Source organism: Elephas maximus, chromosome 13, assembly GCF_024166365.1.
Source record: "Elephas maximus indicus isolate mEleMax1 chromosome 13, mEleMax1 primary haplotype, whole genome shotgun sequence".
NCBI classification, from domain to species: domain Eukaryota; kingdom Metazoa; phylum Chordata; class Mammalia; order Proboscidea; family Elephantidae; genus Elephas; species Elephas maximus.
This window is the reverse complement of record NC_064831.1, coordinates 21,728,432-21,800,520: the sequence shown is the minus strand read 5'-3', so window position 1 is coordinate 21,800,520 and position 72,089 is coordinate 21,728,432. Positions and strand designations below refer to the sequence as shown.

General features: G+C 39.2%; 1 protein-coding gene across 4 annotated transcripts; it reads left to right on the top strand.

The window, feature by feature from the left end:
* The first annotated feature begins 13,958 nt into the window (after positions 1-13,958).
* TMEM144 (transmembrane protein 144) lies at positions 13,959-65,343 on the top strand. 4 transcript variants are annotated; one of them, XR_007519930.1, is made up of 13 exons: positions 13,961-14,479; positions 17,665-17,836; positions 19,815-19,937; positions 21,630-21,729; positions 23,527-23,607; positions 37,697-37,778; positions 39,562-39,638; positions 42,000-42,118; positions 47,105-47,224; positions 48,230-48,327; positions 55,288-55,341; positions 60,757-61,062; positions 62,521-65,343. XR_007519930.1 is itself a non-coding variant. In XM_049906110.1 (12 exons), exons 2-12 carry the CDS (start codon positions 17,728-17,730, stop codon positions 60,838-60,840), a joined length of 1,041 nt encoding a protein of 346 aa, XP_049762067.1. In that variant the 5' UTR covers positions 13,959-14,479; positions 17,665-17,727; the 3' UTR covers positions 60,841-65,343. The 4 variants fall into 4 exon arrangements, 3 of the variants coding, with proteins under 3 accessions (XP_049762067.1, XP_049762066.1, XP_049762065.1); XM_049906110.1 differs by having other exon boundaries at positions 13,959-14,479; positions 47,111-47,224; positions 60,757-65,343; XM_049906109.1 differs by having other exon boundaries at positions 13,961-14,179; positions 60,757-65,343.
* The last annotated feature ends 6,746 nt before the right edge of the window (positions 65,344-72,089 follow it).

Here is a 72,089-nt window from a genome sequence, read left to right as displayed (position 1 = left end):
AGATTGGCAAGGAAGAAGTAAAAGTATTTCTATTTGCAGATGACATGATCTTATACACAGAAAACCCTAAGGAATCCTCAAGAAAACTACTGAAACTAATAGAACAGTTCAGCAGAGTATTGGGATACAAGATAAGCATACAAAAATCAGTTGGATTCGTCTACACCCACAAAAAGAACATCAAAGATGAAATCACCAAAGCAATGCCATTTACAGTAGTCCCCAAGAAGATAAAATGCTTACGAATAAATCTTACCAGCGTTGTAAAAGACTTATACAAAGAAAACTACAGTACATTTCTGCAAGAAACCAAAAAAGACTTACATAAGTGGGAGAACATCCCTTGCTCATGGATAGGAAGACTTAACATTATAAAAATGTCTGTTCTACCAAAAGCAATCTATACATTTAATGCAATTCCAATCTAGATACCAACGACATTCTTTAATGAGATGGAGAAACAAATCACCAACTTCATATGGGAGGGAAAGAGGCCCAGATAAATAAGGCATTACTGAAAAAGGAGAACAAAGTGGGAGGCCTTACTTTATCTGATTTCAGAACCTATTATGCCACCGCAGTAGTCAAAACAGCCTGGTACTGGTACAACAACAGATACATAGACCAATGGAACAGAATTGAGAATCCAGACATAAATCCATCCACATATGAGCAGTTGATATTTGACAAAGGCCCCAAAACAGTTAAATGGGGGAAAGACAGTCTTTTTAACTAATGGTGCTGGCATAACTGGATATCCATCTGCAAAAAAATGAAACAGGTCCCATACCTCCCTCCATGCACAAAAACGAGCTCAAAATGGATCAAAGACCTAAATATGAAATCTAAAATGATAAAGATCATGGAAGAAAAATTAGGGACAATGTTAGGAGCCTTAATACATTGCATAAACATTATAGAAAACATTATTAAGATTGCAGAAGAAAAACTAGATAACTGGGAACTCCTAAAAATCAAACACGTATGCTTATCCAAAGACTTCACCAAAAGAGTAAAAAGATTACCTACAGACTGGGAAAAAGTTTCTAGCTATGACATTTCTGATCAGTACTCGATCTCTAAAATCTACATGATACTGCAAAAACTCAACTACAAAAAGACAAATAACCCTATTAAAAAATGGGCAAAAGATATGAATAGATACTTCACTAAAGAAGTCATTCAGGTAGCTAACAGATACAGGAGGAAATGCTCATGATCATTAGCCGTTAGAGAAATGCAGATCAAAACTACAATGAGATTTCATCTCACTCCAACAAGGCTGGCATTAATCCAAAAAACAAAATAATGAATGTTGGAGAGGCTGTGGAGAGATTGGAACACTTCTGCACTGCTGGTGGGAATGTCAAATGGTACAACCACTTTGGAAATTGATTTGGCGCTTTCTTAAAAAACTGGAAATAGAACTACCATATGATCCAGCAATCGCACTCCCCGGCATATATCCTAGAGAAATAAGAGCCTTTACATGAACAGATACATGCACACCCAAGTTTATTGCAGCACTGTTTACAGTAGCAAAAAGATGGAAGCAACCAAGGTGCCCATCAACAGATGAACGGATAAATAAATCATGGTATATTCACACAATGCACTACTACGCATCTACAAAGAACAGTGAGGAATCTGTGAAACGTTTCATAACATGGAGGAAACTGGAAGGCATTATGCTAAGTGAAATTAGTCAGATGCAAAAGGACAAATATTGTATAAGACCACTATTATAAGAACTTGAGAAATAATTTAAACTGAGAAGAAAACATTTTTTGTGTGGTTATGAGAGGAGGGAGGGTGAGAGGAGGGGAGAGGGGTATTCACTAATTAGTTGATAGATTAGAACTACTTTAGGTGAAGGGAAAGACAGCACACAATACAGGGGAGGTCAGGACAAATGGACTAAACCAAAAGCAAAGAAGTTTCCTGAATAAAGTGAAGGGTTAGAAGGCCAGTGTAGCAGGGGCGGAGGTTTGGGGACCATGGTTTCAGGGGATGTCTAAGTCAATTGACATAATAAAATCTATTAAGAAATCATTCTGCATCCCACTTTGAAGAGTGGCATCTGGGGTCTTAAACGCTAGCAAGCAGCCATCTAAGATGCATCGATTGGTCTCAACCCACCTGGATTAAAAGAGAATGAAGAACACCAAGGACGCAAGGTAATTACAAGCCCAAGAGACAGAAAAGACCACGTGAACCAGAGACTACATCATCCTGAGACCAAAAAAGTAGATGGTGCCCAGCAAAACCGATGACTGCCCTGATAGGGAACACAACAGAGAACCCCTGAGGGAGCAGGAGAGCGGTGGGATGCAGACCCCAAATTCTCATAAAAAGACTAGACTTAGTGGTCTGAATGAGACTGGAAGGGCCCCGGTGGTCGAGGCTCCAGACCTTCTGTTGGCCCAGGACAGGAACCATTCCTGAAGCCAACTCTTCAGACATGGATTGGACTGGACAATGGGTTGGAGAGGGATGCTGGTGAGAAGTGAGGTTCTTGGATCAGGTGGACGCTTGAGACTATGTTGGCGTCTCCTGCCTGGAGGGGAGATGAGAGGGTAGAGGGGGTTAGAAACTGGCAAAAGGGACAGGAAAAGAAAGCATAGAGGGAGAGAGCGGGCTGCCTCATTAGAGCGAGAGTAATTGGGAGTATGTAGCAAGGTGTATATAAGTTTTTGTGTGAGAGGCTGACTTGATTTGTAAACTTTCACTTAAAGCACAATAAAAATTATAAAAAAAGTGAATATACAAGAGACATTAAAAATCATTATGCAAATATTAAAACAAAATTAAAATAACTTCATAAATAGTAAAAGTCAGCATTAAAGCTAAACTCCTTGGATGAAATTTTTGGCTTTGGGCACAACAGTGTAACTTATATTGAACTAAATTTTCTAGTGAAACTACTTTAAAATTTGGAAAAAAAATATGTAAACAGCACTTTGAAGGCAATGGAGAGTCAGCACAAGTGTTATTAAGCTGCTAGAATCCTCGAGAAAGGGAAGCACATAAGGTTCATTCCATATTCACCTCAGAATTTTTCTGAGGGTATTTTCCAAATTTCCAAGAAGAAATCAGCAGCCTTATAGGTCTGAGAATACGGAGATTGGAGTTCAAGTGTGCTAAGGGTGCTAGAACTTGAGGAGCAAAATATTGGAAAGAAAATTCAAAAAGAGTACTAAAAAAAATCTGCATTCATGTGTTCCTCAAATGTTATGCACCTTCTGAGCTATTCATGTACAGGGCAAGGTAGGATGGGGACAAAGCAAATCCTGTCTTTCTTAGTGCTGCTGTAACAGAAATACCACAAGTATGTGGCTTTAATTAACAGAATTTTATTTTCTTACAGTTTAGAAGGCTAGAAGTCTGAACTCAGGTCATCAGCTCTAGAGAAAGGCTTACTCTCTGTTGGTTCTGGGGGGAAAATCTTTGTTTCTTTCAGCTTCTGTTCCTGGGTTCCTTAATTTTTATGTGGCATCTTCTCCCATTTGTCCTGGCTTCTCTGTGGCTAATCTGCTCTTTGTATATCTTAAAGTGATTAGATTTAAGACATACCATACACTGATATGGCCTTGTTAACAAAGAAAACTCTACTCCCAAATGAGCTTTCATCTACAGGCAAAGGGATTAGGATTTACAACACACGTTTTTGAGAACACAGTAACACCCACCATCCTCATGTGATGATATAATGATCGATGTTATGCAGTAACAGAATGGCTGGTTAAATAGTTGTCCACTACATTTTAGGAATCAGACCATGTGCCTACCAACTCTGAGGCTTTAGAGAATAGGAAGAAAAATATCCAAATGCTGGACTATATGCTTCCCTCTAATGGATGACAGGAAGATGGTGGGGAGAGAGAAGCTTTGGTTCAAACCTACTTCCCTGAAGAAGCTGGGGATAGCAGGATAGATATACGAATCATAAAAACATGTGAGAGATTCAGGTTTAGTGGGTCTGACAGTTACACAGTTTGATGGGGACCCTGTTCAAGTAAAAGAATATGAAAGTAGTTTTAACATGAATATTTATTTAGAAGAGAAAGTAATAGAAACAAATTACAAATTTTAAAAAGTTGGCAAATACCAAACATCATAAATTTCAAAAATGTAACATATTATTGTTATTTTCATTACTATTCCTAATGAGCTCCCTAACACAGCTTCGTAATATTTCCTCATATTTTGCTGTAATGCTCTTTGATAATTTTTTTTAATTGTACTTTAGATGAAGGTTTACTGAACAAACTAGTTTCTCATCAAACAGTTAGTGCACACGTTGCTCTATAACATTGGTTGATAAGTTCTTCATGTGGTGATTATTTTGTAATGCTTTCTGTAGAGAGAATAGAAAAATAATCTAGTCTTTTCTATAACATGGTTGATTGATACTTATTTTTTATTATTGGAAGTTTAGAAAAGTTCCTTTCAGTTTCACATCTAGTTATTGAATTTCCCCAGGCTCTTGCTAGGATGACACTTCCTGGCAAGATGGTACTTCCTGCAAGCCCTCAGGGAATTTCAACACTTTGATATAGCTGGATAGGCCTGTTCCCACCCCAAATACACACGTGAAGCTTCTGCACAGCTGCCTAAATGGTGAAGTTTCACCTGCTTTCTTCCACCCTTCCAGGCTTAGGATGTGGGATGTTAGAAAGTCATGAAGTCTAATCCATAGTGGCCTAGACAGGGTTGAGGGCAGGAGTAGTTCATATTCTTCTCACTGGGTTCAAAACTAAGGTCCAGATACTCAGTGGGGTCCAGCAGGAGCAGACCAGTCAGATGTTGAGATAGTGCTGACAGCCCATCCTCCCTCACCCATTGCCCCAGAACATCACCACGACCTACAGAGTGACCTTCAAGCTGAGGCAGCCCAGGGCAACTGGGGCTGCTACTTCCTACCTAAGCCCAAAGGGGCAGTGAGAGTGAGGATCACTTGAGCTTATGCTTCTCTAGGTTCATAATACACTCACCTCTGTTCAGAACTTGGGTTAAGAGAGACCCATTCTGCCAGTAGCAAGTAATCTTAGACTTGGACAATCAGGAGCTGTGCTGACAGGAAAGCTGAATTCTCTGCCTCATAGTATAGGAATCTTCTTGCACTTTCCTGCTCTCCTTTCCCCAAGGCTGGCTTAGTTTTTGCCTCATTTTTCTCCCATCTCTTTTTTCTTTCTCAGTATGCCCAATAATTCTGTCTGCTCACTTATGATAAATCACTTATTTCATGGGATTGTCATTGTTAATTAGCTGGCTTTTTTTTTTTTTTTTTTTGATACTACAAGCAACAGAAAATCTGAAAACCCAACTCAAGCTTCCACAAATAGAGAATTTATTGCCTAGTATCACTTGAACACTCAGAGGTAGAACAGGCTTCAGTGGAGTTCACTCAGGGTCTGGCTCTGTTTCTCTGTGATTCTTTTGAATTCATCCCCACCCAGGGGCTGGCTTCGAACTCAGGTTGACTTTCCTCCAGATCACAAGGTTGGCTGCCTGCAACCACTGGCACTATATGCTCCTCTCTCACATCTAGATAAAAAATCCTACAAGCATCCACAACAAATAACATTTCTGAGCTTTGTGCAGGAACTAGTTACTATAGATAAAAGAATGCCATATGCTGATTGACTTAAACCTTGGTTACATGCTCATTGCTGAACAAATAACTGTAGAAAATGATTTTGAATTATCCCTGGAGCTAGATGCTGGATTAGCTCCACATGAATTCTAAATCTCCTGACTGCTACACAGTGGGGAATGATTAGAATGAGTGTTGGACAGGCAAACAAGATGTCTGCTGTAATCATGGTGGATTTTCTTGTCTGTCTCCCCCCAGAAACCATGCGATCCTGGAGCATAGAGACAGTACTGACTCGCCTCTGTAACTTCAGGTCCTACCTCATGGCTGGCATATAATCAGTATTAAGCACTCACCTGAATGAATGGACAAATAAAATAATAATTGATTCTTCTGAAAAATATATTTGTCACCTGTGATTCCTATAATTCTTAAAGCAGATTACAGTTGTAATAACATTTGCACAACCCCTTATCGTTCAATCCCACCCTTCATCATTGTACTTTTTACGTACGGCTCTTTGGGTCTTTCAGTTGATTTCAACACATAACAGACTATTTTTAGACCTGCCATTAACACAGACTTCAATTGCTGTCCTGTTTTCTCCTTGAGCAAGGAAGCAGTTGCCATGGAAACAGAATCCAAGGCCTCTCTCTACAGTCTCACATCAATGGAATTTGATGAGAGAGGCTAACATACTACTTCCTACCTGTGTTCCGTATGTCTGAATAGCTATTACCTGAAAAAGATGCAAGTCATTACTAGGGGAAAGCATGCCTGATGAAGTATGGTTTGACAGCTTGCCCAAAAAGACATATCAGAGCTCTCATCTGGAAATAATTCACTAATCAGACAGTTGGAGTAGTTTTAATGCTTGAATTGACTAAAAATGTCAAGCCACAAGGTAGATTTTATTTAAAGGTAGTAGGAAGGATAATTTTAATTGGTACCTCTCATACAGCACAAAATTTCAGGCTAGTAACCTTTCCTAAAGAACCAGTAAGGCAGTTGTGTGGAAGGAGGCATCCTTGCCCCCTACTGGATCCTCCATAAAAAGTGAGATTTAAAATCTAACCCAGGTGTATTCATGGCGGTGGAGGGATGGGGGGGAAGGAGAGGGGCAGTGGCTGTAACTTCCCAAGTGTCTCCAAGGGAGGTAACTTCAGTCAGCCAACGGTGATTATCTAGAGAAAGTGGCATGCCTGAGCCATTGGCCTCAGCACTGTTAGCAACTGAAGGAAAGATGCACTGGCTGGTAAAGGAGAACTAGCTGAGGACCCAACAGCATTAACTCTATATGAATAGAAATGATTTATTACCAATTTCTTTATTCCCTTCATTGGGCCCTTAGAGAACCGATTCACAGGAAGATTTCCTTACAGGCCAGGTCCTAAACTCTCAGCTGGAATAAATTTTTCACAGCATAAGACCAAACTCTGACCTCATCAGCACTACAGGATCTTTGTTTGATGACTGGATGTGTTATGTCATCTCATGAGATATTTCACAGAGGAGACTGAGGAGCTCTGAGGATAACCAGGGTTTACCCAAGGGCATGGTCTGGAACAAGCTAGGACGGGGCAGATGCAGGTGGGGTTACAATACTAGCGCCAACTGCATCAATAGTTACCCAAAGCTTAGGGACCTAAGCAAGGCAGGTATATTGAGTAGATGAGCCACAGCCAGGTAGTCATAAAGGGAACTGAATCTTAGAAACTGGCAGTAATAATGAGGTCATGAATGAGAGAAAAGCCAAAAACTTCATGTACAGACTAGGACAGGGTCAGTAAGCTGAGATCAGTACCTGAAAAAAAAAGAAGAGACAGAAGATGTAGCTGGCTATAAGACTACAGTCAGGATCCCACGAAGTAGATTTCGCCATAGCATTTTTTCTGAGTGTAATGTTTTAAACCTGGGAAGCAAAGAACTTGATTTTTGTTTTTTATTATCAATTTGCTTGGTTTATAATCCTGGTCCTATTGTGACTATATTTTAAAGATGTTATTCTAATAGAGGTGGTTCAGTATATCTGCTAGTAGTCTATGCCTTCTCTCTCTCTGAAAATATAGAAAGGTTATCCGTGAACTATATCAAGGCAGATTCTCCCAAGAGCCCTGGTTATCACAGCTTTTTTCTTTATTGTGACACCTCTTACCTTCATCCTAGTCTCACCCCAGCTTTTTCTAATAAACTTTCAGTATCTATAAGCTAGCCTATCATTTTTCTAGATGGAAACCAGGTCAACATTATTAAATGAGTTTGTTCCACATACCATCAGGTTTTGAAAGAAAAAAAAAATTCTTTTTTTTTTCCTGTCAGGATGTGCACAGGCTTCTCCAACACTAAATACCTCTGCAGCAAAGCCAGACCACATTTGGCCCATTTCTTCTTAGGAATCATAGATACTCAAGGTTCCCAGGTTCTCTGAAGGTCACTAGTTGCAGCTGTTTGCTTGCCTCCTTCACACCAGGCCTGTTTCCAAGTGATTGGATGCTGATCCTGTTCTTACTTGTTTTATTTTCGACAACATTCCCGAACTACTTCTACTTTACCTGACTCTTACTCTTTGTCTGTACTTCTTAGGCCATACCTTCCACCATCACCTTCATTGAATTCACTCTGTTCTTTCCTGCTTTATCGCTCATTCTTGTTTTAAGAATCCTACTACTCTCCCCTCACGTACTCCCTTCTGGGATGTCTAGAATGGCTAGAGTGGATAAAGTGGGGGGCTGCAGGAAAAGATGTCGGAGGGGAGGTCAGAGTAGGGGTGAAGCCTTGTAGGCCGTTGTCTAAACTTTGGCTTCTACTCCTAGGGAAATGGAGAGCCATCAGAGGGTTTTCAGTTTGAGAGAGAACATGATCTAAGGAGTTTTCAAAAGATCACTCCGGTTGTTATGTCAGAAACAGACTATAGGTAGGGTAAGAGTGAAAGCAGGTAAACTACTTTCAGATGATCAAATTAATGTAGATTGAGATGCCAGCTGTTCTGAGTGGAAGTGATAAGATGAGGTCAGATCTGTTTACACATTGTGAAAGCCCAGGGAAAAGAATCTCCTAACAGATTGGATATGGGCTGTTAGAGAAAGGACAGGAAACCATTATTGTGCCAGGCAAGATTCTAATCACTTTACTAATCACAATTCATTCAATTCTTGTAACAACCTGTTAGGTAGGTAGTGTTACCATCCCCAGTTTACAGATGAGGAACTTGATATACAGATTGATTAAAAGATCCCAGCAGATGTCACCGCTAACCGAGATGATCACGGTGGGAGTGGAACAGATTTGGAAGAGAATTAGAAGTTTAGTTTTGGACTTTTTAAGGTTTACAGGCCTCTAACTACCTACCTTTCCAGTTCAGTCCACCTTTGCTTTCAGCTGTTATTTGTCCAAGGTGTACTCTTCCACGTGCCAAGCTTACATCAGGTACTCCAAACCAAACCAAACCAAACCCAGTGCCGTCAAGTTAATTCCAACTCATAGCAACTCTATAGGACAGAGTAGAACTGCTCCATAGAGTCTCCAAGGAGCACCTGGCAGATTTGAACTGCCAACCCTTTGGTTAGCAGCCGTAGCACATAACCACTACACCACCAGGATTTCCATCAGGTACTCTAAAACTCTAGGCCTCCCATATTCTCTTACAGTTCTAGAGGCTGTAAGTCTGAAGCCAGACTGTTAGCAGGGCCATGCTCTCTCCAGAGGCTGTAGGGGAAGATCCTTTCTCTTTCAGTTTCTGGAAGTCCCAAGAGTTCCCTGGCTTACAGCAGCCTTTCTCCAATTTCTGCTTCTGTCATCCCATGGCAGTCATCCCTCTGCATCTGTCTGTGTCTCTTCTCCTCTTTCTATGAGGTCCCCAATTATACTGGATTATGTCCCACCCTACTTTACGACCTCATGTTTACTAATTACATCTTCAAAGACTCTATTTCCAATGCTTTAAAATGGCTATTCGATCTAATAGAGTGAACATTGTGAATTAAAAGAAAGGGGTGTGAATCATAAAGACAGGGCCCTCAGAGCAAAAATTCCTGATAAATGTTTCCCTCTTACTGGGCAAGAGACAAGGCCATGCACTAGCAGAGCCTCAGGACCCCAAGATTTTTGGTCTGAGCAACTGGAATCGTAGAGTTGCCGATTAATTGAGAAGGGGTAGATTATGTGCAGAGTAGGTATGCTTTCCCAGTTTGGGTTCTCTAGAGGAGCAAAGCCAGTAAAGCATATGTAAATATATATAGAGAGATACTTACTTTAAGGAAATGGTTCATGAAATTGTGGAGAAATAGCTTACACAATTGTTGGGGCTGGCAAGTCCCAAATCCATTTTTCAGGCAGCAAGCTGAAGATCTCAACTGGCTCACATGGTTGCAGGGGCTGGTGAACCCAAAATCTGCAGATCAGGTGGCAGGCTGGAGGCCTCTGCTGGCTCGTGGGGTTGCAGGGTGTCTTGGTCATCTAGTGCTGTTCCAACACAAATCCCACAAGTGGATGGCTTCAACAAACAGAAGTTTATTCTCTCGCAATCTAGTAGACTACAAATCTAGTAGATCTTATCTACTTGTGCCCATGCAAAGACTTGGTTCCAGTAATTCTCTTCTTTCTTTTCTGTGGTAGTCAGCCTCCGAGATGGTGTCCAGTGATCCTTCCCTCTCATATCCACATGGCTGAGAGTGCTCTTCTCACTCTGAGTCAGAGCTGACCTGTGTGACCAATAGAATACTGCAGAAGTGATGATGTATGACGCCTGAGGCTAGGTCATAAAAGACAATGACACTTCTGTCTTGGACTGTTGGATTGCTCACTCTGGGGAAAGCCAGCAGCACCCATGAGGATGCTCAAGCAATCCTATCAGAGGCCCAGATGAGGAGGAACTGAGGACTCCCATCAGCAGCTAGAAACACCTTGCCAGCCATGTGAGTGAGACAAATCGGATGTGGATCCTCCAGACCTGAACACACCTTCAAACGACTAGATTCCCAGCGAACATCTGACAGCAACCTTATGAGAGACCCTGAGCCAACACTGCCTGGACAAACTGCTTCTAATTTTTGACCCACAGAAACTGTGAGAGATAATAAATATTTAGAGTTGTTTTAAGCCACTAAATTTTGGGATAATTTGTTACAAAGCAATAAGCAATACATCTCCTGTTCGAAATGCTCTGATGGCTTCCCATTTCCTGAAGAGAAAGGAGCAAATTCGTCTCAATGGCTCACAAGGCCCCCCATATCCTGCCCACCCACCATTAGCTTTCTACCACTTCTCTCCCTGATCACCTCGGATACAACCATAGTGACCACTTTGCTGCTTTTCAAATATGCCTCAGGGCCTTTGTACTGGTTATTCTCTCCTTCCCTCACTTCTTACAGGTCTTTACTCCAAGTTCACCCTCTCAGTGAGGACTTCCCTGACCTTTCAAAACTGCGATTTCCATACATACACCCACATCCACACACATTCTCTATTCCCCATTCCCTCTTTGTTTTGTTTGTTTTTTTCCTTAGCGTATATCACTGTTTAATATACCATATATCACGTTTATTGTCTGGCTCCCCTTGCTAGACTATAAACTAAGACAGTGCAGGAATTTTTTTTTTTTCTCTCATTTGGCTACTCCCAATATCTATAACTAATAAACCAACCCAAATCCATTGCCGTCGAGTTGATTCTGACTCATAGCGACCCTATAGGACAGATTAGAGCTGCCCCTTAGGGTTCTCAAGAAGTAGCTGGTGAATTCGAACTGCCAACCTTTTGGTTAGCAGCGAAGATCTTTAACCACTGCACCACAAGGGTTCAATAAATATTTCTTAAGTGAATGAATGAATATTAAGGATGTAAGAACAGTCAATGAATATCATACCATAACCATTGCCTTAGAGTTGATTCCAACTCATCGCTACTCTATTGGACAGAGTAGAACTACTCCATACGGTTTCGAAGGCTGTAAATCTTTACGGAAGCAGGCTGCCACATCTTTCTCCCGTGGAGTAGCTGGTAGGTTAGAACCGCTGACTTTTCACTTAGTAGCAGAGTGCTTTAACCAGTGTACCACCAGAGTTCCTTTAGCCAAAGAACAGTACCTTAAAAATGCTTCAGAAATAGGCTTTCATAATCCACTCCCACTTTATAAACCTTCTTCTAAAATTTACTGCCAGAAAAGCTTTTGTGTCCTAAAGAATCATTTGTCATAAACAGCAGCTATAGGAAATGTATGTGAAAGTAGACCAAAATGGAAAATCAGCTGTAATAATTCGAAAGATCCCAGGAGACTGCGCCTTCCGTTGTTGTAGTTCCATCTTAACTTTCTTTTCTTATTTATATTTTCTCCATTTTTTAACCATCATTACTAAAATTTTATTGCATGTTCTCATTCTTCACTGCCTCAAAGCTTTTATTAAGTAGAGATTGAAGTACAAAGAAAAACAAATAGGTAAATATGGTTTCAGTGTTTTCTTTAAACCTCAACATAGGTGATTAAAACTATCTTTGGTTCAGTATATTACACTTAACTATGATTTTTTTCAAGGAAAAAGGCTTTAATTCGTTGTGAATCCTATTTTTTAAAAAGTGCTAGTTTCTTTATTCACTAAGGTAACCATTGGTTATAAGACATTTTACATGAAACCACACCTTGAATCATTATAAGGAACATTTATTTTAACATAGTATCATCAATTCTTGGTTGCATAGCATATTTTTACAAATTTCAGCTTATCCCTATAAAATTGTGCTTGCCTCCATGATAAAATACAATTCTTTTTGAAAATTACTTATGTTAAAGTGATTAGTTTTTCTTTTCCAAAGAACCCAGGAAAAGTTCTTTTAAACAAAAAAAGTGAATACTGCTAATGAACCAGCAGTATTGTATTTTTTTTTTAACTTCATACAATTCATAATTTCTCATTATTCCTAGAGAATCTCGTAGTGGGGAGCAGAAATTCCCTGAAGGATCATTTAGCAACTAGAGTACTGAAAGAAAGCAGCCTAGTTTTTCTAATGCTCCCACACACAGACACATCCCAAAAGGCCATATACTGATTAACAGGTATTCAGGTAATAAATATGGGAAATATTAGTTTGATTCTATAGTCTTTCTTTGTATCTTTTAAACTGCATTCTGCAGGATGTTTACCTGTGTTTCATTGACTATGCAAAGGCATTCAATTGCGTGGATCATAAGAAATTATGGACAATGTTGCAAAGGTTTGGCTGAAACACCTTGAAAAAGTAGGAAAGTCTTGTTTTGATTCATCCCAATTTGGAAAGTGGTCATGTTTGCCCAAAATCCACCTTCTTCATAATATGCTTATTTTCAAATTAGAGACTTTTGGCTAGGAAGGGGTATAGTACTATTTTGAGAATGGTGCCAAGAGGTGATTCTTCTGAGAAATACATCACAACTAAACACCCATCAACTAGAAAAAATAAGTAAATAAAATGTTGGAAAGAACAATGATGTCACATAACGTCTGTATCTGGTTTTTTCTTTTTTTTCTTCTTCTTCTTCTGTAGTGATTTTCTGCCAGCCAGGTCCCTCTCAAAGGCCAGCCCCGGTGGTGGGCATGCTGCTCCACTTCACCTCTCACGGCTCTGCTCCTGATTTGGCTGAAACACTGTGAAAAAGTAGGAAAGCCTCGTTTTCATTCATCCCAATTTGGAAAGCAGTCAAGTTTGCCCAAAATCCGCCTCCTTCATAATATGCTTATATTCAAATTAGACAAGTGTGGCGTCTGGCTAGGAACCGGTATGGTACTATTCTGAGAATGGTGCCAAGGAGTAGAAACTAGTTTAAAATATAAAACCTCAAACCAAAAACTAATCACTATTGATCTAGAAGTGAGTCCCAGGCTGCACATTCGAATCACCTGGAGAAGGTTTTAAAAGAAAATAATTCCTGAGCCACGCCCGCAGAGGTTATGTTTCAAATGGTCTAGTGGGGGGAGGGGGGGGCAGGTATGTTCTTAGTTGCAAGACAAGCCTCAGGCACTCAGTACTCATTAGGTGAATACACTGAAGGGGGCTCTCAGTGCATTTAGAAAAGATTAGTGATTACAGACCAAAATTTGTGAAGTTACAAGAGTTGTTCGTGACATCAGCGGCTCAGATGAATTTCTTAATAATCAGTGGAAAAAATCAGCTTTAGATAATCTTTTACAACTGTGACATCCCTCAGACTTTTGTTTCGCCCATAAACAGTAAAAACAAGCCAGCTCAGGGCCCTTTAGAGAGGGTGACATGCTCAGCGTCCCCGAACAATTCTCTCTGAAAATGCACAAACGTCTTTCTAGGTGGCAGGATGATGGACAAAGGCTGAGTGACTGCGTTTGAGTCACGTGACAATACCCCCGCAGGACACCTGACAGAGGCCGAAGGAAGGTGTTTCCTAACCTGCTGACCTTCCGGACTGGTGAGAAAGCCCGCCCCCTCCTCCCGCCCGTCTTTAAGGAACCGTCCCGGCCAGACGTAAAGGCTGGCGGGCCGGCGGGGAGCGGAGGGCAGGAGGCAGGTGCGGGCGACGCGGCGCTTCGGGGTGGACACGCCGGGCCCCGCAGGCCCAGCGACGGCCGCCAGCCGCAGCCGGTGAGTGCAGCCGCTCGGACGCAGACCCAGAAGCTCCGCGGGGGGGTCAGGGCTGTTCAAACGGTGTCCATCGTGAAAAGGCTAAATCCAGGCCCAGAATAAATACGTTCAAGTGGGCAGAGCTTGCCAGGAGATTTGAGGAAATAAATTAACATGAAGCTAAAAATGAAATCTTGCTTGAAGCAGAACAAGCAGTAGTGACCAGAACATACCAAATACTAATAAAGAATCTGCAGATAAGCTTAAATTACTAAGAAAATTCTATAGAGGAAAAAAGTTACCAATGGCTGAAACTTAAAAGTAAGTATTAAAATAATGTTTGGTTTTACTTGAAAGTAGTTTAAGACTTGTTAACAGGTTTGCTCTAAAAAGAAGTATGCTAGATAAAATGATCTTTTCCACAAAAATTTCATTGATTTAGAAAGAGGTAGACTGTTCTTAAAGATAGTAAATATTGACAATATGCTTTGAAATTAGATCATGAGCTCTCTGAAATGTATGAGAGCTGTATGCAATAAACCAAAAAAAAAAAAAAAAAAAACCAGTGCCATGGAGTCGATTCCAACTCATAGCGGCTGTACAGGGCAGAGTAGAACTGCTCCATAGTTTCCAAGCAGCACCTGGTGGATTCGAACTGCCAACCTTTCAGTTCGCAGCTGTGGCACTTAACCACTAGGCCATCAGGGTTTCCCTGTATGCAATAGACCTGCATTTATCTGCAGGTAATAACTTTAAGTAAATTGACACTGGTCGATGGTCATTAAGTGGTCAAAACGCAGTTCATGCACTCTGGCACTTCGAATTATTCTTTCAGTCTGGGGTGAAATTTAAGAGGTTTAGGGCTGTCTGTCAATATTCTTTGGTGTGTCCCTCTTTTCACAAAAGTAATTTGCCACTTTTGAAGTTAAGCATTCTTTTATCAGTGTGTTTATAAAGGTTTCGCTTTTGCTTAGATCGCTTGTTTTAAATTAAAATGGAAAAAATAATTTTTTTTTTTTTTAGCTGACACCTAGTCATGTCTCTTTTTAGACTCATGCTATCCTTCCTGGGTATCTCCTGTGCCTCTGGCCTGCTGCAGCTCCGATGTCTTAGCAGAAATCCACCTGCTTGATCTCGGCTATCTTTTCTAGACCCTTGAGCAATGCTCCATGCAGCCACGGCTAAATATTTCTACCAGCAATTGGTTTTCTTTCTTTCTTTTTTTTTTTTAAAGAAGGCACACACAATTTCAAACAGATATTTCCCTTAGTAAAATTTGTTGGTCATTTGTGAAATTATCCCTATTTTGAGTTGAATTATTCATAATAATTCTAAATAAGTTATTTTGTAGGTAGTTTGGAAACCCTGTGGGGCAGTTCTACCCTGTCCTGTAGGGTTGCTACGAGTCAGAGTCAACTGGACGGCAACGGGTTTGGTTTTTGTTTGTATATTTATTATTCTCTGAAAGAACACACATAAGGACTAATACATGGAAAATGAAACACCTTAAAATATTTATCATTGGAAAGTGTTTCCTCATGAAGGAAGGCAAACAAGGAAAGGTGCTTTCAGGTCCATTTTATTCAGTACATGTATAGTCCCTGGGTGGCACAAATGGTTTGCACCCAGCTACTAACCGAAAGGTTGGCAGTTAGAAGATGATCTACTTCCAATACGGCCACTGAAAACCCTAAGGAGTGGAGTTCTATGCTGACACATGAGGTTTCCATGAGTCAGAATGACTGGATGGCAATATTTTTTTTTTAATTCAGTACATAGCTGTCTTAGTTATATAGTGCTATTATAATAGAAATACCACAAGTGGATGGCTTTAACAAAGAGAAATTTATTCTCTCACAGTTTAGGAAGCTAGAAGCCCAAATTCAGGGCACCAGCTCCAGGGGAAGGCTTTCTCTCTCTGTTGGCTCTGGGGGAAGTCTTTGTCGTTAATCTTTCCCTGGTCTAGAAGCTTCTCAGTGCAGGGACCCTGGGTCCAAAGGATGTACTCTGCTTCTTTCTTGGTGGCATGAGGTCCCTCTCCTCTCTGCTTGATTATTTCTTTTCTATCTCAAAATAGATTTACTCAAGATACAACCTAATCCTGTGGATTGAGTCCTGCCTTATTAACATAATTGCCTCTAATCCTGCCTCATTAACATCAAAGAGATTAGAATTTATAACACGTAGGATAATCACATGAGACCACAAAATGGTAGACAACCACACAATACTGGGAATCATGGCCTAGCCAAGTTGACACATATTTTTGTGGGACACGATTCAGTCCATAACAATATCCATAGAACCTATCACTATGTCATTAAATTTGGAGTTGGGGGAAGCGGGGACTGGATTATCCTAAATTCTATTCCAGAGGGCTTAAATGCTGAAGTGAACCAAAAGGCCAACATACAAAATACGAACCCAAGGTGGTATTGTGAGAAGATTCTGTTTACCTTCTATGATAAAATGACTGTCCTGTGTTATTTTCTTATGTGACTGCTACAACCAAAAAGTTGAATTGTGTTCAGTGGCCTTTTCCAAACATTATCATGTGACAAATGTCTGACTCTTGGCTGTTTGAGGTTTTGGCCCTTTTCTTCACAGATCTTTCCAATAAGTCTAGCAGTGCTGCTCAATAGAACTTACTGCAATGATGAAAATGTCTATAATCTGCAGTGTCCGATACAGTAGCTACTGGCCACACGTGGCTCCTGAACACTTGAAAATAATGACTAATATGACTGCTGAACTGAATTTTTTCTTTACTTTTAATTTTAATGAAAATTTAATTATACATACACATTGGCTTGTGGCTGCTAGATGGCCCAGGGCAGACAGCTAGCTGCATCACTTGACTCTGGGCTGACGGTATTTTACAACGCGTCAGTGCTGAGTTTGTGCTTCACGAGATTCTTGAGGCATTTCTCCTATCTGTTCAGCTTTTCCAAAGGTCAAAAAGATACGGGGATTCATGAGCTAATTAAACTAGCATATCATGAGAGAACTGCTGATGGAGAAAAGCGCCTTTACCTCGAGGGGATCCTAAGAAGGTAGCAGCAGAACAACCCGAAATATAACACAACTTATGTCTGGAAGGTGCTATATAGTTCTGAGAGTCTTTTCGAGGATCCTCTTTCATTTGTTTCTCATAATAAGCCATTGAGACAGTCTGAGTCCAGAAATCTTTTTATTATACCAGATGTTTCTTATAATAAAACTTGTGCCCAAATTTTGGAATTATTTAGGCTTTCAAGCTCTGAAGGCAAACATTAAAAAAAAAAAAATTGCAGGTTGGTGATCAAAAAACATTTTTGGATAGAATAGATGAATGCATGAACGTGAAGGGTGAAAGTAATGCATGATTTCATGATGTCCTAACTCCACCTGCAAGAAGGAATCTTAGCATACTTTTAAAAAGGCCGGTAAATATCATATACGAATCACAATTTGTTCACAGATTCTCCACTTTTTAATTGCTTGATTTTTACTTCTTTTATTTCCAGAAGCTTTTGGAAAGCACATCAAGTCTGACGTGAAAGAGGCTGCTCTCAGCCATTACTGGAACCATGAGCAATAATGGAACAGACCTAACCATTGGGTTCATCTCCTCTTCTGTAGCCATCCTTTTGTTTGGCTCAAACTTTGTGCCACTTAAAAAATATGATACTGGTGATGGTAACTATCTTTTCCTTCTTTGTTAACTTAAAATTATTTTGAAGTGTGAGGCTCTGTGCTTTGGTCTCTTTAAAATGACAGCTACAAAAGTAAATTTTGTTCATTCTGGTGCCGAAAGAATATAGTTTACAATAAATCTTTTGATAATGCCCATGGCAGTTCATCTGAGAAATTAATATAGGGTAACCCTTATCATGGTGCTTCATGGTAAAGCTAGCATGAATACCGTCAGGAAAACTGTTTAGCCACATCTGTTAGGCTTATAAAGAAGGAAGATACAGTCACTTCTGCTACAACATCTGTTTTGAGAACATGGATTTCCAATATCACTGATACATTTGGGAACAATCTGGACATAATGTCAGTTTTGTGCTTGCTTATGGGCAATTTTATCCCCAAGAAAACAACAGGTGCACATAAAAAAAACTGAACCAAAATGAATAAAAGCGTGTAAGAACACACAAAACACACACACATGCTTGCACGCATGTACACGTGCATACACACAAACACACACACACACGCCTCAAACATCTAGTAGGTCCCTCCCATATCCACATCTGTACAGTTTTGCACAGTGCACGATTTTTAGGAATGCAGAAGTCACATTAGAGCAGAATTGAGTGTCATGTGAATTTTAGGGAAGGAGACGAAGGGTTACTTGTAGCTACCTGCCTTCCATGTCAAAGCCAGGACAAGAAGTGGAGATGATATGGTGGGCACTTGCTGGGAAGTAATACTTGACAGCAGTTGTTTGTATTGTCTCCCCAGTGCCTTATGTTTTGATATTCCTCAGACAATAAGATTACAGATCTTACTGCCCGCCGCCCCCCCCCACCCCAATCCTGGTTGTGAGAGGAATAGAAACTACCAGAAGCACAACAAAAAGCATACTAAGAGGAAGAGGCCCTGGCTTTTAGTTCTTTCATAGGAACTGTGTGATCCTGGGCAAGTCTTATCAGGTCTTTTGTTTGCAATCTCTCATTTGAAAAAGAAAGAGCTCGTAAAATGAGGCTTCATTTCATCTTTATGATCCTACTTTTTCATCTTAGAGGTTAACCACCAATTTTCCTCTCTCCTCCACTGTGAGATTGAATAAAAATAGGCAGAAATCTTCCAAAGTTACAGAGTCAGAGAGCTATGTTGAGTTATAACTGCTGCAGAGTTTTTCCAATGTTGCTTGTTTTCTTAATCCTTCCATCCCTAAACCCCTGATGGTGCAGAGGCCTCAGAAAGGTACAGACAGAGATACCTCATGTCACCAGGTGATCTTCAGATAAGTGGCAAATGGCAACCCAGAGCACAGAAAGCACAGTGGCCATGACCTAGAAGGCTAACCGCCAGGTGTATAACACCTACCTCGTGACAGGAGTGGAACTTGAACTGTGTGAGGTATACGTGTGGCCACACATAGCTTTATTTTTATCCTAGAGGTGGCAAAAACACTCCCTAAAGGTTGAAATCACGGTTGTGCCATTCTGCAGTCCTCAATGCCAGGACTTTGGTGGGGATGGCACTAAGTGTAGCACCCAAATGGAAATATCGTCTTGGTCTTGCCAACATTCTTTGGTAAAAAAAAAAAAAAAAAAAAAAATCCTTAATTTGTCTTATAGGTACAAAAACAATAATGTTTTCTTTTATATACACTGAGTCACTATGAGTCAGAATCAACTCAATGTCAACAGGTTTGGTTTCGTTTGGCTTTCGAGTCAAACAACCTGGGTTTAAATTTCACTTCTATAAACTACTAGCTCTTTGGACAATTTGGCTCCACCTCTCTCAGGTTGTTTTTCTATCCGTGTGAGGGATAACTACCTTGCAAATTATTTGTAAGAGTTGGAATGAAATGTGCCAAGTGCTGACATAGAGGCATTCCATCAATTGTGACTGTTCCTAAAATAGTCTCTCATTGATATTCCTAAGCATTGATTTAATCAAATCAGTATGGATCACTGACACCAAATTCTTTTATTTCCAGGAATGTTTCTCCAGTGGGTTCTTTGTTCGGCAATATGGTTGGTTGCCTTAGTGGCCAATCTGATGTTACGTTGCCCTAAATTTTGGCCTTTTGCAATGCTTGGGGGTTGCATTTGGGCCACAGGTAATGTGTGATATACCTTATTCTTCAGTCATTTAACACTGTAATCAAACTAACTCATTCACAATAGAAGGAAATATACAAACAGTAATTGTGAATAATCCCTAGTCATAAAAAAAAATAATAATAATTAACATGTCTTTCTTTCAAGTGTTCCGTAAATATTTTTGGTGCTTTTCTTAAGTATTTCCTCATAATAATTTCCCTCTAAATGCCTGGTAGAAAATCATCACAGTAAAAATGTTCCAATTACTCTGTATCTGTCCAAGCATAACTGATAAATTATTTTAAGTGGTCTAACCTTTCTTTGTCTAGCATGTTTATCAAAACATATTTATTAGGTAATTTTTTTTAAACTGGGTTAGCCTTTCTTTGTCTAGCATGTTTATCAAAACATATTTATTAAATTAGGTAGTCTCTACTATAGCATTTTTAGGACTTGTCCTAAAAGCAGGCAAACACTGATATGTTATCATTTCAGAAATACTGGTTAGCAGAAAAAAAAATATCTAACTATGTTTATCATGTAGAGTGGGGAGAGGGAGGCAGAGAAAGCATTCATTCATCCAGCAGTCCTTTGTGTCCACCAGAGTATTTATTCTCACCCTGCAGGACTAACAGGTGGAAGGGATCTAATTAGAGAGACTTTACAGATGTGGACGCTACAGGTCATGGCACCTGATTGGATGTGGGGAGTAGGGGAAAGGGAGGAGCCAATTATGGTGAGGTAGGGTTTCTTTCTAGGTGATTGGAGGGTGGTGGTATCATTAACATGTGTGAGGAAAATAAGGAAAAGAGTATGTTTGAGAGGGAAAATGATGAGTTCAGCTTGGAACATCCTGAATTTGAAATTTCTGAAGTTCCTGCAGTGTAGGACATCTATTGAAGATCTCTTATCTGCAGTTTGGAGCTTGGCACTAAAACCTCGGAGGAGGTCCAGGCTTTGGCTAGGGCAATGGGAACCTGTGCCTCTAATTGACCGCTGAAATCATGAAATTAGGTGAAGTACCCGAAGAAGAATATAGCAAGAGGAGGAATGTATTCAAAGATAGATCTTCAGAGGACACTTAAATTCAGAAGGTATGATGAGGAAGAGCAGTCAGAGAAAGAGCTAATGAAAGAAATAAGACGAGATGAAGACACCCTGGAAGTCAAGAAGAGATAGCAGGAATGAGGCCTGAGGTTACAGGCCTGCAGAAAGGTTGAGAATTGTGAAAAGGGTCATGGATTTGGTCATGAGTGACCCTCAAGTGCACAAGCAATGAATGCAGAAATCCAAAAGAAGTATCAGCAGGCATGGAAGAACAAAATCTGGGACCAAATTGGGGCTGAAGACTTCTGGCCTGTTTTGATTCTACAAGGATTTTATTGGTAATTTCATCATTGACTTCTGCGAAAATCCATCAGAAGCCTGTGTTAGGGATGAAGAGCATCTGTGCAGTTAAGCACGGAGCTAATTAGACATTTTTTTTGAAAGATTTTGCCCTAGGCATCATTCCTTTGACAATCATAAATAGGAATTTAATGCCAGAGAAATGTGTTTCTTTTATTTAAAAATGGGGAACTGCACTTTAAGTATTAAATTTGTCCCAATCTGCTTAATCTCAGTTGAATTTAGGTTAAAAACTAAATCAATTTACATATGTCTTTTCTGTATTGGAAATAACACTTTTCTTTTGTATATTATGTCTACAGGGAACATTGCTGTTGTCCCAATTATCAAAACCATTGGTTTAGGCCTTGGCATCTTAATCTGGGGATCATTTAATGCACTAACTGGCTGGGCAAGCTCAAGGTAACACAAGCCAAACTGTTTTGACTAAGATTCCCTCCATCCATACTCTGTGTAATGCAAGTGCTAGGGTTCTTTCCCTCACGGAGATTACAGCTGGTAAGACATACACACAAAATATGCCACCTTTAAGTATTATTTGTCCTAAGTTCCAAATACATTATCTTGATATTTGATCAAAATATAGTAAAGAATGTTTAGGGAACAGAAGTAGGGAGGGAGAAAGGGAACCAATGTTTATTTTCCCTTTCTATTGTGCAACAATTTGCTGGACATGTTGTATACATCATTCTCATCTCATTTGCAAAAATATATGTGGTAATACTATCTTACTGATAAGAAAGCTGATTCAAAAAGAGGTTGAAAATATGCTGCAGGTCACAGAGCTAATAAGCCAAGATTCAAACCCAAATCTTCTAGTTCTAAAGCACATACTTTTCCCTCTAGAACTTGGTCAGCCACCTACAGCCCACTGGGCTAAATCTGGTCTCCCAGCCATTTTTATAAATAAAGTTTTATTGAAACACAGCCCATGTGTTTACATATTTTCTATAAGGTTACATACTGCATATAAGATTAAAAGGTGGGAGAAGCCATTGTATTTTGGTGGGGGCTTCAGGAGTTTCAGCAGCAGTGGTAGCTCAGGACACAGGCAGTTGTTCCCACAATGCTCACTGCAGTGTGGGCACCAGACCTTTGGGTGATGCCTTCTTCTTCCTTTTGTTCCACTGGGCCTTGTAACAATTTTGTAAACCACCCCAGAATTCAATTGAATATTTGCATGAAACCCATACAGCCTAAAATATTTACCTTCTGGCCCTGTAAGAAAAAGTTTGCCAACCTTTGCTATAGAGCTGTGCTATCCAATATGGTAACCACTAGCCACATGTAAAACTATTTAAATTTAAATGTATTAAATTTTAATAAAATTAAGCACTGAATTCCTCAGACGCACTAGCCACATTTCAAGTGCTCAATAACCACATTGGCTAGAGGCTACCTTATTTGACAGCACAAATATAAAACAGTCCCATCTCACAGAAAGTTCTATTGGAAGGCCCTGTACCAGAGGATGCTGGTGCCCTGAGTCAGCATTCAGATTAACACTCAAGTTGAGTTTGAGAAAATTTGTAGAATAGAGGATGTCACTCTTACCTAACCTTTTGTTCCCCTCCTTACCTAAAGAATTACAACAATTTCAATAACAACAAAACAAATTGGCCTCGGATACATCTGTCCTGTCCTTTCTCTCCCTACTCCCCGCTCTGCTTTTCACCAATGCTGTTTTCGTTTCTTTTTCTTCTTGCCTTCTTTTTTTCTGGATCCTAGTCTCGGTGACTGTTGGTAACAATCGCTATAATGTCAAGGCATGGAAAAAAAAGGATTTGGGGTGATGTCAAAGAGTAGGGATTCTTAACCAAAAAGTTATTTAAAAGTCTATTTCAAATACTACACAAAATCACACCCACTTAATTAGCATTCAAATTAGCTACTTGATCTGTTTTTCTTCCTCTTTCTTTGGTCTTAATAAGAAAGGGACTCTGCAAGTACTTTTACACATATATTAACTGATTTAATCTACATAACAAACCAAAGAGTTAGGTATAGTTATTTCCGCCATCTTAAATAAGGAAAATTGAGGCACAGTAAAGGTAAGTAACTTATCCAAAGTCACAGTTATTAAGTGAGGGAACTAGGATTTGAACCTAGGAATCTGGCCCTGAATCCACACACTTAAACATTATGAATTAGCACATTTTCAAGAATATCTAACTTAATGTAGCTTTCTGACATTTCTAGGTTTGGCTGGTTTGGAATGGATGCACAAGAAGTATCAAAACCGCTCCTGAATTACATTGGAGCTGGACTATCAATAATAAGGTAGACAGCCGTTTCTAGCGAGTTAATTCTTCTCCCAAACATTTAGAATACTGTTTTTTATATAATTTTTATTGTGCTCTAAGTGAATGTTTACAAATCAAGTCAGTCTCTCACATATAAACTTATGTACACCTTACTACATACTTACGTTTACTCTCCCCCTAATGAGTCAGCCCACTCCCTCCTTCCAGTCTCTCCTTTCATGACCCTTTTACCAGTTTCTAACCCTCTCTACCCTCCCATCTCCCCTCTAGACAGGAGATTCCAACACAGTCTCAAGTGTCCACCTGATACCAGTAGCTCACTCCTCATCAGCATCTCTCTCCAACCCATTGTCCAGTCCATTCCATGTCTGATGAGTTGCCTTCGGGAATGGTTCCTGTCCTGGGCCAACAGAAGGTTTGGGGACCATGACCACTGGGATTCTTCTAGTCTCAGTCAGACCATTAAGTCTGGTCTTTTTATGAGAATTTGGGGTCTACATCCCACAGTTTTCCTGCTCTCTCAGGGGTTCTCTGTTGTGCCCCCTGTCAGGGCAGTCATCGGATGTGGCCGGGCACCAACTAGTTCTTCTGGTCTCAGGATGATGTAAGTCTCTAGTTCATGTGGCCGTTTCTGTCTCTTGGGCTCATAATTATCTGGTGACCTTGGTGTTCTTCATTCTCCTTTGATCCAGTTGGGTTGAGACCAATTGATGCATCTTAGATGGCCGTTTGTTAGCATTTAAGACCCCAGACACCACACTTCAAAGTGGGATGCAGAATGTTTTCTTAATAGAATTTATTTTGCCAATTGACTTAGGTGTCCCCTGAAGCCCTAGTCCCCAAACCCCTGCCCTTGCTCCGCTGACCTTCGAAACACCAGTTTCTCCTGGAAACTTCTTTGCTTTTGGTCCAGTCCAGTTGAGCTGACCTTTCCTGTATTGAGTATTGTCCTTCCCTTCACCTAAAGTAGTTCTTATCTACTATCTAATCAGTAAACGACACTCTCCCACTCTCCCACCCTCCCCCCTCTCATAACCACAAAAGAATGTGTTCTTCTCAGTTTATACTATTTCTCAAGATCTTATAATAGTGGCCTTATACAATATTTGTCCTTTTGCCTCTGACTGATTTCACTCAGCATAATCCCTTCCAGGTTCCTCCATGTTATGAAATGTTTCACAGATTCGTCACTGTTCTTTATCGATGCGTAGTATTCCATTGTGTGAATATCTATTTATTGATTCATCCGTTGATGGACACCTTGGTTGCTTTCAGCTTTTTGCTATTGTAAACAGAGCTGCAATAAACATGGGTGTGCATATATCTGTTCGTGTAAAGGCTCTTATTTCTCTAGGTTATATTCCGAGGAGTGGGATTTCTGGGTTGTATGGTAGTTCTATTTCTAACTTTTTAAGGAAACACCAGATAGATTTCCAAAGTGGTTGTACCATTTGACATTCCCACCAGCAATGTATAAGAGTTCCAATCTCTCCGTAGCCTCTCCAACATTTATTATTTTGCGTTTTTTGGATTAATGCCAGCCTTGTTGGAGTGAGATGGAATCTCATCGTAGTTTTGATCTGCATTTCTCTAATGGCTAATGATTGAGAGCATTTTCTCATGTATCTGTTAGCTGCCTGAATATCTTCTTTAGTGAAGCGCGTGTTCATATCCTTTGCCCACTTTTTGATTGGGTTGTTTGTCTTTTTGTGGTTGAGTTTTAACAGGATCATATAGATTTTAGAGATCAGGCGCTGGTCGGAGATGTCATAGCTGAAAATTTTTTCCCAATCTGTAGGCGGTCTTTTTACTCTTTTGGTGAAGTCTTTAGATGAGCATAGGTGTTTGATTTTTAGGAGCTTCCAGTTATCTGGTGTCTCTTCATCATTTTTAGTAATGTTTTGTATTCTGTTTATGCCTTGTATTAGGGCTCCTAACGTTGTCCCTAATTTTTCTTCCATGATCTTTATCGTTTTAGTCTTTATGTTTAGGTCTTTGATCCACTTGGAGTTAGTTTTTGTGCATGGTGTGAGGTATGGGTCCTGTTTCACTTTTTTGCAAATGGATATCCAGTTATGCCAGCCCTGTTTGTTAAAAAGACTATCTTTTCCCCAATTAACTGACACTGGGCCTTGTCAAATATCAGCTGCTCATATGTGGATGGATTTATATCTGGGTTCTCAATTCTGTTCTATTGGTCTATGTGCCTGTTGTTGTACCAGTACCAGGCTGTTTTGACTACTGTGGCTGTATAATATGTTCTAAAATCAGGTAGAGTGAGGCCTCCCACTTTCTTCTTCTTTTTCAGTAATGCTTTACTTATCTGGGGCTTGTTTCCCTTCCATATGAAGTTGGTGATTTGTTTCTCCATCACTTTAAAAAATGTTGAAATTTGGATAGGAAGTGCATTCTATATATAGATGGCTTTCGGTAGAATAGACATTTTTACTGTTAAGTCTTTCTATCCATGAGCAAGGTATGTTTTTCCAATTATGTACATCCCTTTTAGTTTCTTGCACTGGTACTTTGTAGTTTTCATTGTATAGGTCTTTTACATCTTTGGCAAGATTTATTCCTAAGTATTTGATCTTCTTGGGGGCTACTGCGAATGGTATTGATTTGGTGATTTCCTCTTCGATGTTCTTTTTGTTGATGTAGAGGAATCCAACTGATTTTTGTATGTTTATCTTGTAACCTGAAACTCTGTCGAACTGTTCTATTAGTTTCAGTAGTTCTCTGGAGGATTCCTTAGGGTTTTCTGTGTATAACATCATGTCATCTGCAAATAGAGATAATTTTACTTTTTTCTTGCCAATCCGGATGCCCTTTATTTCTTCGTCTAGCCTAATTGTGCTGGCTAGGACCTCTAGCACAGTGTTGAATAAGAGCGGTGATAAAGGGCATCCTTGTCTGGTTCCTGTTCTCAAGGGAAATGCTTTCAGGCTCTCTCCATTTAGAATGATGCTGGCTGTTGGCTTTGTATAGATGCCCTTTATTATGTTAGGAATTTTCCTTCAATTCCTGTTTTGCTGAGAGTTTTTATCATGAATGGGTGTTGGACTTTATCAAATGTGTTTTCTGCATCAATTGATAAGATCATGTGGTTTTTGTCTTTTGTTTTATTTATATGGTGGATTACATTAATGGTTTTTCTCATATTGAACCAACCTTGCATACCTGGCATAAATCCCACTTGGTCGTGGTGGATAATTTTTTTTATATGTTGTTGAGTTCTATTGGCTAGAATTTTGTTGAGGATTTTTGCATCTATGTTCATGAGGGATATAGGTCTGTAATTTACTTGTTTTGTGGCGTCTTTACCTGGTTTTGGTATCAGGGATATGCTGGCTTCATAGAATGAGTTAGGTGGTATTCCACCATTTTCTATGCTTTGAAATACCTTTAGCAGTAGTGGTGTTAACTCTTCTCTGAAAGTTTGGTAGTACTCTGCAGTGAAGCCGTCCGGGCCAGGGCTTTTTTTTTGTTGGGAGTTTTTTGATTACCTTTTCAATCTTTTCTTTTGTGATGGGTCTATTTAGTTGTTCTACCTCTGCTGGTGTTAGTTTAGGTAGGTAGTGTTTTTCTAGGAATTCATCCATTTCTTCTAGGTTTTCAAATTTGTTAGAGTACAATTATTCGTAATAATCTGATATGATTCTTTTAATTTCAGTTGGGTCTATTGTGATATGGCCCATCTCATTTCTTATGAGGATTCTTTGTTTCCTTTCCTGTATTTCTTTAGTCAGTCTGGCCAGTGGTTTATCAATTTTGTTAATTTTTTCAAAGAACCAGCTTTTGGCTTTGTTAATTCTTTCAATTGTTTTTCTGTTCTCTAATTCATTTAGTTCAGCTCTAATTTTTATTATTAGTTTTCTTCTGGTGCCTGATGGATTCTTTTGTTGCTCACTTTCTATTTGTTCAAGTTGTAGGGACAGTTCTCTGATTTTGGCTCTTTTTTTTTTTATGTATGTGTGCATTTATCGATATAAATTGGCCTCTGAGCACTGCTTTTGCTGTGTCCCAGAGGTTTTGATAGGAAGAGTTTTCATTCTCGTTGCATTCTATGAATTTCTTTATTCTCTCCTTAATGTCTTCTATAAACCAGTCTTTTTTGAGCAGGGTATTGTTCAGTTTCCAAATATTTGATTTCTTTTCCCTGATTTTTCTCTTATTGATTTCTACTTTTATGGCCTTGTGGTCTGAGAAGATGCTTTGTAGTATTTTGATGTTTTGGATTCTGCAAAGGTTTGTTTTATGGCCTAATATGTGGTTTATTCCAGACAGTGTTCCATGTGCACTAGAAAAAAAAGTATACTTTGCAGCAGTTGGGTGGAGTGTTCTGTATAAGTCTATGAGGTCAAGTTGGTTGATTGTAGCGATTAGGTTTTCCGTGTCTCTATTGAGCTTCTTACTGGAAGTACTATCCTTCTCTGAAAGTGGTGTGTTGAAGTCTCCTACTATAAATGTGGAGGTGTCTATCTCACTTTTCAGTTCTGATAAAGTTTGTTTTATGTATCTTGCAGCCCTGTCATTGGGTGCATAAATATTTAATATGGTTATATCTTCCTGGTCAATTGTCCTTTTAATCATTATATAGTGTCCTTCTTTATCCTTTGTGGTGGATTTAACTTTAAAGTCTATTTTGTCAGAAATTAATATTGCCACTCCTACTGTTTTTTGATTGTTGTTAGCTTGGTATATTTTTTTCCATCCTTTGAGTTTTAGTTTGTTTGTGTCTCTAAGGCTAAGGTGTGTCTCTTGGAGGCAGCATATAGACGGATCGTGTTTCTTTATCCAGTCTGAGACTCTCTGTCTCTTTATTGGTGCATTTAGTCCATTTACATTCAGCGTAATTATAGATAAGTATGTGTTTAGTGCTGTCATTTTGATGCCTTTTTGTGTGTGTTGTTGACAATTTCATTTTTCCACTTACTTTTTTGTGCCGAGATGTTTTTCTTTGTAAATTTTGTATTCCTCATTTTCATAGTAGTTGAAATTATGTTTGCTGAGTTGTTATGTTTTTCTTGGCTTTTATATTGAATTATGGAATTGTTAGACCTCTTTGTGGCTACCTTAATATTTGCCCCTGTTCTTCTAAGTAAAAACCTAGCTTGTATCATCCTATATTGCCTTGTTTTCCTCTCCATTTGGAAGATCTATGCCTCCTGTATTTAGTGCCTCTTTTTGATTTTTTTTGATTATTGTGATCTTTTACATAATGACTTCAATGATTCCCTGTTTTGAGCATTTTTTTTCTTTTTAAAATTAATCTTAATTTGTTTTTGTGATTTCCCTATTTGAGTTGATATCAGGATGTTCTGTTCTGTGACCTTGTGTTGGTATCTGATATTATTGATTTTCTGACCAAACAATTTCCTTTAGTATTTCTTGTAGCTTTGGTTTGGTTTTTGCAAATTCTCTAAGCTTGTGTTTATCTGTAAATGTTTTAATTTCACCTCGGTATCTGAGAGAGAGTTTTGCTGGATATATGATCCTTGGCTGGCAGTTTTTCTCCTTCAGTGCTCTATATATGTCATCCCATTTCCTTCTTGCCTGCATGGTTTCTGCTGAGTAATCTGAACTTATTGATTCTCCCTTGTAGGAGACTTTTCTTTTATCCCTGGCTGCCTTTAAAATTTTCTCTTTATCTTTGGTTTTGGCAAGTTTGATGATAATATGCCTTGGTGATTTTCTTTTTGGATCAATCTTATATGGGGTACAATGAGCATCTTGGATAGATATAATCCTTTTGTCTTTCATGATGCCAGGGAAGCTTTCTGCCAATAGATCTTCAGCTATTCTCTCTGTATTTTCTGTTATCCCTCCCTCTTCTGAAACTCCGATTACACGCAAGTTATTCTTGATAGACTTCCACATGATTCTTAGGGTTTCTTCATTTTTTTTTAATTATTTTTTCTGATTTTTCTTCAATTATATTGGTGCCAATTGCTTTATCCTCCACCTCCCCCACTCTGCATTCCAGTTGCTCGATTCTGCTCCTCTGACTTCCTTTGAGTTGTCTAATTCTGTTATTTTACTGTTAATCTTTTGTATTTCTGAATGCTCTCTATGGATTCTTGCAGCTTATCAATTTTTCAACTATGCTCTTGAATAACCTTTTTGATTTCTTCAACTGCTTTATCAGTGTGTTCCTTGACTTTTTCTGTAGATTGCCTTATTTCATTTCTGAGGTCATCCCTGACGTCTTGAAGCATTCTGTATATAATTTTTTTTATATTCTGCATCTGGCAATTCCAGGATTGAATCTTCATTTGGGAAAGATTTTGATTCTTTGATTTGGGGAGTTGTAGAAGCAATCATGGTCTACTTCTTTATGTGGTTTGATATCGACTGCTGTCTCCGAGCCATTTATAAGATATTGTAATGATTTATTTTATATTTGCTCACTGAGTCTTATCTTGTTTTGTTTTCTTTCAGTATACGCAGCTGGGCTACTAGATTGCTCTGTCTTGATTGTTGTAGCCTTTGAATCACTTATGTCCTATCACCAGCTGGTTTGGGCCAGTACCAGAAATATAAGCCTAAGAGTCCATTCACTATTCTTGAGTAGAATCTGATTTTGGGTCACCAAGTGTGTGGGGTAGACTGTCACCTATTCGCTTAGAGGAGTAGTGGTGATAGTTGTGTGCACCAGATTCTAGTAGCAGCACGGGGTCACACTCCTGTGGGGGCAGGGTGCTGACAGCCTTCCCCCATATGCCAGTGAGGTAGGAGTGTCTCTATTCCTAAAGCACTTTGGTGGGTGGGCTCTGCAGCTGTACCTTAGGCACCCAATGCATGTACCTCTAAGGATTGGAAGGTGTCAGTATTCTCAGACCCCTTTGGGAGGTGGCTAGGTGGTTTGGGTGGAGCTTCAGCCCTCAGTTCCCTGTTGTGGATCAGTGAGGGCTCTGTTTAATAGGTAGAGATATCAGACCTGGAAAACGTCTTTCCAGTGATCAGCTAAAACAATTACAGTCAGATCTCTTTCAGAATTGCCTTTGCAGTACAATAGCCACCTTGTTCCCTGTAGGGATGAAAGCCAAAGACTGTGTATCTCATATGCTTGGCTGGAGCTGGTTCTGTATTTTTATTCCAATTTAGGGAAGTCAGGGAAGGATTTTTGGTCCCTGGGTTTTTCGTAGCTGCTTCTCTCAGGCCAGGAGAATGGGTTAGGAAAAGAAAAAAAAAAAAAACGCAGAGCACTTCACTCTCTGGCCCAGGAAATTCCAATGTTAATGAAGACGCCTGGGAAGCGGGGGGGAGGGATCAGATAGATAGGAGAGAGTAGCACCCAGGAATATAGACAAAGTTACTTATCTTGCTTGGTGATGACTGTTTTATGTGAGATTCCCGAGGGGTGTGTAGCCTGTGTGCGCTGGCTGGGTCGAGATTGCCCCGGAGGGTCAGACCTGTATCCTGTGCTTGTGCTGTTTCAGAAGCCATGGTCAGCATTTCCGCTCTCAGTCCAAAGCCCCGTGTCAAGGTTCCCCAGCTGGGATGCTGCACTCCAGGCTCCAAAACCAGTCGCTACCCCCCAGTGACTTCTCCTGCCAGCCGCGTCATTGTACTGCCTGCATGTATTGGCTGGGCTTCCCCCGAGGTCACTTCAGGGGGCTAGGGCTGTGTCCCATTTTTGCGCCATCTCCGGAAGCAGTGCTCAGCTCCCCTGCACCCAGTCCAAAGCCTTGCGCTATGGTTTTCTGACTGGGATCCTGGCTCCAGGCTCCGAAAACAGTCGCTCCTTCCCCGTGGTTGCTCATTCTCTCGTTAGCCGCTTCATTGTGCAGCCTGCTTGCCCTGGCTGAGTCTCTACTGAGGTTAACCCAGGGGGCTAGGGATTAGGGCTGTGTCCTGTGCCTGCCCCGCCTCAGCAAGCCGCAATCAGCCCTGCCACTTGGCACCAAGGAACCGCGAGGGCTCAAGACTGTGGAGTAGGGTGCCGGTTCCAGAGGCGTTTGCTGCTTTAGGGCGCAGCTTTTTGCTCCCTGTCACTCAGGTCAACTCTTTAGATCTGTGTTTAATGGTCAGAGTTTGTAGATTGTCATGTATGTGATCGATTCACTTGTTTTTCCGAGTCTTTGTTGCAGAAGGGATCCACGGTAGCTTTTACCTAGTCAGCCATCTTGGCCCCTCCTTCCTAGAATACTTTTTTTTTTTAAGTTCCATGGGTGGCACAAAAAGTTTGCACTCAACTACTAACCTCAAGTTTGGCTTGAACCCACCCAGTAGAACATGGAAGAAAGGCCTGCTTCAGTAAAGATAATAGCCAAGAAAATCCTATGGAACAGCTCTACCCTGTAACACATAGGGTCACAAGTAGTTGAAACCAACTCAGTAGCCGTGGGTTTGGTTTTTTGTCTGGATGTGTTTACATTTTTTAAAATCTGCATTACAAGAGTACGCATGACTTTTCCTCAAGTTCTTCATTTACAATGACAAAGTCAGCTTTCGAGGACAGAAAGCACTAGATCTGGGGTCAGGAATCCCATTTTAGCTATCAAAACCACTGAGACCCTGGGAAAATCATTTAACTGCTTTGAAGCTCAGTGTCATTATCTGTAATAAATAGACAGTCAACATATAGCTTATAAATTAGAATCAAATAAAAAACCCAGTGCCATCAAGTCAATTCCAACTCATAGCGCCCCTATAGGACAGAGTAGAACTGCCCCCTAGAGTTTCCAAGGAGCGCCTGATAGAATCAAATAGCATATTAAAATGTTTTGCAAACTAAAAAATGCTATACATGTACTACTAGTTGCCATTAAGTCGATTCAGCTTCATGGCTACCCTATGTGTGTCAGAGTAGAAATGTGCTCCATAGGGTTTTCGATGGCTGATTTTTTGGAAGTAGATCACCAGGTTTTACCTCCTAGGTGCTTATAGGTGCTCTGGAATGTTCAACCTTTTTGTTAGCAGACAAGTGCGTTAACTGCTTGCACGCCCCAGGGACTCTTAAAAAACACCATACAGATAAATATATGCTGGCTTCTGATGCCATTGGCATAGCTATTGATTCTCTCATCTATGTATTTCTCACTCTTTACCACCCACCTTCCACTTTCCTGTCACTTCACTCACTCTTCTTAACCCAGCTAGATAACCACTCTCTCACCTGTGAAAACACATATCCTTTTGAATAATCTGTGTCCTAAGTGTATGTACCTATATGAGGATGAAAATGACTTTAGATCTCTACGTGGTAGTGTTTCACCAATAAAATTCTAACAGGAACTAAGTCACCTTAAATTAAGTCTCTTTTCCTCTCAGGCCTCTGTTTATAGTCCCTGTCAGAGTTTCACATAATTAATAGCACTGCCTGCAAAGATTTTAGTACTTTTTTTTATTCTTTAGGGAAAGAACAGTATATTTCCAGCCCTCTGGCAATGATGGCTTTTCCCCAGCCACATTCTGGAACAATCTCTTTGTCATTGAAATGTTGCCTTAGAGAGTAGTCCCGGGCCAACTGGAGAAGAAATAACATAGATTATTCTAAAATGCAGATTCCTGACATTTTTAGTTTGAGGCAGTTTTCTGTATTTTGTACAACTCACACAGCATTCTGGCTCCGAATAACTCTTAAAAACAATTTCTTTACACCCAAATGTTGCATGCCTTAGTTTTGACTTTATGACCATTTAAGGCTACTTTTCCCAGTCCGTGAAGCATTGTTTTTCGCCACGTTTCTTTCTTTAGAAATAGTACATTCTCTGAAATTACAAATCAATTATTTATGTTCTACCGCTTCTACTTACGTGACCTTGGACAAATTATTTCTCTAAACCTTGGTTTCTTCTTCTGTAAAGTGAGGATAATGGATGATAATAGTACCAATTTCATAAGATATATTGAGGATTAAATAAAATAAAATTTGTTAAGTGCTTTGCATAGTACTGGGCATGTGTAATGACCTATATGTTAGCTAGCTTCTTTATAATAATCATTATTTTTATTAATAACTAGTCCATGTCCAGTTACTCTTTCCCCTTTGGGCAGTTGCGCTTAGCTCCATGTTCAACCTGTCAGTGCACCTCAGGATCATGCAGCTTCGTTTGGGGCTTGGCCTGTGCCCGGGAAAAGCAGTTATGTCTTCCTCTAATTCATCTAGGTTCCCTTCTGTTTTTCACTGAGAGAGATTTCTGGGATCTGTCTTTTCGTTATCTTAACTCAGTTCAATCAGTTTGTTCTAACGGGGATTCATTTTAAAAACCTGGAGCTTCTGGATCACTGTAAGGAAAATTGAAATATGGTTATGTTGGTTTAGGGTGTTGCTTTCCTTTTTTAGTTTCTTATTGCTCCACTGCACTGACCAATGTTTAAAAGATTGGGTTAATAATTTCTAGCCTGACGTTTTCCCTGGTGATATATGAAGTAAGTATCAGTCATTCTGTAAGACCACAGCCACCTTAGGTATTTTTGATAGCAGTGGATTGAATTCTGGAGATTGTTCACAAAAGTGCTTTGAGGCCCAATGAAGCAAAAAAAAAAGGGATGCATTACCCAAAGCCCTGGAGCCCACACTGCAGCCAGTATTTGCCTCTATCCTGAGCTACCATTGCTGCTGGAGTTACTGGAGCTCCCTCCAAAATAGAGTGACTTCGTCCACCTCTCAATCTTATATGCAGGTGCCTCCATTGGCAGAACCTAAATGGAACACGCTGCCAACAGAGTCTGGGAAACAGGTTCAGTGAGACATCAGTGGCCCAGCGGTAGAATTCTCTCCTTCCATGACGGAGACCCTGGTTGGCTTTCCAGACAACGCGCCTCGTGCTCAGACACCACCCGCCTGTCAGTGGGGGCTTGTGTGTTGCTACGATGCTGAATGGGTTTCAGCAAAGTTTCCAGACTAAGATGGACTAGGAAGAAAGGTCTGGTGATCTACTTCTGAAAATCGGCCAGTGAAAACCCTATGGGTCACACCAGTCTGATCCCCAACTGATTACGGCATAGTACCGAGCAGCGTAGTGTTCCTTCGTGCATGGGGTCACCATGATTTGGGGGCTGACTCGACGGCAGCTAACAACAACAGCAGGAAAGGATATACCAGGGTGGGAGTGGAGCTGACGCAGAGAGACAATACCCAGGACACCCTCTGAAACATTGGCTTTAATGAAGATCCAGAGGTCAGAGCTCATAAAAAGGCAGATTCTCCTTTTATTCAAGAAAAAATGTCCTTTGGATTATCCCCAAGATTCAGCTCCCCATTTTCTCTTTTTTTCCCTGGAGAGATGTGTTTACTCCCACAGCTTCAGCTTTGATGTTGTGAGGAAACCCAAAGCTTTGTTTCTAGCCATTACTTTTCCTCAGAGCTAGGATCCTTCTACCTAACCACAAACCAGGCTAAACACCTCTACGCGGATACCCCACAGGTGCGCCCTACTCAATCAAATGTGAAATAACTGTGTAAGGGAATCCTGCCTGGTCACTCCACGAACACTGGACTTGGTTCCTTCCTCTTTACCTGCAACATTTCCCCAAACAGAATTACTTTTCTTCGTTTTCCATTCCCTGCAAACTAGTTCCCCTCCGAGCTCCCTCTCTCAATAGGAGGCCATTCAAATTCAAAATCTCAGTCATCTTTATTGTCTTCTGTTTATACCCAGATCATATGTAATTATTTAAAATTTGTTCTGAATGTTTCTCAAGTTCTTTTTCTCCTTTTCATCAGTCCCTTACTACCTACCCACCCATCCACAGTTGTAATAATCTCACATTTCTAATTTCCCTGATGCTGTTCTTTTCTTTTGCCAGTACTGCTTCTTCACATCTGCTGTTAAATCAAGTCATGTTACTCTCTCCCTAGCATATCATCCTGTGTTTTTTTTTAATTAGAAAAACATACAAATCTATACCAAGTAGAGGGTTTTCATTGCATACTTTTGGGAAAAAAAAAAATACAATTGCAACATCTGATGTATGTAGATATTATATTGCATCTAATATATGCAACATCTATGTAATGTATATGCGATTGCAACATCTATATATGTAGCTTTCAAAATTACACATACACGGGTATCTTAGTCATCTAGTGCTGCTATAACAGAAATACCACAAGTGGATGGCTTTAACAAAGATATTTATTCTCTCACAGTCTGGAAGGCTGAATTCAGGGTGCCAGCTCCAAGGGAAGGCTTTCTCTCTGTAAACTCTGGGGGAAGGTGCTTGTCATCAGTCGTCGCTGGTGGAGGAGCTTCTCAGTATAGCGACCCCAGAGCCAAAGAACAAACTATTCTTCTAGCTCTTGTTTCTTGGTTGTATGCTGTCCCCATGCCTCTCTGCTCGCTTCTCTCTTTTATATCTCAAAAGAGATTGACTTAAAACACAACCTAATCTTGTAAATTGAGTCCTGCCTCATTAACGTAACTGCTATTAATTCCACCTCATTAACATCTTAGAGGTAGGATTTACAACACATAGGAAAATCATATCAGATGACAAAATGGTGGACAGTCACACAATACCCAGAATTGTGAATGCTGGGAATCATGGACTAGACAAACTGACATACGTTTTGAGGGGCACAATTCAAAGCATGACTGTGGGCATACACATATACATATACATACACATATATATGACTATGTATACATCTAATTAGGCTTTACCCATTCCATTTTACTGTGTTCAGTACTTTGAGGACCCTGAAGGAAAGATTAGATGTAGCTCCTATTCTCTATTGAATTAGAAAATCTTTGGAGAGAAAAGATTAACATGGAATTGTAGCAAATGGTTTGGATTGTATAGTGATGGTTCTTAGTGCTGCGGGAATTCAGAAAAGGAAGATTCAGTGAGGAGGGCCTGAGGTGAAGTTCTCTCCTCACAAGCAGCATGTGATTTCTGTTTTAATTTGGGTGGGAAGAGAAGAAGGCGTGGTGTGGCCAGCTAAGGGAAAAATTGGAAGTGATGAAGGACTAAGAGCAGGAAGTTGTTAGGAATGAAAGTTCATGTGGAAAATTATATTTAGAAATGTTGGGTGGAGCAAAATGCAGCGAGCAATAAAAATCAAAAAGAAAAGTTAAATTTCATATGAAAGGGAATACACAGCCATTCAAATTTTAAAGCAAGTGACTGAACTAATGAAGCCAGCTAAGAAATTTTGTACAAAAGATAGCACCTACCTAGCTACCCTATTTCAGTCTCATAAGTGCTCTGAAAACTTATATTGTTTTAACTTTTAAACCATGCGGATATATTCAAAAGTACTAAAAAAGGGAATAATAAGTCAAAATTATACCGAAGTTTTAGTTTTCTTAAGTTAAATAACTTAAGTACATTAAGATATTTTAATTTATCTAAATAGTTCAAAAGTCAATAGTCAGTGAGGCATTTGTTACAAAGATACTGGACAAGCATAGAGAGTGTGCTATGAGAGAGATGTTAAAGAAAAAAAAAAAAAAAGCATTGGACTGTTTTTTTCTCTCAAAATATATCCCAGCAATCTTTCCATATTAGAGCAGAGAGTTCATCCACATTCCTTTTCTACAGCTGTGTAGTATTCCATCGTGTGGCCATGCAGGTAACCTCACCTGATGGGGTGCACCTGTGTGAGAGTGTCCAGAGCAGTGTTGCTCAGGCCAGTGGTGGGCACATCTGTGGCTTTGGTAGACAGGCCCAGATTCCCCTCCATGGGAGCTACACCATTCTGCACGCACATCAGCGACATATGAGATGCTTGTCTTCTACAGTTTGCCAACTGAGGATATTGCTGAACTTTTGGGGGCTGGTCCATGTAACAGAAGAGAAATATTATTTTGCTGTAGTTTTTACCTGCATTTATCTTATTATTTGATTCCAGGTGAAGCAGGAATAAAAGGAAGGATGAGGGCATTGACTAAAATAATGAGATCAGGAGAGAGAGCTGGTAAGGGGGGAAGGCTTGTAAGTTTAGCTTTTGACCTGTTGCAGTTAAGGAACATGAGAGACATCCAAGAGAATGGCAGTTGTGGAGAAATGGCAGGACCACTGAAGGGCCCACACTGGAAGGAATCATCGTATTAGCAGGACTTGATGATTTAAGCTATGTTTTCTCTTAGAAATTGGGCAGCTTAATTAGGAACCAAGAGTAAGATAAATGTCATTAAAATTTCTTTTCTTTGCAGTGCTTTCATATTTTTGTTCATCAAAAGTGAAATACCAAGTAACACGTGTCCCATGGATACCACACCCTTAATGTCAGAGCATGTGAGTATGGTATATAATAGTGTACTGAGACAGCTTGATTTGAAACTTAAAATTAAGGTGAAAGGAAGAAGCACAGATTTGAAAGAAATGAGAAGGCATTTTTTTATTATTGTTATTTTTCAACCAGGGCTATATAAAATATCTCAGCATATTTATTCTGGCTGTGTAGCAATTCATCAGTGTTTCCAAAGTAAAGCTTCTCAGCAAGCACAGAGGTTGAGTTAATTTTAATAATAGTAACCTCTACTTAGAGACGTGTACACAGCCTTGTATTTTGGAATGGGTTTAAAGCTTTCTGCAACAGGGGAACCCTAAATACTTTAGAGGAATATGAGAGTAACTTTAGAAAGGAGGTGGACAGAGATTTTCTAGTATACTGGGGTGAGGGATAGACGAAAGGAAGCCAACCAAACGGAAGACACGTGAGAGTAGAAATTGGACATGATTTTCTTCTGTTTGTTTTTCAACCTCTCTTTTATGCCATATCCTGCTCAACTCAGTGATAAAAATAGGGAATATATAAGAAGTCACTGTCTTCACCTTGGAGAATCAAGTCTGTAATGGCAAGTCTGGGTTAGACAGGGACAACTTTCCAAGAGGTTGGCTATGTATACAAAAGTGATTTCAAGGGGACCTTGCATTCCCAGGAGCCCAGATTCTAGTTCTTTCTATTTCAAGCATCTCCTCTGCCTGCCACAGGCCAAGGGCTCTCTAGCTGACCTTTGAATCTGAAGCCTCGCTCCGAGGTGCTGCCTCTTCTCCTTACTTTAAAATTAATCTTTTCTTCTTTTCTCCTTCCCGTATCAAAATTGTTATAGCTAAGATGCCTGAAGCCTTATTTGCATTGACACTAAATTAAATAATAATTAGCTTAAGTGTAAGACAGAAAAAAAAAAAAAAAAGTAGTTTATTAATCCATAGGCATCTCTAATCAGCAAAGTGTCTCAGGGAGAGTAGATGAAGTTTTCTGGGGTTCCTTGTCTCCTTCAGGGATCTAGACCCTCCTAACTATCCACCCCTCAAAAAAAAGGATAAAAATAAAATAAACACAGCTTGGTAAAAGATACATAGTAGGTTAACTGCCTTAGATTCTTTTAGGCAGGAGGGAAGACTATAAGCAAACTAGGTTTAAAGATATGCGAACAGCAGGGTGGTTAGTATGCACCACCTATCATCATCCCCTTGTGAAAGAAGGCATTATCTCCAAAGGAGAGCTAGACTGGGTCCATGACAAAGAATCCCAATCTAGTTTCTTATCTCTTACCAAAGCAGGAGTGGTGTAAGTATAACATCAGACTCCAGCTAAGAGATGCAGATGACTAATAATAGAGATATTATTAATTTTCCCATGATTTTTCCTGGCTTGGAATATTAGCCAAATTTTCAAACATGGCTACAAGTATGTTATTAGCTAATTCAGTATAAAAACTCTGGATTAATTTTAGCCATTCTGTGTTAAGAGAGCCTGAGTTTTCCTTAGATGAAACATGAGTTAATAATTTTTGTTAGTTTTAATAGGTATATCAAAATAGCCATATATTAAGCTGGGAAAATTTAAACAGAGAATTTGCCAAACACCAAAACATTGTAATCGAAAGAGGAACAGATTTAGAAATAGCTAAGTCTGGAAATACAGATTCAGAGTGTGTTGTGTAGCATGTTCATATTTAAAGGATGCTTGAGAGAGAAGAGAAAAGCACGGGAAATCTTTTTGTTACCAGGGCGATTATCAACAGAATACTGTTTTTGTTTGTCTTTTGTTTTGTGCCAATGTTTTCAACAGGCGATCAACACAAATCAAGATCCTTGTCCTAATTACTCCTGGGTGGATAAACTTTCTACAGTACAACACCGCATAGTGTAAGCAGAGGCTACTTCTTTGCTCTATTCCTTGGTTTCATACTTTGGTTAAAGCCAGTCTGAGGATTTCCGGTGTGAAGTGATATTCATCTAAATTCCATAACAAGCTTTGACTTCCTTGACTCCATGGAGGAGAAGTTTTCTTTGTCCCCTGCTGAATTTTTAGGTACAGAGGTCCTTAAGTTCAACTGCTTTCGTGTAGTCTGTCTAGACAATAAGTAGTTGACAAAAAAAAAAAAAAACCTGTTGCCATCGAGTCAATTCTAACTCAAAGTGACCCTATAGGACAGAGTAGAACTGCCCCGTACAGTTTCCAAGGAGCGCCTGGTAGATTTGAACTGCCGACCTTTTGGTTACAGCTATAGCTCTTAACCACTACGCCACCAGGGCTTCCAGATGACAAAAGCAGCCCCATTTGCAAGACTTTTGTGCCTAAACCAAAAGAGATAGACTAGACCAGAGTGTACAGTGATCAATGCGCTCTTAGCAGTCACAGTTGAACAGGGCAACACACTTCTCTACACTTGCAGTTCTTCCACATGTGTGCTAGACAGTTTTATAATCCCAAGACGTTCATTGTCAAATACAATGGAATGTTACGTATGTCCACCGTCTCCATAAAACTGGGAGAATTAGGCTCAACATCAGCCGCTATATTTTAGCTTTGTTTTTATTTGCAAGGAAATATGAAAATATGTAATCACATACAGCTTGCATTGTACAAATAATGGCTGCTTGGGACTTTATGTGGTGACACCTTCTTTTGCCTCAACAACATAAAGCTTTTCCTTTGATGGTATGTACACTGTCTTCACAGTGGGAAGGAAGCAGTGCCTGGCACATAAAGCCAAAACCAAACCAGTAGCGTCAAGTCAGGTCCAACTCATGGTAATGCCATATGTGTCACAGTAGAACTTTGTTCCGTGGAGTTTTCAATGGCTGATTTTTCAGAAGATCACCAGACCTTTCTTCCAGGGGGCCTCCGAATGCACTCAAACTGCCAACCTTTCAGTTAGCAGCTGAGCATATCAATGTTTGTGCACTCAGGGACTCCCTGCCTGGCATATTAAGAAAAAAACCGTTGCCATCGAGTCGATTCCGACTCATAACAACCCTATAGGACAGAGTAGAACTGCCCCATAGGGTTTCCAAGGAGCAGCTGGTGGATTTGAACTGCCAACCTTTTGGTTGGCAAACGAGCTCTTAAACACTACACCACCAGGGCTTTGGCACATAGTAAGTGCTCAATAAATATTTAAGTGAGTGAGTGAATGAACTAACAAACAACTTTGGAAGAAATAAATGTTGTTTTTGTAGGTGGTACTTCATAATAAAACAGATCTCTCCAACAAAGCATTTGTTTTTCAAAAAGTATCTGCTCCATTGTTATTTCTTAAGAAAAACTTTTGTGCTTGTTGTATAGTTAGCCAGGCCTGGTCTATGAGTCTGGTCTGCGTTTAGGACACTCCTCCAGGAGTAAGAAGTCCAGGCTTCACCCTAATGCAGGGATTTCCAGTGTGACTAGAACAGATGAACCTATCTATGGATGGCTACAGTCTCATATTCTTAGAAAAAGAGCACCATTAAAATAGACTTTGGGGATTTATTCATAAATTTGGAAGGAGAGAGTTTTTGGCTAAAAATTTCCTGTTTCACATCATTGTCTTTTGTATTAAATTAAAAGAACTGCTTGTTGCAAAATATTAATCACCTTCCCACAAAATCATCTGGAAACCTTGCTTCATGTAGATATGGCCTAAGTCTGAACAGTCAGCATGGCTCCAGTGCTTAAAATGAAAGAGTTTCTTATAAAAAGTAATACTTTACCTGAAATATCCAGGCGAACTATTTAACTAACTCAGCACTTCCTTTCGTCCATGCTATAGTTGACTAAGGCATAGGTGAGTCTACGGACCTCAATGGTTGTTTTGAACAAAAATGTATCCAGCACTTAGTCTATTCCAGCCCTGTGCTAGATATCAGACAGTGTTTTAAAAGAAATCATGAGGCATAGTGCTGGTCCACAGGTACCTTGCCGTTTAATTAGAGAGCTGCATTTGTTTATGTGCACTTATACTGACAGCAATAGCCTCATTTATAAAACTACAGTTCACAATGATAACCCATTATAATTTCTGTAAATCGTGAACAGCGGAGGACAGAAGCTGTACTCTTAGTCCTGACACCACTTTGACACCTTGACTTCCACCAGTCACAGAGCTTGAGATAGATGGAGTGATTTCGGCAGAAGTCCTTGTGATTTACGTTTTGAGGCACGTTTTAATTATGATTCCATTTGTATGTACGTCAGATATATTGTTTTGGGTCAAGATTAATAGTGATTTTTTTTTTTTTTTCCAGGGGCTGTAGTCTTGCAGTGATGTCTGGAATACTCTATGGATGTACGTTTGTGCCAATCATTTATATCAAGGACCACAGCAAAAGAAATGATAGTGCATATGCAGGGGCAAGTCAATATGGTAAGGTCAAAGAGCTCACTTATTTCACTTTATAAATGAACTCATTAATACATATTTTTCTACTTAATGTAAAAAGAATTATGGTAATAGTAAACACTGGTGAATAGATTTGGTCTTTTTCATTGTGAGTGATGAATTAAAAGGCACTGAAGACTAAATAATAATAAGGGATTGTTTGAGTATTTTCATGTGATCTTTAACATACAGATATAATAAAATTTAGTCAGGATTCGTTTCGACTACTGGGATCTTAACATATGGCTTTAGGCTTTCCAGTGAGATATGGAGATTATTTTCTAGTTTGATGATCTCTGAGAAAATATGTATTCTCCTCTTTTAAAAAAGGTTAAAGTATAGTACATAGCGCTTTAAAATCAAGTAAATGTTCCTAAAGGTCAAATTACAGCCTATTTAGTCAGAGGATATTATTTTTAAAATACAGAGTAGTACACTGAAAGGCTCTACATAATGCTTCCTGAGTATCTCAGTTTTCAATGATGAAATTAATCTCTCAGACATAAATACAGCCCTATGTGCAGCAGCCTTATACAAGTTTAAAAGGGGATAAGAGTGTGTCTACTTCAGGGTCTTATAATCACTCCATTTGTGTGTGTATCCCATGCTCGATATTATAGAGTGAATATACAATAGTGTTGAAACATGTTTTATACCCATAAAATGATAAGAGTATGAAATCATGGACAATAAAGTGCTAAATTGAATGGTACAGAAGATTAATATAATCTAGGTTCAGATGAAGGAGAAGTTTGGAAGGCAAAAGTCATGAGAGGTTAATGAAGTTGGGATTTAAACTTGACTTTAAAATAATGGATTGACCGAGTAGATAGTACAGTTTTCTTTTCTCATTATATATATATATATACACACACAGTACTCAAACCCTTTATTCATTTCTCTTTTTCTTTTATAAGAATATTAAGATTTTGTGAAAATATTTTTCTGAATTTTTATCTTTAATTTTTAAAGAATAAAAATGAATATAAATAGAGTAACATAAGGTAAATTAAGAGAGAATAAAGAACAGCTGTGATGAAATAACACAGAACCAGGAAGAAGCCTAAAAACTTTATACCACATTTATACACTTGGTAGAAACGAGCCATAAATTTAGCCCTAAGATTTCTTGTGTCTAGCTTATAAGGGAAATCAGATCAGTTTATGACTCAGTGAACACAAGGTAGAAACAACCAACTGTTGGGGATTACCATTGTTCTCGGTACTGGGACGTAGTAAACAATGTCCTCAACGATCTTTTCACACAATACAACGGTGAATTCTTAGGAACATTTCTTATGACAACCCTGAATCTAATCTGAAAAAACACACTTTAGTGCAGTTTATTCACAAATAATTCTACACAGGGAACATTATTTTTTATTTCATTAATTTAACAAACACATATGTAGTATGTGCTCTGTGCTAGGCACTGTTCTAAGCACTTTACGAACACTAATTTAGTTAATCCTCACAGAAATCTTATTAGTTACATGTTATTATCACCTTCATTTTACAATTGAGAAAAGCGAGACCGATAACTTGTACGAGGTCCAAAGTTAGTAGTGAGATGAGGATTTGCATCCAGATAGTCTGTGTTCTTGGTTGCTATGCTGTGCTACCTTTTCGTGGTGGTCCACCGGGGGATCTGTTGTTCTTATGTGATCCAGAGGCACCCTGGTGGCACAGTGGTTAAATGTCTGACTGCTAACCAAAGGGTCGGCAGTTCAAGTCCACCAGTCACTCGTTGGAAACCCTATGGGGCAGTTCTACTCTGTCCTATAGGGTTCCTATGAGTCAGAATTGACTTGACAACAAAATTTTTTTTAATAGGTGGATCTATTTTTCTTATATGATCCAGAAGTAGAATTTAAGATGTTAGAAGAATAGACAAACTCCTTGTCCTCCAAGCTTTCCCCCATAAACATGGCCACTTATCTTTATCAAGGAATCCCTCGGTGGTGCAAAGGGCTAATGCACTCTGCTGCTCCTCAAAAGGTTGGAAGTTCAAATCCACCCAGAGGATTTTCAGAAGAAAGGCCTGGTGATCTATTTCCAAAAAATCAGCCACTGAAAAACCTAAGGAGCCCAGTTCTACTCTGACACATGTGGGGTCGCCATGAGTTGGAGCTGACTCAACAACAACTGGTTTACCTTTGTCAAAATTTTAGGTGAGGGAAACGTTGAGCCCAATGTAGTATTTCTGACCAGAAACCTGGAGTGCACCCATCTGTGTGGTTAGAGTCCTATCTGTTTAATAGACAGTAGAGTTGAAGTGTCTCAGAGATTGCACCATCATCCTGTGTGACTAACTCCCCCATGTAACTGGGTTTATAATAAATAGTTGAATAAAACCCTCTTTGAAATAACTTTCTGAATATACTTCTATCATCTGCAACAGATATGCTGGTCTCCACGTTGACCAATAGACCATATGATAGCACCCAAATGTTTTTTTTTTTTACTCCTCCTGATACTACCACAATCTACCTGGTGATTTACTACAATGACTCATTAGTAAAATTAAGTCTAAATGTTGTTGTCAGGTACAGTTGAGTTGGATCCAACTCATAGCAACCCTATGTACAACAGAACAAAACACTGCCTGGTCCTTCACCATCTTCACAATCATTGTTATGCTTGAGAACATTGTTGTAGCCACTGTGTCAATCCATCTCATGAGTGTCTTCCTGTTTTTCTCTGACCCTCTACTTTACCAAACATGATGTATTGTCCAGGGACTGGTCCCTCCTGATAACAGGACCAAAGTACTTGAGACTAAGCCTTGCCACCTTTGCCTCTAAGGATCATTCTGGTTGTACTCCTTCCAAGACAGGCTTGCTTGTTCTTCTAGCAGTCCATAACCCAAAAAACAACCCCACTGCCCTTGAGCCGATTATGACTCATAGCAACCCTATAGGACAGAGTAGAACTGCCCCATAGAGTTTCCAAGGAGCACCTGGCAGTCCATAGCATATTCAATATTCTTCACCAACACCGTAATTGAAAGGTGTCAATTCTTCTTCAGTCTTCTTTATTCACTGCCCAGCTTTCATATACATATGAAGTGATTGAAAATATCATGGCTTGGGTCAGGTACACCTTAGTCCTCAAAGTGACATCTTTGCTGTTCATCAATTTAAAGAGGTCTTTGCAGAAATTTTTTTTTTTTTTTTGCAGCAGCAGGTTTGTCCAATACAACATGTCATTTGATTTCCTGACCACTGCACCCACAAGGGAGCCCTTGTGGTACAGTGATTAAAAGCCTGGCTGCTGAGCAAAAGATCAACAGTTCAAATCCACCAATAGCTCCTTGGAAACCCTGAGGAGCAGTTCTACTCTGACCTTTAGGGTCACTATGAGCCAGAACCTACTCGACAGCAATTTTTTTTGGCAGCGGGGAAGGAGAGGGCTCCCATGGGCATTGATGGTGGATCCAAGTAAAATGAAATCTTTGACAACTTCAATCTTTCCTCCATTTATCATGATGTTGCTTTTTGGTTCAGTTGTAAGGATTTTTGTTTTCTTTACGTTGAGGTGTAATCCATACAGAATGCTGTCGTCTTTGATCTTCATCACTAAGCGCTTCAAGTCCTCTTCACTTTCTACAAGCAAGGTTGTTAACAGGTCTTTCTCCAATCCTGGTGCCCATTCTTCTTCCTATAGTCCACGTTCTTGGGTTATTTGCTCAGCATACAGATTGAATAAGTATGGTGAAAGAATACAGCCCTGATGCACACCTTTCCTGTTTTTAAACTATGCAGTGTCCCATTGTTCTGTTCAAAGGACTGCCTCCTAATCTACGTGCAGGTTCCTCATGAGCATAATTAAGTGTTCTGGAATTGCCATTCTTCGCAACGTTATGCATAATTTGTCATGATCCACGCAGTTGAATGCCTTTGCATGGTCAATAAAACACAGGTAAACATCTTTCAGGTATTCTCTGCTTTCAGCCAAGATCCATCTGACATCAGCAATGGTATTCCTCGTTCCAAGTCCTTTTCTGAATCTGGCTTGAATTTCTCAGTTCCCAGTTGATGTACTACTGCAGCTGCTTTTTGAATGATCTTCAGCTAAATTTTACTTGTGTGTGATATTGATGATATTGTCTGGTAGTTTCCACATTCTGTTGTATCACCTTTCTTGGAAATGGGGACAAATATGAATCTATTCTAGTTGGTTGGCCAGGAAACCATCTTCCAGATTTCTTGACATAGGCATGTGGGGAGATCTAAATACCTATTCTCTAAAAGAAGATATTAACATCAATTTTTTTTTTTTATGCCACTGAGTTGACTCCAAATTATGGTGGTCCCATGTATGCCAGAGTAGAACTGTGCTTCATAGCATTTTCAGTGGCTGATTTTTTGGAAGTAGATCTTTCTTTCTTCCTGGCATCTCTAAGTGGACTTGAACCTCCAACCTTTCTGTTAACAGCTGAGTGCATTAACCATTTCCACCTCCTTAAACCCATTGCTGTCGAGTCAGTTCTGACTCGTAGTGACCCTACAGGGTTTCTGAGACTGTACAGAAGTAGGCTGCCACATCTTTCTCCCACAGAGTGTCTGGTGGGTTCGAACTGCCTACATTTCAGTTAGCAGTTGATCACTTTAACCACTGTACCATCAGGGCTCCATAGTGACTCTGTAGAACAGAGTAAAACTGCCTCACAGGGTTTCCAAGGCTGTAAACTTTACAGAAGCCGACTGCCACATCATTCTCCCGTGGAGTGGTTGGTGGGTTCAAACCACCAACCTTTGGTTAGCAGGCAATCACTTAACCGTTGCGCCACCAGGGCTCCTTATATAAACAGCATGTAGAAAAGTAGGATGATTAAAAAAAATTTTTTTTTTTAGGATGATTAGGTGCACCTAATTGTTTTTAAGGTTGCTTTTTTTATTTTCAGAAATTCAAACATATTTGAAATGACTCAAATGATATGTTTGAGAGTTTTATAATCTGTGTTTTCAGATTTAGATTATGTTTTTGCACACTTCAGCGGCATCTTTCTTACAAGTACAGTCTACTTTCTGGCCTACTGTATAGCCATGAAAAATAGGCCTAAACTATATCCTGAAGCAGTCTTACCAGGTAAGAATATTTACTACAGAAAATGTTCTCACTGTGTGAAAGTGTCATCCTTTACTCGTTTAGGTTGAATAATTATTTTCTAGAAGTCAGAAAATAATGTGTGAGTGTGTGTGTGTGTGTGTGTAGGTGTTGGCGATTCCCTTAAGTGCTTTGACTCACAGTTCAGCACTTAATATGAAGTATTTAAAAATCATGAAACTGGGTAGGAAATGATCACTAATAAATAACGTAAAACTCGGTGAATCTCAGATCTTTTTGTATGACAAAGCAGCTTGTGTACTGATCACTAGTCTTTACTATTTCTTCCTGACAATCTAAGGAGTCATGTTAAGCGCCTGGGTCCTGAGACTCTGAAAAAAAAAAAAAAAAAATCAACTAATAGGATTCTGTAGTTTTGGAGAAATCAGTATATTTTCTCCAAAAAGTAAGAAGAAATTGCTTTAAGAGTTTATTATAACTCAATTTGGAATATAGGTTCATGGTAAAAATTTCTTAACTGACTAAAGCATAGGTCAGAGGTTCATTTTGAACGCCTGATTCATTTAAGCCAAAGCATGCCACCTTATAGAAAACGACAGAATACTAATGGAATGCCTAGCTGCAGTATCATTAAAACTTTAGCTTGTGTTTTTATTTCTTAGCTATGGCCTCATCCTATGTTTCACTTCTTTTTATGTTCATGGTTTACAGTAAATGGTGTTTGTGGAGAATGTTTAGATCCTGTATCTTCCATAGGCCCCTGTGCATTACCCTATCTTTACATCTTTTGGTACTTTACTTAATGTCAAGAAAGTGAAAAGGTTGATGATCATACAGCGGTTAAGAGCAGAGAAATTATTTGGTTACCAAAATGACCTTAAAATACAGTTGAAAATCCATGGTGTCCCACAGTGTTGATAGGAATGCATTTGTGTGTGAACTCTAATATTCCTGATGTATGTAGAGGGCGAATTTTCCAGGACAGAAATGTGGTTTGTAAGTGTGTCATGTCTGACCGTGTTTCAGGATTCCTTTCGGGAATGCTTTGGGCAGTAGCCACCTGTTGCTGGTTCATAGCTAATCACTCTCTAAGTGCTGTGGTCAGTTTTCCAATAATCACTGCTGTAAGTAGCTGAACCTTTTTTCCCAGTTTTTGTTTTCCTATGTAAATCTAGTTTTGCTGAAGTATTTTTAGTGAGTCACTAAAGATTCATTGATTTTGATTATTTGGGAGTACAATTATTATCAACAGATTCAAGTAGATAAACTGACACTCTCTGATCCTCATACCTTTGGTTGTTAAGGACCATTTCTGACCTCAGATTAGCAGATTTGTTCATCTGTAATCTTTAATGTCCTGGCAGTTTTTTTGTTTTTCTTTCTTATTTTATCTGCTGTCATTTTGAATATAATTTTCTACCTATAACAATATTAATCCATATTTGCATAATCATTTATAAATATACAACTGTGTATACTATCACATTGGAATCTCAGAGCAACCTTGTGAGGTGCAAAGTACTTCAGACTCCCCTCGAAATGGCACGTCAATATTTTTAAGGTATTGTGTTTGGAAAATGCCATTTGACATGACATAGAAAATTGTTTGCTTCTTCTCATGTTTTAGGTGCCAGTTATGTGACACGTAGGCAAAAGAAAAGTAAAACAATACATTTCCTTTGACATAGGCATTGTACTTGTTTTGAAAACGAGAAAACGGAGGCACTAATCAGCTAGGAGCATTGTCTAAGGTCACATAACTAGCGGAAATCTCAAGACTTCTGAGTTGGGAAGTTGTCAGTGCAGGTGCTGCTTCCTGCCACCAGTATGAAAAAGTAATCTAGAGTCTGTTTAGGTTCATCACGGCACTACGACTGATGTATACACCCAGCCATTGCTTTACTGCCTGGGCTCTTACTTCTACCCTAGATGTGTGGTTCACCGCATCCTCTGCTGCTTAAATCATTACCACAAACAAAATTTGCCTAAAAAACTTGATGGCACAGCTGTGGAAACCTAGAAAACTGATTTTTTAAAACATATTCTCTAGTCTAAAGCACATTGCATAAAAGTTTCAAAAATCCTTAATTTCCAATATAAATTCTGGGTTTCAAAACAACAAATTTTTGACATTTGTACTGTGTTCATAAAATAGTTTTCAAATGCAACTAAATTCAAAGAATAAAGTTTTTTTTTTTCTTTTTAATTTAAAGAACTCACATTTTGACATTCTTAATATCTGCTGAGGGAAAATATTTTCAAAATCTAGCAAGTTATAAGGAATTTCTTTAAGTTCAATGTCTTTATACTTGGAATGGCAAAGGACCCAATTATTTCCAAGAAGGGATTTGTTCCTGATTATTTTAAAGATATTCAGCATTAGAACTGGCCGTAAATATACTGGAGAATGGTATAAAAGTTATCAGTTAAATACTTGAAAATAAATTGTAGAGAACAGTGTATAGTATGATATGCTCCTCAGTAGGGACACAAATATTATTTGACAGCGTTAAATCCCATTATAAAGGGAGGAATAATATTTATTAAAGTAGATCAAGTCGTTGTTGAGAGGAGCCCTTGAGTTGATTTTGACTTATAGTGACCCCATATGACAGAGCAGAACTGCCCTATAGGGTTTGCTAGGCTGTAATCTTTATGGGAACATTTTGCCAGGTCTTTCTCCCACAGAGCTGCTGGGTGGTTTGAAACCACCAATCTGCTGGTTAGCAGCTGAGTGCTTAACTGTTGAGCCAAATGTAAACCTTATCTCTAGCAGGTGGTAGTAATTTTTTTCTTTTTTTAATCATTATATCCTTGAACAAATGTGGGTTCTCCAGAAGGGGCTTGAGGAAATTTAATGTAAAATACACATACACAAGACAAATAGAAATACAAACACATACAGAAAGCCAAAACCATGCCAAGAATGAGAAAGGAATCACATAGCACAAAAGGAGAACAGTTACTGCGACTAAACGTTGAATTTTGCTTGGTGCTTCCAAAATGGTAATATGATGGAGTAGCTAATTCTTATTAACTGATAGCATATTATTTCCTCAGAAAAGACCAATTCTTTTCTACCACTAAATTGTTAACAGAATTTATTATGTGAGGTTGTTGAACAAGGGACATTAAACAACAAACAATATTCTCCATAAATGTTTATAGTACATAGAAAAACGGTTGTCCTGTGGCTGCTGCTTATCTTGGATTTTGATAAAGATTTAGGACAAAGTCCAAATCAGAGTCTGTACCACTTTGACCTGTGCTTGCATTACTTTTGGCAAAGCGTCAATACCTATAACCATTTTGCTCCTTCCAAGAACCCTTAGACCAAGTCTAAACTAGAAAATTATCTGACGAAAATCTTCCAAGGCCAATGACACTTTTTAGTATTGTCTTCCCCACAGATTCTGAAAGGAGATGAATTTTCAGACTAAAGAGATAAAATATCTTGAGAGATTCGCATGTTAGCATTATTACTGTATCCTCTATTTCGTTGTTTCCTCCCATTCCTTTGTAAATCAGGGTGGGGGTGCCCAGAAGATGCTGCTGCTTCACATTTGATTTGGATTTTTATGTCCTTGGTAAAAAGCAGCTCCTTTGACCTATTTCTCTGACTCTTTTGGTGTTGACTTTTCCAGATGCTGGTAAACAGAGCTAAAGTATTTTTATTGCTTCACTTACATGCCAGGAATGAAGTCAAACTTTGTTAGCCTAGTTGTTTAGACAGTTGGAATAGTGGAAGGGGAAGAAACATTTTGGAGTTATTTATGTGAAACTCTTCCACAGTTCATTCAGGACTTGAGAAAGAATCATAAAAATGCTGTTATAACACACCTTCTCTGCAAAGGCCAAGATCAATCCATTTTCTTTTCCCCCTCAGCTAAAAAAAAACTTAACAAATTGTAGAATCATCCCTTTTCTTCATTTTGTTTCCTCTATTATTTTATTTTTTGTCCTGTATTATTTTATTCTTGTGCTTGTCTCCTGCCCTCTAACCCCTGTTGTTATTGTTTTCCCTTACATGTTTTTTTATCTTCCCAAAATAGTATCTTTAGTATTAGTTTGTAACGTAAGACATAGCTGATTACTCTGCAGTAGTATCTGTCAAAACTTAAACAAAACGGATGTGCTACTTCCATATGCACACATTAATTCAAAAAAACCAAACCCATTGCCATCGAATGGATTTTGACTCCTAGCGACCCCACAGGACAGAGTAGAACTTCCCCATAGGGTTTTTGAAGGGTGGCTGGTGGATTCAAAGCACTGATGTTTTGGTTAGCAGCCATAGCTCCTAACCACTGCACCATTAGGACTCCAACAAGTTAATTATCAGGCCCAAAAGAACATACTAAAATTTCTTCAGCTTTGAGATTATCTTGTACCAAAGAAAGCTAAAAGTTTGTTCATATACTTTTATCTTGTTAACCACATTTCAATTATCTGAAGAAACTAGTTCAATAGAAAAAATAAGTTATTTGATCACTGTAAAAACGATGTGGGAGTGGTGTCTTCACACAGCCAGTACTCACAATTATGGAGTTTATTAGGGAATTCAGGCTCAGAAACACTCAGGATACAGTTCTTTCGTCAGGACAGTCTCTTCCCAGCCCTTGTTCTCTGCCCAAAAGCACTCAGCTTTCTCTCTGTGGGCTGGGAAGCCCCCTATGCCGTCTCCTACTGCCAGGTCTCTGCTGCTGGGTCTCTGCTGCCAGGTCTCTGCCTCTACTTCTCACTGCCTTCAGTGTTACAGCTCTCTCACTTTCTGTCTCCTGGTTCCAGGAGCTTCTCAGCCCAGGGATTCCAGGTCCAAAGGACATGCTGGCTCCTGGCTGTTCTTCCTTGGTAGTGGTGGAATCTTCTCTCCCTCAGCCTCTGGAGTGGCTCACCTCAAGCCCAGAAGGATGGCAAAACTGACCAGTCCCCTTGGTGGGCCATAATTATCTTATTTTCACAGTCCTACCCAATCACTCAGGCGGGAGTTATAAGACCATGTCTAGAAAGGCCTCACAAAAGGGATTCATTGCATCGCAGACCACCCCCTGGCCTTTCTAGCTATGGTTCTTTCATACTTGGAGGATAGCTTCCCCCTCCTAATCATTTTACCAGTCCAAAACAGTCATTAACAACTAGTCCTTCTGTAGGGCAAAGAGTCCTTAAAATGAGGTTACTCAGGTACCAGCCATTCAGGTCGGCTATAGGTGTCTATCTGATCTGGCCAGGTTCTCCAAAAGTCATCTCAGCTTCACCCTTTCTGGCCTCTGATAAAATTTAACTGATAGAATATTATTCCCTTGCTGTCAGCATCACAAGGTATGAGCAGTATCAGCACAGAAAAACCTTTAAGGGACTTTAGGTTCAGCCACTGTACTCCAGTCCAGCAGTGCCTCCTCCTTGGTCCACACTTTCACACTTACTACTTCTACAACTACAGTTTTTAAAGTCACAGTTAACCCTGTTAACAATCAACACTCACAACTCTATCATATAATCCTGTCAGCATCTCTCCCCACCCTCTCTTCCCCAGGCTCATCAGGGAAAGAGGAATCTATTCAGTGGGGATCCTCCCTTGTCCCCCTCATTTTGAATGGAAGCATACCTACGAAAGTGTGTAAGCCAGCCATTTTATGACTTTATGTGCCCCCCTCCCCGTTTTAGATAGCCATGCCTTTATCTGCCCCCTGTTTTAGATAGCCAGTGTTTAAAATGCCTGTCCCTATCAAACCTGTACTGAGGAGACAAGCATGTTCCTTGGTCTTGAAGAACCTTCTGTTCACTTTGGAACTTTGAGCGCCCGCATCCGTAAGCAAAGTCTAGACCAGAGCAAGCCATCAAATTGCAGCAATCTATACCAGCTCATGGTGTCAAACATTTTTCTCTTTATTCAGTTGGGTTCTGGTCAGCTCATCCCGAGCCATCTAAGCTAGGTCACAATAGGTAGCAGCCTTAGGCTTGAGAGTTCACACACACCTCCCAGCACTCCAGACAGCCCCTTCATACTCTCTCATCCCTACCCCCTTGGGCTAGGTCAGTGGATTCCACCCATAAACTTCAGGAGTCCAACATCTCCTTTTACTTCTGACCACCCAGCCCTTCCTCTTTCTTATCCCTAGCCCCCATGAGCTAGGTCAGTGGGTGCCAATGGAACATGTCCAAACTCAGCCCATCTCTTCATTACTCTACTTCCCCCACTTCTACTCATTGAGTGGAGCCAGGTGGTCACCACAAGTGAGCAGATCAAGCTGTCTACTCGCTGGCTCCCTTTAACTGCTAGCCCTGGAAGGGGGATCCTTCCTATGGGCACTGACTTTCCTGCCTGAATGCAACCAACAGCAAACCACTTGCTCAAAATTCAAAGAGCAAAACAGTTACTTTTTTTTTTTTCCTGCAGGTCCACCATTCAATTGCAAATCTTCTGTTCTCTCAGCAGTTCTAGGTGGTTCTGCATGTTTTTTCAAATGCAAAATGTTTTCTACCTAAGCGGCCACTCTATATACACAGGACAACTGGCTTGAAACCAAAAGCCTGTGTTTCTCCTGGGCAAATTCTAGTTTCCCTTTGAGCATATCCAATCAAGTATTGGCGGAAGGCAGAGTTATACACTTTCTGTGATTTATAACACCCAGTATTCATTTCTGTCATACATTCAGGTCTGCTTTACAATACTAGGTAGGAGAAACATTCACTATCCATAATACATTCAGATAAACACATAACCTTTTTTTAAAACATTGCAGTTTCATTTTCTCTTCTCCACACCTTAACTATCTTTCCATTCATATACATATGGTCTTGGGCCTTTGGCTGGGTGGAACCAGTGAACCCTGGGCCCCTATCAATCATCTCACTTATCTGGCCTGGCTTTTGCCCTAGGCCACTTCAGCTGTGGCTTTTCCAGCCATTGCAGGTAACAACAACCAAAGTGACTGTCTAAGAATCGAAAGTTTCACTCCCCAAGCCCCTTTGGTCTTTCCCTTACAAAGTTCCATGCTTCGATGAGTCTGGAGCCATTGCAAAATATCCCTCTTCTGACGCCAGCTGTAAAAATGGCATGGGGGCAGAGTCCGACCTCCTCTAACTCCAGAAGCGGGGGAGAAGAATTAAGATTAACAGCCCAAGGCTGATTCCTTTGAGGTGGAGTTTAGTCTTGCCTCCTCTCTCTGCCGTCCCTCCCATGGCACTCTCTACTTCTCTGCTGGGTTCAATAATTCATTGCAATGTCCACACAGAATTCACAGTCAATACTCATGATTATGGGGTTTATTAGGGAAGTGACATTTACAGTCAGGCTCAAGAACAGAATACAGTTCTTCTATCAGGACAGCTTCTTCCTAACCATGCTTGCAGGCACACCTCTCCCTGGCCCTCGACCTCTACCCAAAAGTACTCAACTTTCTCTCTCCGTGGGCGGGGAAGCCCACCATGCCATCTCCTGCTGCCAGGTCTCTGCCACCGTTTCTTGCTGCCTTCAGCATTAGAGCTCTCTCTTTCTCTGACTCCTGATCCCAGGAGTTCTCAGCACAGGGATTCCAGGTCCAAGAGACATGCTGGCTCCTGGCTATTCTTCCTTGGTGGTGGTGGGCTCTTCTCTCCCTCAGCCTCTGGAGTAGGTCACCCCAAGCCCAGCAGAATGGCAAAACTGACCAACCCGCTTGGTGGGCCACAATTATTTTCACAGTCCCCTCCAATCACTTGGGTGGGCGTTAGAAGACCATGGCTAGAAAGGCCACACAAAAGGGATCCATCACACCACATTCATTAAAATATTGTTTATTAAAAATATATCACATTAAGGAAAAGCATTTTCTGGCACAAAATATTATAGCACCATCAAAATAATAAAAGTGGAGACCATGAAGGAAAATCAAGAAAAGTCTTCATTTGTTTTAGTTAATATTATTTCATGTGATATTTAATGTTGACTTAGGGTTGAGATTATGAGCGGTTTTCCTTGAAAATATTGTTTTATCGCTTTTACAATAGCCAGTTGTTTGATAGGTTAGCTCTTCAAATTACTGTATTTACATAGAGCACACTCATAGAAAAATATATAACTTAATTTTCTATTTTTATTTAAGGGTCCAGGATTGATAGCTGCGATGTGGGGTGTCTTCATGTTTAAAGAAATACAGGTACGTACAAGAAAGGGCAAGTTGATAAAACAGTAAATCCAGGCAGATGGGTATTTAATATTATGTTTGGATTATTTCTGAATATTGCATGTGACTCCTAAGCCAGGCACAGACAACACGTGAATGGATTTGTTAGGTCAAATGATCAAAATGTTATCTCTAATTAGGAAAGAACATACTAGAGCTATGCTAATTATTGGGGTCCATAGTTGGCACAAATGATAACCAAAAGGTTGCTAGTTCAAACCCATCCAGAGGTGCCTTGGAAGAAAAGCCTGGTGATCTGCTTCCAAAGATTGCAGCCTTGAAAACTCCATGGAGCCGTTCTACTCGGCACACATGGGGTGGGCACGAGTCAGAACTGCCTGGACAGCAGCTGGATTTGTTTTTTTGATTTATGATAATTACTATGAAACATCACGTTTTTCTCTACCCCAAACCCAGTTAAAAAAAAATTGCTTTAGTTGACATTAATTTTCATTAATTTTAGTCAAATAATCAGATAAAACATGATAGAAAGAAATTTAGAAGATAAGCAAGGCAAAAGATTATTTTTTCACAAAGGTTAAAATACCCCTGAGGCAAATGGAATTTGGACTAAGTTTTTCTGATGGTTTTCATGTCTTCCCAACCCCTCCGTATCAAACCAACAGCTTTATAAGACAGCATCCTGGTACCAGGTGACAGCTACAACATCCCAACACTTCCCGCCCCACCAAGAGACCCCATTTCTGTGAATGTGAATGATGGTGGTTTATAATTGCATTCATCAGATGGTTCTGGAAAGTGTGTGTGGGCATGTGTGTGTTTTCATTAAAGTAAAAAAGGTTTTCGAACCTTTTCCATATTTCTTAATTGGTGGAAAAAGTCTTCATTTGAAGAGTAGATGAGAATTGTATTTTGTAACATGTTTTATTCACACCATAGCCACAGTATAACAAACTCACCGATGGGTGGCACGCTATTCTAACTAGGTCAGTTTTACCCGTTCACATTCCGTGTGAATCCTACAAAATCCTAAGAGGCTCTTTCTGGAACTGTAAGAGTGGGTTCTAAAAGTTTGACCAAGTAAATATGTAACTACCGAAACAAACAACAACAAAAAAACATGACAGCAGAAATTGCTCTGTATTTCTAAAACATATATGATTTAAGTTAGCTTGAACAGTTTCCTTGTAAAATAAGGATTTTAGACATTAGAATTGACTATCTGCTCTTTTCTATTTAAAAAAAAAAATGACTCTGTTACAAGTATTGAAAGAAAGAGAGGGCCAAGCTGAAAGGAAACAGTAAGTTATTGACCTTTCTAGAGTTTAAAAAAAAAAAAACAAACAAACCTTGTGCATCTGTCTACAAAGAACTTAAGGAATATCCAGCAGTGTCTGTCATTCCGCGTGGATGCCTAATTGCCTCTTGACAGCTGTTTTAAAGGAAACCTTTAAATACATGCCAACAAGTTTAAGAAAGAATCATAAACTAAGCACTAAACCCAAAATCCTATCAGAATTTTTAAAAAAATTTTTTAGAAACAAACAAAACCCTCTAACCCTAAGCTTTAAAGGAGAAAACAGCAGCAATGCCTTTACTTCTGTGACTTTTAGATCCTGTCAGTTATGTATCTTAAAGCAGCCCTTGAAGGCACATATTTAAAAGTGCACAACCCACAGCAGCCAGGATTTAGGCGGAGATCCAGGCACATTTTGTAGGAAAGAATTGATTGATTTTGTTTAGTTTTAATGCCATCATTGCATCAGTTGGGTGCTTTGTACTTTTGACGTTCTCTGTATCTGATATCTGTTCCTTTTTGGGAAGTTCTTTGAGAATTTTACATTTAGTTATGTTAAGTTGGATATAAATTATGTATTTTTATCAGTGCACTTTAGTCAATATTTCTGCAGTCGTACCAACACAGGGAGTTATTACCACAAAAATTTATAGGTCAGTAACTACTCCCAAATGAAGTATGAGATGATCTATCTTCTTAGTAGCTACTTCAAAAATCCAAGTTAAAAACTTTTTGTCTTGGGGAGAATGTTATTGTGATCTTTCCAAAAGTTAACATTCACCTTTTTGTGTGTGTGTGTGTGCTTTAAGTGAAAGCTTACAGCTCAAGTTAGTTTCTTATTCAAAAATTTATATACATATTGTTTTGTGACATTGGTTGCAGTCCCTAAAATGTGACTGACAGCACTCTCTCCTTTCCCACCCCGGGTTCCCTGTGTCTATTCATCCAGTTCCTAACCCTTCCTGCCTCCTCATCTTGCTTTTGGTCAGGAGTTGTGCATTTGGTCTTGTATATTTGATTGAACTAAAAAGCACGTCCTCACATGTGTTACTGTTTGTTTTACAGGCCTGTCTAATTTTTGTCGGAAAAATGGGTGTTAGGAGTGGTTTCAGGTCTGAGTTAGCAGGGTGTCCAGGTGCCATAGTCTTGGGGGTTCCACCAGTCTCTGTCAGACCAGTAAATCTGGTCCTTTTTTTGTGAATTTGAATTTTGTTCTACATTCTCCTCCTGTTCTGTCCAGGACCCTCTATTGTGATCCCTGTGAGAGTGGTAGGTTGTGGCAGCCAGGCACTGTCTAGTTCTTCTGGGCTTAGGCTGGTGGAGGCTCTGGTACACGTGATCCTTTAGTCCTCTGGGCTAATATTTTCTTTGTGTCTTTGGTGTTCTTCATCTTCCTTTGCGGCAGAGGGGATGGGACCAATAGATGCATCTTAGATGGCCACTAGCAAGCTGTTAAGACCCCAGATGCTATTCACCAAAGTAGGACGTAGAACATTTTCTTCATGAGCTATGTTACGCCAACTGACCTAAATGTCCCCCAAGACTATAAGGAATACTATTGCTCTTGCCCAAATATAACCAGTCTTTTTCTCTAAAGTAATCCAGAACTTAGCTAAAACACTAGAGACTTCTGACAGATTCTTATCCTTAAAGTGGAAAAAATATTTTACTCCCTGAGAACATTACTCTTCTGTCTACATAGACAATAAAATAGAAAGCTTAGCAAAGTGTTCACATAATTAGGTCATAAAGTGCTGATCGTTGGAGCACCACGTATTGCTTTTTTATCGATTAAATAAGTCCATTAATTGTTCAATTCACAATGTACGTTTGGAAAACAGCTGAGTATATTCAATCTTTGAGCAAATATTTGCTGAGTGCCTACTCTGCACCAGTACCAGTGTATAGGTACAGGTTGCAGTCTTAAAAACTAAGCCTTACTGCAGAATTCGAGTATGAGAGAGGGGCAGAGAGAGGGAGTTTAAGTAAGCTGCTCTGAGCTCTGTGGTGTTGCCTTTCGCATGCAGAACTTGTAAGAGTGACTTCTGGTAGTTGCAAGGCTCACAGAGAATCAGATAAACAATTCAACTGGTCCCAATATAACTTACAAAGGCTTATCTCTGGTTATCAAACGGAGGCAAATTAACACACTTAGCTGAAAGATTAGTGGTTTGAACTCACCTAGAAGTGCCTAGGGAGACAGGCCTGGCAATCTGCTTCTGAAAAGTCATAGCCTTGAAAACCCTATGCGACACCATGTGACAAAGTAGAACTGCCCCATAGGGTTTTCTAGGTTAAAAGGTTGTCAATTCGAACCCACCAGCTGCTCAGCAGGAGACAGATATGGCAGTCTGCTTCTGTAAAGATTTACAGCCCTGGAAACCCTATGAGGCAGTTCTGCCCTGTCCTGTAGTGTTGCTATGAGTCGGAATCCACTAGATGGCAGTGGATAATCATTGCAGAAACACATTTCCAGATCCCCAGGTCTTGCGCGAGCAGAGCAGCTAGGTGGATTCCAACCGCCAACCTTTTGATTAGCAATCGAGCACTTAACCACTGCACCACCAGGAGGACCCCTTGCCTTAGAATAATGGGTAAAAAAAAAAAAACCTGTTGCCATCGAGTTGATTCTGACTCAGAGCAACCACGTAGACCCTATAGGACAGAACTGCCCAATAGGGTTTCAAAGGAGCGGCTGGTGGATTCGAAATGCCAAACTTTTGGTTATCAGCCAAGCTTTTAACCACTGTGACACCAGGGCTCCAGAGTAATGGGTAAACCCATAACCCATTGCCGTAGTCGATTCCAACTCATAGTGACCCTATATGACAACGCAGAACTTTCCCATAGAGTTTCTGAGGAGAGCCTGGTAGATTTGAGCTGCTGACCTTTTGGTTAGCAGCTGTAGCACTTAACCACTGTGCCACCAGAGTTTCCAGAGTAAGGGATAAAAACCCACCACTGCCTAGAGGGGTCTATATTTAGAAAGCGATATAAGCAAACTTGCAACTAAAACAGGGAACTTGACACCATTCCGTATCACAACTGATCAAAGGAGCTAGAATACTGACCAGGAAAAGAGATACCTCTAGGAATATAAGATAGTTATTTTTCAATGTTTGAGGGCTTATCTTGTGAAAGAGATGTTAAAATTGATCTATCTGTATTCCCAGAGATAGACCTTTAAGGGAATAAAATATTTCTACTTAAAACAGGTAGATTTTTTTTGTTGTTGTTAATTTAAAAAAGATCCGGGCTATGTTGGAAAGTGGTCCTCAGTATTTTCTTCTCTAGGACCAGGGCCTCACCATTCTCCATACCCCTCTCTGCTCTTCACCCTTTAAATCTGTCTCATTTCTCCATCTGCACTTCACCATCCATCCCCTGGGGGACTGCAGTCACTGCCTTGAGTTTCCTTGTGCCCACTCTGGCCTGCTCCAATCATATCCACCAAAAGAGCGGGGACTTCACACGATGCAGTCTGATCGTTTTATCACATCCAGCCAGTCTTCCGTTTAATGTCTTTCCTTAGCTTGGAAAAATAAAACCCATGGCCCGTAAGATCCCTGCATGCTCTGCCCCTCAGCCCTCCAGCCTCATCATGCCCCACCTCACTCTGATTGCCCAGCCACCCTGGCCTTCTTCAGTCCCTGGGAAGTTTCGTGCTTCCCCTTATGACACATAAAATTCCTTCCACCTGGAATATCTACCTGCTGCCCTGTTTCTCTTACCTAATTCATTGATACTTAGAAGCTCCATCCCCATCCCTCAAACCAGCCTAGTTACTATTTCTTGGTAACACGCTCTCTAACAACTATGGTCATTTGATTACCTGATTCATTCCTGTCTCTTGGAAGGTTAGCTGCAGAATGACACACGCCATGCCCATTTGGGGTCATCATTTTAACTGCAGCACATGTTGGCACTTAGAGGGTGCCACATGTATTTACTGAATAGGTGAACCAGTAAGGCTCTGGCTGGTTTTCAGGGAAAGGCTGCATAATTACTTGGAGGGGTAGCAGAAAAACCTACAGGTGGTTAGATTACATGATCAGTAAGTTACCTAGAAGTTTTGAGTCTGTGAATTTTGTATATTTGATTTTTTTTTAATTAGTCTGTTCCTTACACAGGGTCTACAAAACTACCTATTAATGATACTTGCATTTTGCATCATCTTGGCCGGAGCTTTATGCACTGCTTTCTCTAAAATCTAACAAGACCAGCAGAGGGCAGCGGTGGGTAAGAGACTGCCTCAGCTCAGGACGGGAGAGAGGATGCTGAGAGAAAGTTCATTTTCTCGCTGCAAATGGATCTCAGCTACTCTTGGAGTGTGTAAATGATTTTTTTTCCTTTTTTTTGCAATATGATAATGAAGGAAAACTGAGTTTCAGTCAAGTCTAAAAAGAAAAAATTCTTCTGATGAATTGTATATGAAGGTAGGAATACCCTGGGTGATTAAAATGTCTACATTCTTTTAGCATTACAGTGGGGGTGCTCTTTTCACAATATGTGACTAGTGTTGCCTAATCTAGAAAACCATATGGGGTTCATATGGAAAGAATTCAGTCAGAATTTCCAACTTACTACCCTCATTAGTCAGGACAGACAGAAATACCTTGGGGGGTGGGGAAGACCTGCCTTATGTTGGAATTAGATTCCAAAGACATCTAGGTCCTTGCTAAATCAGAAAACGTCAAAGATGGTAACTGAATGTTAAAACAGCTATTTCACTATTTTTAGTAAAAGCATTTTTATTTAAATTAATATTGCCCAAGTCTACCTCGTCCATTCAGCATGAACTGTTTTTGACTATCTCCAGGTAAAATCCATCCAAGGAGAACTAAAATTTTTCAACATTGAGGATATGTGTATAACATATATACATACATACTTAAGTGTATATTTCTGTGTATATATACATATATATACACTATTCTAATTTTGAGGGAGCATTACAGAATGAAGCCAAGTTCTATCTTATCAGGGTGAGAAGTTTTAAAGGGATTAACACTCTTCTGTATAATTTATTGTTGTTGTGTTTTTTTCCCCCCGAAATATACTGTTACCTAAAATCCCTGTTTTAACTGGTAGTTTACCTCCTTTCTTCCACTGTTAAATAGCTGTTTCCACTAGCTAAAGGAAAAGGACACTCTGGTTTTCTTTCTTTATGAAAACTGAAATGGAAATACTGGTACAATGCTTATCACAATGGTTCCCATTTTCTAGTTGCTTCTAGTGAGAACTTCTAGTAAAATATAAGTTTACACACTCCACCTAAGAGGGCAACAGAGACCGAGCAGCGTGCTCATTGTAGTTGTATGACTTTGGACAAGTTAGTGAGTCTCCTGTATCAGACTACTCACCTATAAAAGGGTGGTAATACCTCCATCACATGGTTATTGTGAGTTTCAAATTAGTTACATCTGTAAAGTATGTTCCAGAGAGTCTAACAAGCACTGTATAAAATTGTTAGCTATTATTATGTGTCTGTCTATTGAAGAAGACCTTGATAAGGACTGTTGCCTTTATGCCCCGCCCCAATCCAAACAATTACACTTCTTATTTTTCTATGGATACATTTAAAGGAATGATGCTGGGATCCTTGTTTAATTATTGAGGTGCTAATAAAAACATTTGATTGTAACATCTTTTAAAAACTCATTTTAATTTCAACCTGAAATGTCATTACTCTGATAAATTTTGAAAAATTGGCAGGATACAAAAGCTGTTTTTTCTCATTTGAATATATTTTTAGAATGTTTTATGGGATATGTTTTAATTATTTTTGCATTGATATTGCCAATTTATATGCAAAATTTTTATGTGAAATAAAGCAGTTGCAGAAGAAAAATGTAAAAAAAATCTTATTTCTACTGTATGTTTTCTCCTACCAGGTGATGCCTATGGTGCTAGTAAGAGCAGTGTGGAAAAAATAAACTTTTCCTAAATGGTTACCAGACAAACAGCTTACTTTTTTAGAGGTTAGTCTAGATGGATAGTTTTCTTTGGTCACCTTCGGAAGCAGTGCCTTTCTCTCTGGAAGTTTGGGGGTTTTATTTTTCTTTATTGTTGATCACTGCCAAATTCTTGTGTTTATTTTAACTTTTTTTGACGTGGCTTTCTGTCTTACCTCTCTCTGAAATGGCAGCCTTTTATGTTCCAAGGAGATCCTGACACCTTGTGTCCAGAGAGCGCTAAGTAGAGAAGCTGTTAGTTGCTGTCCAGCCAGCTCCAAAGTACAAAGGTAGCTACCCAATAGGATGGCATCCAGTTTATGGGAGTTTTCTACTGCAGGGACACAGAATTCTAGTGAGTCTTAAGGAATTAATAGTACAGCATTTGCCCTGAACTACCGTCCTCCTTTTAATCCTGTTGTACTGATTTATTTTTACTTAGAGTTGCTAACTCTAGATATACGTGTGTCAGTGTTGATAGAACTGAGAAACGGATTGAGTGAAATAAGCACCTTGTGGAACCTTGAGCTCAGCATGATGCCATTTGAGGAAATTTAAAAAAGTAATATGTGTTTTAAAAAACAGATACAAAACTCTTAATAGTAAGTAGTTGTTTCTAGTGAGGGTAAATGGGATCAGAATGGTAATGCTGGGGTCAAGGTGAACTTTATCATTTTTGGTTATATTCTAATTTTATCAGCAATGAATTTGTGTACGTGTTCTTCGAAATATTTTAAAGAATCACCAGAAAAAAGCTCAGAAGCATCTGTATGTCCAAACGTTAAAATGATTGACTCTGGGTGGAGAGAATATAAGGAGCCCTGGTGATGCAGTGATTAAGTGCTTGGCTGCTAACTGAAATGTTAGTGGTTTGAACCCACCAGCCACTCCGGGAGAGAAAGATGTGGCAATCTGGTTCCATAAAGATTTACAGCCTTAGAAACCCTATGGGGTAGTCCTACCCTGTCCTATAGAGTCTCTATGAGTCAGAATCAACTTGACAGCAGCGGGTTTGGTTTTTGGTTTAGAGAGAATGTGGCAAATGTTTTCCGATTTGGTATTTTTGATACTTTTTTAAAATTTCAAAACACACGCAAGGCAAAGATTTTAAAGTTGTTTCAGAAATTTGTCACTTAAAAAAATTACAAGTACTTCATAGGCTGTTTTAATGGACTGTAATGAGGCAATATTTACACACAACAGAATTCACCCTTTTAAGCGAACGGTCAGCAAATATACACATTCGTGTAATCACCACCATAATCTAGATAGAGAACATTTCCATCAACTCAAAAAGCCCCTTTATGCTCTTTTGCAGTTAGCCCTCCACCTCCTGCTCCTTCCTGCCACCCTGGGTCAGTCTGCCTCTTCTAGAATTTCACATAGATTGAATCAGGTAGTGTGTACCATTGGGTGTCTGGCTGCTTTTATCTTACAGCCATTTTTAAATTTTTTTTTAACTGGTCTAAAACAGTTATAATCCATCTCAATTATTTACACTAATGGAAGAAAGCAGATGTGTATATTCAGTATAAAAACTTAAAGAGAGTCTAGCAAACACTATTTAATTGTTAGTTTTATCAACATTTACAATTGTTAATAATATATTTAAGTGTGTGATACGTCACATTCCAGATAGTCCTTATGTTTTAAATTAATGGTCTAGCTAAGACCTGGTTAAAAAGAATTCTTAGCTGCCCTTTAAGTCTGTCTGCATTCTACAATGTTCTCTTTTGAGGGGCTGTAAAGTAACGGACTGCTTAAACCAAATCACCTTCATTTTCTACATGTTGAGAAAAATGCACATTCTTGAGTTTCCAGCAAAGACCTAGTGGATTATAATCTCTGGGCTGAAAAGTGGGAATCTGCATTTGTTACAAGTATCCCAGCATAACAAGTATACTTATTATACTATTGCTCTAAATTTTTATATTTATGGCTTATACTACAGCAACCACATGACTTATACCTTGATATTGACAAGGTTTAAAGGAACTAGGGTTATTAAAAAATACAAAAGAATATCCTGTCTTCTACTCCTAGTAAAAGAGAAAGGAAATAGAAGAGTGGGTATCCATTTAAAATACTACGAGGACTTTTTAGGAGAGAAAATGAAATGCTTAAAACCAATCTGATTTAACAAAATTCTTCTTTTCTTTTGGCTCCGAGTGCCTAACTCTCATATCCTAACTCTCCTCCAAGGATTGCTAGCCAGGTCTGTTTTCATGTCAGACTCTGCATACTAGTTATTTCTTCCTCTAGTGCTAGAATTTCTAACACAATTAACATTGTCAAGATTCCATGAAAATATACAAACAAAAATCCCATTTTCCAAATGGAGATTTTCTAACAAGGCCTAATGAAGCAAATCAGTAAATTTAATTAGAGAGGAAGATGGTTTCTTGGGTTGGAGATGTGAGACTATAACATGATCAAAAAAATCCAAATACCTTGCCATCAAGTCTGACTCAGAGCAACCCTGTAGGACAGAGTAGAACTGCCCCAGAGGGTTCCCAAGGAGCAGCTGGTGGATTCAAACTGCCAACCTTTTGGTTAGCAGCCGTAGCTTTTAACCACTGCACCACCAGGGCTCCTGTAACAGGATATTGCAAACTTACTCAAGCATTCTACGTGATTTTCTAAAGAATCTGATAGGCCCTGCTCAGAGACACTAGCTGTTTTGTTTTTTTCACTTACCAGCAAGGTACTTGTAAGCTCTGTTTCAAATTCATTCGTCCCTTACGTAACTAAAGAATTTATAAATCTGTCTTTCCCATATACCATAAAGTTTTGATTGTATGAAACTCATCTCAGATCATTTTTTTTTTCCAACAGAAAAAGCTTAATTGTCTCCTTTTCACCAAAAGTATTTGAGAATTATATTGGCTTCATATGCATGTGATGGTTAAAAATGACTGTGAACTCCATGAGAATAGAGATTGTTTCCTTCATCTATATACTTCATATTCCTAGCGCAGTGCCTGGTACATATTACTTGTGAGTTTTAACTCGTTTTGTATAGTAGTTACAGTTTTCTCTTCAGTGAACTGACATTTTGTATCATTGTCCTTTGATCTATTAAAATATTAAATGTTTTCTTCTGGATCTGTGTGCACTCTACATAAATAAAATTATATACCCTTTCTCTAGTTTATCATATGCACAACTCTTCAATTTCTATTATTTATAAATGTGTTTTGTCCTAATGAGAATTTTATGTTCACAAATATATTCAGCTCTTCTTGTTTATATAATAGCATGTAAGTTTAAAAAGTAATATTTAATTGCATTTTTTCTAGTATTTTCCCCTATGGTAAGAGGTGTTTTTTAACTGTTTAATTCCTGAATACAACAGAAATTTATTTTGGTGTTTGGTTAAAAATTAGTATCAAAATTGCTTATTTTAAACCAAGAGGAGAATGAATAAATTGTGGTATATGGAAATTACTCAGTAATAAAAAAGGAACAAACTATACACACAACAAAATATTTGAATCTTAAAAACATTAGGTAAAGCAAAAGAAACCAAACACAGAGGAGAATATACCACATGGTTATATAAAAAGGTTATATAAAGGAGTGGCAAAATGAATTCGTGGTGGTAGGACTCAGAACCGTGATGGTCTACAGTCGTGGTGGGGCTTGGAATTGGCTGTGAAGCATAATGAGGGAAATTTCTAGGGTGTGAGACAAACATACTAGCAATAGTTTTATTCAAGGATTTAAGGTTATGAGTTTTTTGGTTTTTGTTTTTTTGCTTCTTAACTCTATAAAACTTTCTGTAAAGAGATCTGTAGAAGGCAGAATTGGAAACCCTAGTGGCATAGTGAGCGGTTAAGAGCTGTGGCTGCTAATCAAGAGATTGGCAGTTTGACTCCACCAGGTGCTCCTGGGAAACTCTATAGGGCAGTTCTACTCTGTCCTGTAGGGTCGCCATGAGTCGGAATCCACTCCATGGCACCGGGTGTTAGTAGGCAGAATGATGCCTCCCCCTCAAAGATGCCCTTTTGGTTAGCAGCCAGGCGCTTAACCACAGCACCACCAGGGCTCATCTAAGGCATCAGGGCCTTAGAAGGTTTTAAACTTACAAATAGAGAAATATTGGGTATGATGATAACATCACTGACCTGAGAGTCAAAAAACTCAGTTATTTGCTGGTTTTCCTGCTTGCAGACATGAAGTTGTATGGTACTTTAGCTCCTCTCAACCTCAGGGTCCTCACTTGTAGAACAGCATGCAAATACAAACTCTAGTCCAGATGTCTTCTGGTGATGTAACTTGTTAGGATCCCAGTTTGTTCATATCGATGCCTTTGGCCTTTTCTAGCCATTGAGAGGCTGGTTAACAATTCAGGAGTTTATTACCAAAAAAAAAAAAAAACCCAGTGCGGCCGAGTCGATTCTGACTCATAGCGACCCTATAGGACAGAGTAGAACTGCCCCATAGAGTTTCCAAGGAGCGCCTGGCAGATTCGAACTGCCGACCTTTTGGTTAGCACCCGTAGCACTTAACCGCTACACCACCAGGGTTTCCAGGAGTTTACACTTTTTCTTAGTGTAAAGCATTAGAAAATTGACTTTGGCTTACCCACTGTCATTTTGCTTCACACTGTGTGAGACCTTTGCTATTTGAGATAGATTTTTCTATCCCATCAGCCATTCTCCTAAAAGCAATATTGTTCATAAGTAAAAACCAATTTAACTCTCAATACCAAACCAAACCCAGTGCCATTGAGTTGATTCCGACTCATAGCAACCCTAGTTACTTAAAAAAAAAACTCTTTGCAATCGAGTCAATTCCAACTGATAGCAACCCTACAGGACAGAGTAGAACTGCCACATAGGGCTTCCAAGGAGCTGCTGGAGAATTCAAGCTCCCGACCTTTTAGTTAGGAGCCAAGCTCTTAACAACTGCACCACCAGGGCTCCCAATGGTTAATGGACATGTTAAATTGCCTAAACGCATCTCTTTCAATTCACCCATCTTTAATCTTTGACAACAAAAATAAACAAGGGACTGATTTGTATAAATTCATTTAAAACTTTGAATAATCAGGGAAACAAGACTCTCTAGCAGTGAATTGCTAAAGAAAAAAATGATAATGTTTTATGCTTATTTCCAGCTCCATCACTGTAGATACGCACATTTATAAAGTACGTGTGCCTGTATGTCAGCATGGGAAGAGGGAAGTTGCTTACTCAAATTCCATAAGGGTTAAGTCATATGTTAGCCAAAATGACAATTGAATTATTTTGTTGTACAAAATATGCTTTCACAGTTAATTTAAGACTTAAACAAGAAAAACACTGTTTCCTTAATTTTAAGAATGGAAAAAATAAAGAATGAAAAAACAAGTTGTGGAGCACACAGGCACAGAATAATGAAGACACTAGAATTCTCGTGAGTCTAGGCTGATAGTAGTATTTTATTATATGGCCCTTATAATCTGAGGAAATCATTACATATATAAAGTTGTTAAAGATCTGTGTCTCATCGCATTCAGCTAACTTCCCAGGCTCATCTCTCACTACCTCTTCCCTTAAATCCTCTTTTCCAGTCACATTAGACCACCTGAACCTGCCTTGGCCTTCTAACCTCCAAACCTTTGCTGTGCTTTTGTTTCTAGCCTCTGCCATCTCATTATAAAGTGTTTTTTTTTTCCGGATAAATGATCTCTTCTTGCATCCTTATAGCACATGACTTGTGCATTTACATAGAATATGTGTATTACAATTATTTTGCGTATATCTAATAATCATTCTCGGCCCGTCCCAGAATGCAATAGAGTTGATTATAACATCTCAGTGAAACACACTTGGTTAACTGTGCACAGTGTTTGGTCAATAAATAGTTGTGGGAATTTGAATTGAGGTATCATATTTCTGAGAATAAAACAGGGGTTTAAAATTTTGACTTAGTTTCTCTCAATTCTTCTTTTCATTGAGATCAAATTTATTTATAATGAAATGTGTAGATGTTGAGTGTAAAATCTTATAGACTTTGACAAATGTGTATACCTATGGAACCATATAACTTCAATCAAATTATAACATACTTCCATCACCTCCTTCCAGTCCATACTCAACTCTCCCCAGCCTACGCCAGGCAACTACTGTTCTTATTTCTACTATCATAAATTCAGTTTTATTTTTACCAAGGTTATACTTGCATATATTCCAATTTTTCAGGTAGCCACATAAGGCTTGTCACAAAAACATGTCTCCCGCTCCCTATTTCCTCTCCAAAAGAATAGCTCTTTTACCAGATTCTTTAGGCATTTACCTCTTTATTACCAAATAACAGGCTTAATTGTCTACTTCCTAGCTTTTCAAGCACATTAACTACTGTGTTAATTTCATGTATTTAAAGATTCTGCCCTGTTTCTTTAACCTGATCCTATCTAAACTGTTTACCCTTCTACCCTCATTGCATAGGTATGATCTTAAGAGTTCACCTCACTATTGGCCTGGAGTCACCCTTCACCTCCCTCCTATTAACATTGTACCAGTCAAGAAAGATATTTTCTGACCCTGTCTTTCCTTCATCCTCCTGTTCCGTTTGTGGCAGAGCCACAAAGACCATAGTCAGTAGCAGACAGGATAACAGGGAGAGGAAGCTGAACAGAACCCCCGACCCACTGAAGTCAGCCAGAAGTGGAGTGAAGATCAACGTTGAATTGGGATAGAAGTTTTCCCGTTAGACTGCATTGGAATTTTAATCCATTAGCTGATAGATGCATTAGCAGGAAGTTACAAACTTTTAAAAATATATTTTTCATTAATTTATTAGCTAAGATGGAAGCACGTTGTGGCCTATTAGTCTCATCTGATGATTGAGACAAAAATTCAGATTTGTTCTTCTCTGCTTTTATAAGGTACATTTGAAATGTAGTGCATGTCTCTAGCCTTTTTAAGCCTACAACTTAATAATTTTCTGTCTTTAATTCTGACTACAGAAACTTGAAGGAGATTTTTGTATGTACTGCTTCCAAAATTAAGATTGACTGACTGAAGTAAAACCTAACAATTTTATCAGAATGAATCACGCCAAAGGTCTGAAACAGTAGCTGGAAAAACAAATGTTAGTACTACACCTGTGCTTTCTATGGAAATCTCCACTTTCCCATCTTTCAGATCTTCAGAGTTCCCCCTTAGATACGACACCCCCAAGGTGGGTGGGAGCCAGGAGCCACAAAACAGATTTGCTGGAGTCACCCCCACCCCCTAGCAAACTAACTAGGTGATCTCCCACCCCTGTTTCATTCATGAATGTGGGCATTATGAACCTTTGAAGCCCCAAAACAAACAATAGGAAAAGTCTCATTTAATAACCTTTGTAACTCAAAGAGGCCCATACATTACTGTCTTTGTTCCTCTGCTCACTACAGCCTCCCGTGCCTGAATTAATCCTCACCCCACAGTCCACATGTGCAGAACCACATGCCTCACCTTTTTTACAGAGATTTCCAAGTTTGTTAAGTTCTTCACATATATAAATTCATTTGACATACATTTGAAAAGCTATGTTATTTTACATACAAGGGCCCTGGGCCTCAGGAAGTCGGAGCATCTTTCCCATAGCCACACCACTGGTATGTGGCACAGTCCGGCTTGAGTTAGGCCTTCTTACTCTAAATGGCAACCAGGTTTGGTACAAGAGGGCTGGAAGAGCTGCCTGGACAGACAGTGTCCCAGCGCTCAAAGGGAGCCTGCATTTCAGCTGAAGTTCTAGCTCGGTGGCATTTGGTTACAATTTCCCTTTCTTGCCTTCCCTTCTAAAACAGCTACTACAAATTTCACCCATTTCTGCACCTTCTGCTTTACACTCAAGCTATCTTTGAACCTTTATTATCTCTCCTCAAAGTTAATAAATAACATCTTCGAACCCCTTTTATCTCTCCTCAAAGCTACAAATATTTTAATCTCAAAGTACATTTCTGATTTGTCTTTGTAGTTTTTCCCTCACTAATTTAGGTAGCCAACACACTATATTTATAAAATAGATACTACATAACTGTTTATTGAATTAATTGAATGAGCAAAGTCCTAAAGGCTTCACTGGTGCTAAAATGAAGTTATCTTGTATCCTGTATTCAAGCTTCACATTTAAAAATCAGATTTTGGGAGGGGGGAATACATTAAAATTTAATACAATTTATGGTTGTACTGTGTAACTGTCTTTTAATAATAGCTCATATCTAGTTAATACACTGGGTGGAACTTATGAACTATAATGAGAAACTATTTTAAATCCTCTTTAATTATTGGAAAGAACAAAAGTAAAACTTACTATTTCTATCATAGCTTCCTTAGTTAAAAGAATGTTTCATGATTAGAATAAAAAAGAGAATAAAATTATTTGTACATTTTTCTTTCTCTGATTTCTTATTTTGAGGTCTGAGGAGTGCATTAGTGAACAGAAATTCTCTTGGTGCCCATATAAAATTATCCGGTATGATGTTAAAACTAAGCAGCCAAGAAAATATGCCAAAAGGCAGGTTTTAGTTTCCTCCAGATAGAAAAATTAATATTCCAATAATCTTGTGACTAAAAATATTAAGTCTCTTAAAGCTGTAAAAAATTGTGACTTAGTCCCTCACGGACGGAAAGGATGAATTCTGTCAGATGTGTTGACACACAGTTACCACTGAACAGTACTGGTCTTGGCTGCTAGGTTAAGACTCTAAATCCTGGTATTCTATGATAATAATGTATGTATGTTTATTTCTACTATTCTTAAATTTGCATGATAAAATAGGGCATCAAATAATTCAGTCTAATTCCTTAAAATTAAGCGATCTTAGAAATTCAGAAAAGCATTCTTTTTGTATTATTTTTGCATGAATTGTAGCATACATGAATACCCAAAACTCAAGTACGTAAGTAGTTACAACTTATTGCTCACAGCCCCTGTGATAGGTTGTTCATTAGAACTGGGGACTTCCCCCAGGAGGGGTCATTTATAATTGGGAGAAATACTGTAGTCAGGTGGGTTGTTTAAAATGCAATAGTCCCACAGAAAGAGCCTGCTAGTTATCTTACCTTTAATCTTTAATGTACATGAAGTAACCGCTATTTTCATTTATTTGTATAAATACATTTTCAAAATTGACCACCAGAGGTCAGGCTAGGTTTGATTGTAACTGAATGTTATTAAGTAGATTTGTTTGTTTGTTTTGAACTTCAGGCTACCTCTCATTTTTTCTGCATCTTTCTTCTGAAATTACCATACTTTGCCATTTATAGGTTTTTAAAATCCAAAATAGGAAAGAAAACTATTACTATTTCATATGCTATCAATCTAATTCTCAGCATGATGCCTGCTTTTTAGTCATTGGCTTTTCATTAGTTTTTAAATTTTGTTGTATGATTTAGAGCTTATTATTCGGTTTCCTAAAATTTGAAGGCTTCCATGCACATAAAAAAAAATAATTTTTAGAGTTAAACAGAAGATAGTGCTTTTACCCTAGAATATTCAGTACATGGAATTCCTTACAACCAGCTCTACCA

What these genes read in the sequence shown, in the direction of transcription:
- TMEM144 (XM_049906109.1), top strand. Translation starts at nt 17,728, where the DNA reads ATGAGCAATAATGGAACAGACCTAACCATTGGGTTCATCTCCTCTTCT. An exon ending in AAAATATGATACTGGTGATG is followed by an intron (nt 17,837 to 19,814) that starts GTAACTATCTTT and finishes TTTTATTTCCAG; the next exon opens with GAATGTTTCTCCAGTGGGTT. An exon ending in TCATGTTTAAAGAAATACAG is followed by an intron (nt 55,342 to 60,756) that starts GTACGTACAAGA and finishes TTCCTTACACAG; the next exon opens with GGTCTACAAAACTACCTATT.